Source organism: Oncorhynchus clarkii, chromosome 6 (assembly GCF_045791955.1).
Source record: "Oncorhynchus clarkii lewisi isolate Uvic-CL-2024 chromosome 6, UVic_Ocla_1.0, whole genome shotgun sequence".
NCBI lineage: Eukaryota > Metazoa > Chordata > Actinopteri > Salmoniformes > Salmonidae > Oncorhynchus > Oncorhynchus clarkii.
In genome coordinates, this window is record NC_092152.1 from 67,665,719 (window position 1) to 67,737,807 (window position 72,089).

The following is a 72,089-nucleotide window of genomic DNA, read 5'->3' on the forward strand; positions in this document are numbered from 1 at the left end:
AGAAGTCAGTGATTGCATCCATAGCAGTTTGTACGAATTTACATAAAATACATGTTAACAGAATGGAGAGGGAGAGAGACTGTTGCTGTACTCCCATATAAGGCCCTTGCTTCCAGTACCATTGAAGGCCACAATTTTCACAGTGATCTAGGATAACCTCCCACTTGTCAATGTAAACTTATCCTAAAATCAGTACTCTTTGTGAATATGGGCTCTGGCCTGTCAGCGATGTCACTTCGCCTGAAATGCAACAAAGAAGTCACCTTTTCCTAGAGAGATTTACACTGTTATCAAAACGTCACGCCAGGGTAAGCCTACACGAGCCACAGCCCTTATTTTTTGTGTTTCTAATATTCCCGATGGGGAAAATGTATGTAGGAAAACGATTGGAACAATTTCCCTGTTTGCCCGCTAGGTTTTATGGGTATTATGACTCATACTGTGATGGTGCATTCCCATGCATGTACATTTCATACTTATACATTTCATTGTGCTGTAGGTTGGTGTTATGTATGTGGCAGGTGTTCTACAGCATTTTCAGAAAGTATAATTTTGGATCATGAATGTCACTCGGGCAAGTGCTCTAGGCCAATCGCTGCTCAAGCTAATGTTGTGTTCCAATTTAGTCACCTGTTTACCGTAATTATTGTCCCCGTTAATCCACGCAGTTAATGAGCTGTTATGTTTTTGAACCGTGCTGTACACATAGACATTAAAACCAGGGCTGTACCAAGCCTTCCGTCCCGAAGAGGACGCAGTCACTAACCTCCCCAGTCAGTCCCGCTTTGATAGGACAGCGCTGGCTTCCTGCTTTTTATGTTTCTGATGCGAGTATGGTCGCCGTGCCAGACCAGCGATATCAATACTACCTCACTGTAACAGTTTCTGTTGGCACAATTAATGCCTCCTCGATAAGAATTGTCATAGCCTACATATTCTGTAAATACTTGAAACGTCGGAGTGAACTGCTTGCAATAACCTGAGGTGAGAATATTTTTTTGTCGACGTAAACTACACTACAGTATACTATTATTTAACTCCTAATGATAGCCGACATGGGCTATTGATAATGATACCATTTGTATCGGATTCAACAGCTAGCTAGCTACACATGCACATCTCCCTATGAAGTTAGAGAAAGGATTTTATGTGATCGAATTTCGATCAAGGTAAACTCAGCAGGGCGGGTTTACATGTTCAGTTGAAGGTTTCGTCAACACATTACTCATCCCTGCTTTATGTACACAGAACAAATATATAAATGCAACAATTTCAAAGATTTTACTGAGTTACAGTTTATATAAGGAAACCAGTCAAGTGAAATAAATAAATTAGGCACTAATCTATGGATTTCACATGACATGCATCTCTTGGTCACAGATACCTTAAAAAAAGGGGCGTGGATCAGAAAACCAGTCAGTATCTGGTATGACCATAATCTCATTCTCATAGAGTTGATCAGGCTGTTGATTGTGGCCTGTGGAATGTTGTCCCACTCCTCTTCAATGGCTGTTCGAAGTTGCTGGATATTGGGTGGAACTGGAACACGCTGTCATATACGTTGCTCCAGAGCATCCCAAACATGCTCATTTCGGTGACATGTCTGGTGAGTATGCAGGCCATGGAAGAACTGGGACATTTTCAGCTTCCAGTAATTGCGTACAGATCCTTGTGACATGGTGATGTACATTATCATGCTGAAACATGAGGTGATGGTAGGGGATGAATTCCATGACAATGGGCCTCAGGATCTCGTCACGGTACCTCTGTGCATTCAAATTTGCCATTGATAAAATGCATTTATGTTTGTTGTTCATAGCTTATGCCTGCCCATACCATAACCCCACCGCAACCATGGGGCACTCTGTAAACAACGTTGACATCAGCAAACTGCTCACCCACACGACGCCATACACGTGGTCTGCGGTTGTGAGGCCAGTCGGACTTACTTTCAAATTCTCTAAAATTAAGCTGGAAGCGGCTTATGGTAGATACATTAACATTCAGTTCTCTGGCTACAGCTCTGCTGGACATTCCTGCAGTCAGCATGCCAGTTGCATGCTCTCTCAATTTAAGAGATCTGTGGCATTGGGTTATGTGAGAAAACGGCACATTTAAGAGTGCCCTTTTTTGTCCCTGGCACAAAGTGCATGTGTGTAAACATCATGCGCTTTAATCAGCTTCCTTGATATGCCACACCTGTCAGGTGGATGGATCATCTTGGCAAAGGAGAGTGGTTATGGTTGATGCCAGAGTTCCACAGTAGGCTGCATTATATTAAGCCTCAAGTTCAACTTACTTTACCATTCTACTCTGTACTAGTATAATAACTCACTTAGTAAAATTATACTAAAACCAATAAACAGTTTAGAGTCGTGTCACCCTTCTGATCAGTTCTGTATTTCAAGAGGAAGTGCCTCCTAACTGTTTTCTCCCTTGAAAATAAGTCACCCAGAAGTGAAACCCTCCACATGCCACAACTTGTTTAAATAATCAGTTGTGTAGTCTTGGTATTATTTATATACCTTGCCTCGCAAGTTTAACTAATTCACCTGACTCTACAGTCCAGTAAAGAAAGTACACCCAAAGTTCAGAGTAGACTGAGGATAAATCCCATGCATTCTCATTCAGTTTTTATTTTAATCTTTCTGCACCTTATTAGCCAGGTCACATGTGTGTGGTTTATTCTCACATCCACTCCAGTGTTTACTGTCTACAGTTTGACTGGGTTCCCACTCCTCTGGGTGCAGATCTGATGGGGTTTGGGGAGGACCTGTGGTGTCCCCAGGCCCACGCGGCCCTGATGCGGCTGCAGGACTCGGAGCTGCGTCTGATGGAGGTGATGAAGAAGTGGATGAGCCAGCGGTCCAAGAGCGACCGGGAGTTCTCTGTTCAGCTGCACCAGATGGCTGCCATGGTTGAGAAACTGGAGGGGCCCCAGCCTGGGGGAGGACCGGACTACATCAGCCAGCTCAATCAGGTACTCTCTGGGTCTATTTGATTGACATTTTTTCTTGTTGACCGCACCTCTTTTGATTTGAATGAAACTTTCAATACATATTTGCCCGTCATAGAAGTGGTCAGAAAGTAACTTTTTGGACCTGAATGCCAAAACATTTAGAAGATAGAAGTGCTCAATGTTGAACCATTTTGCGTACCCCGCAATGAGACATCCATGTCTTCGTCACTGGAAAAGATAAACGGTTGGGTTTGATATAATTTAAAAGCTTACAAACAGGGTTGTCATTATTTTATTATTTATTGAAAAAAAATCTATAATAATAAAACCATTTTTTTAACCTTTAATATCAATTATTTAACACGTGAATTTATTTTACAATTTTCTCATATGTTGTAGCTTAGACCCTATTTTACATCATCTGATGTGTTTGTGTAGTGCCTGCCATCAGTTGATACACATCATGCTCTTGAGTACAGGGCGGGTGACAGTTGTTTGAAATTATACTGTCAATCTTCCATAGGAAACCTATTACATTTTTTATTATTCGAACCAGTGACTGCAGTGACGCCTCTAGCCATTCCTATTTAAGTTGACATTCGACGGTGGGTGGGTCAGTTGCCATTTTTGTGGTAGTAATTGGAAGTAAAAAAGTATATTACATTTCAATGATGTACCAGCTAAATTGCAGTGGTCTGGGATATGTCCATATGTTTTCATGACACCCACCCTCTTTTCAAAAGTATACTGCGTCTCAACCGATGGAGGGAACAATATAAACATCTCAGATTATGTAAAATAGGGTCTAAGCTACAACATAAGGCGAAACAAAAAAAACGTACTTTACTCATTTGTAGGTAATTGACGTTAAAGGATAAAAAATGACATTATTTTTTGTTTGACAACCCTGTTAAAGTTTTAAAATTATGTCAAACTCAACCATTTATCTTTTCCAATGATTAAGACATGTACAGTATGTCTCATGGTGGGGTAGGCGAAATGGGTCAACTTTGAGCACCTCTAACTCCTAAATGTCTTTGCATTCCGGTCCATTAAGTCCCTTTCTGACCACTTACTTCAACCATGGGCAAATATGAATGGGAAGTTTCATTCAAATCAAAAGGGGTGCGGTCAAAAAGTGATTGAAATAAAGTGGAATGACCCTTACACTATATCAGTGGGTTTTAGCAAGCTCACTGGTTTAGACATGAGACCACATCCACCCCCAGCTGCAATGTGGACTTGACCTTTCAAACATTATTGATGATTGAGCATTACGTTTGATCAGTAGATGGCGATATGCAGAGTATTCACTTTATTAATTCTGTCTCTCCCTGTCTCTTTTTCTCTCTCTGGCCTCCTTCCTCTTTCAGTCGTGGGGTGTGCTGGTGGCTCAGACGGAGAGTTTAAGTCGTGTGATGCGGCGGCAGTCTGAAGACCTGCAGGTTGGGCCTCTCAGCAAACTGACCCTGCTGATCAGAGACAAGCAGCAGCTCAGGAAAACCTACACAGAGCAGTGGAGCCAGCTCAGCCAGGAGCTCAGCAGGGTCAGACACACACACACACACACACGACTGCACGCACACACACAAACAGATGAACATATCACTGGAAGGATATTGACCTCATCCCGTCAGTAGAGGATGCCTGGTTACTCTTCAAAAGTGCTTTCCTCTCAATCTTAAATAAGCATGCCCCATTCAAAAAAAATTAGAAATAAGAACATTGGTTCACCCCAGACTTGACTGCCCTTGACCAGCACAAAAACATCCTGTGGCGTTCTGCATTAGCATTGAATAGCTCCCGCGAGATAAAAAACTTCAGGGAAGTCAGGAACCAATATACTCAGTCAGTTAGGAAAGCTAAGGCTAGCTTTTTCAAACAGAAATTTGCTTCCTGTAGCACAAATTCCAAAAAGTTTTGGGACACCGTAAAGTCTATGGAGAATAAGAGCACTTCCTCCGAGCTGCCCACTGCACTGAGGCTAGGAAATACTGTCACCTCCGATTAAATCTATGATAATCGAGAATTTCAAAAAGCATTTTTCTACGGCTGGCCATACTTTCCACCTGGCTACCCCGGCCAACAGCTCTGCACCCCCTGCAGCAACTTGCCCAACCCCCCCCCCGCTTCTCCTTCACTCAAATCCAGACAGCTGATGTTCTGAAAGAGTTGCAAAATCTGGATCTTTACCAATCAGCTGGCCTAGACAATCTGGTCCCTCTCTTTCTAAAATGATCAGCAACCCCTATCACTAACCTGTTCAACCTCTCTTTCGTATCGTCTGAGATCCCCAAAGATTGGAAAGCTGCCGTGGTCATCCCTCTCTTCAAAGGGGGAGACACTCTACACCCAAATTGTTCAGACCTATATCCATCCTGCCCTGCCTTTCTAAAATCTTCGAAAGCCAAGTTAACAAACAGATCACCGACCATTTTGAATCCCACTGTACCTTCTCCACTATGCAATCTGGTTTCTGAGCTGGTCATGGGTGCACCTCAGCCACGCTCCTAAAGATCCTAAACGATATCATAACCGCCATCGATAAAAGACAGTACTGTGCAGCCGTCTTCATCGACCTGGCCAAGGCTTTCGACTTTGTCAATCACTGCATTCTTATCGGCAGACTCAATAGCCTTGGTTTCTCAAATGACTACCTCGCCTGGTTCACCAACTACTTCTCAGATAGAGTTCAGTGTGTCAAATCGGAGGGCATGTTGTCCGGACCTATGGCAGTCTCTATGGGGGTGCCACAGGGTTCAATTCTCGGGCCAACTCGTTTCTCTTTATATATCAATGATGTCGCTCTTGCTGCTGGTGATTCTCTGATCCACCTCTACGCAGACGACACCATTCTGTATACTTCTGGCCCTTCTTTGGACACTGTGTTAACAAACCTCCAAATTAGCATCAATACCATACAACACTCCTTCCGTGGCCTCCAACTGCTTTTAAATGCTAGTAAAACTAAATGCATGCTCTTCAAACGATCGTTGCCCACACCCGCCCGCCCGACTAGCATCACTACTCTGGATGGTTCTGACTTAGAATATGTGGACAACTACAAATACCTAGGTGTCTGGTTAAGACTGTAAACTCTCCTTCCAGACTCACATTAAGCATCTCCAATCCAAAATGAAATCTAGAATCAGCTTTCTATTTTGCAACAAAGCCTCCTTAACTCATGCTGCCAAACATACCCTCGTAAAACTGACTATCCTACCCATCCTTGACTTCGGCGATGTCATTTACAAAATAGCCTCCAACGCTCTACTCAGCAAACTGGATGTAGTCTATCACAGTGCCATCCGTTTTGTATGCTCTCATTGTCTGGCCCGCACTACATATTCATCGCCAAACCCACCGGCTCCAGGTCATCTATAAGTCGTTGCTAGGTAAAGCCCCGTCTTATCTCAGCTCACTGGTCACCATAGCAACACCCACCCGTATCTCTGGCTCCAGCAGGTAAATTTCACTGGTCATCCCCAAATCCAACACCTCCTTTGGCCGCATTTCATTTCAGTTTTCTGCTGCCATTGACTAGAACGAATTGCAAAAATCACTGAAACTGAAGTCTAATATCTCCCTCTCTTTCTTTAAGCATCAGCTGTCAGAGCAGCTTACCGATCACTGTACCTGTACACAGCCAATCTGTAAATAGCACACCCAACAACCTCATCCTCCTATTGTTATTTATCCTCTTGCTCTTTTGCACCCCAGTATCTCTACTTGCACATCAGCATCTGCACATCTATCACTCCAGTGTTAATGCTAAATTGTAATTATTTCACCTCCATGGCCTATTTATTGCCTTACCTCCCTACTCTTCTACATTTGCACACACTGTACATATATTTTTCTATTGTGTTATTGACTGTACGTTTGTTTGTGTAACTCTGTGTTGTTTTTGTTGCACTGCTTTGCTTTATCTTGGCCAGGTCGCCGTTGTAAATGAGAACTTGTTCTCAACTGGTCTACCTGGTTAAACAAAGGTGAAATAAAAAAAGGAAATGTACAAATAATAATTATCAAAAATCCTGTTTCACAAAGGGCTATTACTGTAAGACTATTAATATTACTATTATTAAGGCGTATTGCGCCTACATACCTTTCATAGGAATACTGTTATCACCTGAAACAAACAGTCAAAACAGACGGTCCCCGTGTAGTAATATCTGTTTTATGATGTTCTTCATTTGAAGATCGTGGCGTAGGTTGCAAAGAAAGCTGTTTTAAACTTTGGGCTTGAAATAGTTAAAAGAACCACAAATGTGTGAATATAATACATTCCCTTTTCACCAGTGTGGATATGCAGCAGGCGCTCCTCATTGAGATGCAGAGCTGCACAGTTATTGCAACTTCATTAACAGACAGCACTCAGTTGAAATGAAAGCCAATGGGCTGTAACTGAGTTTGGCCATTGTTGTCTAATTGAGAACTGCTCTTGCATAGCAAATGCATTTTGATGAGCAAAAGCCATCGGGGACTTTAATGTGACAATAGTTTTTGCCCTTTCCATGGTTTCTATCATTACCCTATTACTGCGAGCAAATGATGTGTTAATCTTTAATGAATTGTTAGGTTTATGGGTTGCAGTTTGTACATTGCCTGGGTCAGGTTTTGCCTTAGTACCCCTGTATAGTACACTACAAACAAGTCACAGGCGTCATGCAGACATCCTCTGCACTTTCGTAGTGCAATGTATAATTAACCTTTTGTGAACTTTTGTGAAACACCACAGCACAGTTGAAAAATATATGGCAAATAGAAATCAAAACTGGATGGTGTTCAGAGATAGATGGGAGGGGTTGAGTGGTTGAAGGATGGGATTAAAAACAAACAAAAGATTACTATTGTAAAATATGCTGTGTCTGTAAATCAATCAATCAATCAAATGTATTTATAAAGCCCTTTTTACATCAGCCTATGTCACAAAGTGTTACACAGAAACCCAGCCTAAAATCCTAAATAGCAAGCAATGCAGATGTAGAAGCACGGTGGCTAGGAAAAACTCCCTAGAAAGTCAGGAATCTAGGAAGAAACTTAGAGAGGAACCAGGCTATGAGGGGTGGCCAGTCCTCTTCTGGTTGTGCCGGGTGGAGATTATAACAGTACGTGGCCAAGATGTTCAAACGTTCATAGATGACCAGCAGGGTCAAGTAATAATAATAATCACAGTGGGTGCAACAGGTCAACACCTCAGGAGTAAATGTCAGTTGGCTTTTCTAGTCTATCGTTCAGATTTAGACAGCAGGTGCGGGTGAGTGGGGGGGGGGGATACTTAAATTCACACAGGACACCGGATAAAACAGGAGAAATACTCCAGATATAACAGACTGACCCTAACCCCCGACACATAAACTATTGCAGCATAATTACTGGAGGCTGAGACAGGAGGGGTAGTATGTAGAAGCCTATTTTATTTGTATTTTATTTTTATTTCACCTTTATTTAACCAGGTAGGCTAGTTGAGAACAAGTTCTCATTTACAACTGCCATCTGGCCAAGATAAAGCATAGCAGTGTGAACAGACAACACAGAGTTACTTACACATGTAGTAAACAATTCAATAACACAGTAGAAAAAAAAGAGAGTCTATATACATTGTGTGCAAAAGGCATGAGGAGGTAGGCGAATAATTACAATTTTGCAGATTAACACTGGAGTGATAAATGATCAGATGGTCATGTACAGGTAGAGATATTGGTGTGCAAAAGAGCAGAAAAGTAAATAAATAAAAACAGTATGGGGATGAGGTAGGTAAAATTGGGTGGGCTATTTACCGATAGACTATGTACAGCTGCAGCGATCGGTTAGCTGCTCAGATAAGTGTTGTTAATTATTTTACTCCAATTAGGGGAGGGATGGTAGGGTTAGGGGAAATAATAAAGGAACATATATGGGGGGGGGGGATTTGTGTGTGTGTGTGTGTATATATTCAGTTGAAGTCTGAAGTTTACATACAGTGGGCAAAAAAGTATTTAGTCAGCCACCAGTTGTGCAAGTTCTCCCACTTAAAAAGATGAGAGAGGCCTGTAATTTTCATCATAGGTACACTTCAACTATGACAGACAAAATTAGGGAAAAAAATCCAGAAAATCACATTGTAGGATTTTTAATGAATTTACTTGCAAATTATGGTGGAAAATAAGTATTTGGCCACCTACAAACAAGCAAGATTTCTGGCTCTCACAGACCTGTAACTTCTTCTTTAAGAGGCTCCTCTGTCCTCCACTTGTTACCTGTATTAATGGCACCTGTTTGAACTTGTTATCAGTATAAAAGACACCTGTCCACAACCTCAAACAGTCACACTCCAAACTCCACTATGGCCAAGACCAAAGAGCTGTCAAAGGACACCAGAAACAAAATTGTAGACCTGCACCAGGCTGGAAAGACTGAATCTGCGATAGGTAAGCAGCTTGGTTTGAAGAAATCAACTGTGGGAGCAATTATTAGGAAATGGAAGACATACAAGACCACTGATAATCTCCCTCGATCTGGGGCTCCACGCAAGATCTCACCCCGTGGGGTCAAAATGATCACAAGAACGGTGAGCAAAAATCCCAGAACCATACGGGGGGACCTAGTGAATGACCTGCAGAGAGCTGGGACCAAAGTAACAAAGCCTACCATCAGTAACACACTACGCCGCCAGGGACTCAAATCCTGCAGTGCCAGACGTGTCCCCCTGCTTAAGCCAGTACATGTCCAGGCCCGTCTGAAGTTTGCTAGAGAGCATTTGGATGATCCAGAAGAAGATAGGGAGAATGTCATATGGTCAGATGAAACCAAAATATAACTTTTTGGTAAAAACTCAACTCGTCGTGTTTGGAGGACAAAGAATGCTGAGTTGCATCCAAAGAACACCATACCTACTGTGAAGCATGGGGGTGGAAACATCATGCTTTGGGGATGTTTTTCTGCAAAGGGACCAGGACGACTGATCCGTGTTAAGGAAAGAATGAATGAAAACCTCCTTCCATCAGCAAGGGCATTGAAGATGAAACGTGGCTGGGTCTTTCAGCATGACAATGATCCCAAACACACCGCCCGGGCAACGAAGGAGTGGCTTCTTAAGAAGCATTTCAAGGTCCTAGAGTGGCCTAGCCAGTCTCCAGATCTCAACCCCATAGAAAATCTTTGGAGGGAGTTGAAAGTCCGTGTTGCCCAGCAACAGCCCCAAAACATCACTGCTCTAGAGGAGATCTGCATGGCGGAATGGGCCAAAATACCAGCAACAGTGTGTGAAAACCAAAGACTTACAGAAAACGTTTGACCTCTGTCATTGCCAACAAAGGGTATATAACAAAGTATTGAGGAACTTTTGTTATTGACCAAACACTTATTTTCCACCTTAATTTGCTAATAAATTCAGTAAAATTCCTACAATGTCATTTTCTGGATTTTTTTGTTGGTTGGTGGCTGGTTGGTGGTTGGTGGCTTGTTGGTTGGTGGCTGGTTGGTGGCTGACTAAATACAGTTGGTGGCTGACTAAATACTTTTTTGCCCCACTGTACACCTTAGCCAAATACATTTAAACTCAGTTTTTCATCATTCCTGACATTTAATCCAGTAAAAATTCCCTGTTGTAGGTCAGTTAGGATCACCACTTTATTTTAAGAATGTGAAATGTCAGAATAATAGTAGAGAGAATGATTTATTTCAGTTTTAATTTTTTCATCACGTTCCCAGTGGGTCAGAAGTTTACATACACTCAATTAGTATTTGGTAGCATTGCCTTTAAATTGTTTAACTTGGATCAAATGTTTCAGGTAGCCTTCCACAAGCTTCCCACAATAAGTTGGGTGACTTTTGGCCCATTCCTCCTGACAGAGCTGGTGTAACTTTTAGGCCTCCTTGCTCGCACACACTTTTTCAGTTCTGCCCACAAATGTTCTATGTGATTGAGATCAGGGCTTTGTGATTGCCTCTCCAATACCTTGACTTTGTTGTCCTTAAGCCATTTTGACACAACTTTGGAAGTATGCTTGGAGTCATTGTCCATTTGGAAGACACATTAATTTCCTGACTGATGTCTTGAGATGTTGCTTCAATATATCAACATAATTTTCCTTCCTCATGATAACATCTATTTTGTGAAGTGCAACAGGCCCTCCTGCAGCAAAGCACCCCCACAACATGATGCTGCCTCCCCTGTGCTTCACGGTTGGGGGTGGTCTTCTTTGGCTTGCAAGCCTCCCCCTTTTTCCTCCGAACATATCGATGGTAATAATGGCCAAACAGTTCTATTTTTGTTTCATCAGACCAGAGGACATTCCTCCTATAAGTACGATCTTTGTCCCCATGTGCAGTTGCAAACCGTAGTCTGGCTTTTTAATGTCGGTTTTGGAGCAGTGGCTTCTTCCTTGCTGAGCGGCCTTTCAGGTTATGTCAATATAGGAACTGTTTTACTGTGGATATAGATTCTTGTGTACCTGTTTCCTCCAGCATCTTCACAGGGTCCTTTGCTGTTCTGGGATTGCATTGCACTTTTCGCACCAAAGTACGTTCAACTCTAGGAACCAGAAGGTGTCTCATTCCTGAGCAGTATGACAGCTGTGTGGTCCCATGGTGTTTATACTTGCGTACTATTGTTAGTACAGATGAACGTGGTACCTTCAGGCCTTTGGAAATTCTTCCCAAGGATGAACCAGACTTGTGGAGGTCTACAATTTATTTTCTGAGGTCTTGGCTGATTTCTTTTGATTTTACCATGATGTCAAGCAAAGGGGCACTGAGTTTGAAGGTAGGCCTTGAAATACATTCACAGGTACACCTCCAGTTGACTCAAATTATGTCAATTAGCCTATCAGAAGCTTCTAAAGCCATGATATTATTTTCTGGAATATTCCAAGCTGTTTTCAAGGCACAGTCAACTTAGTGTCTGTAAACTTCTGACCCACTGGAATTGTGGTACAGTGAAATAATCGGTCTGTAAACAATTGTTGGAAAAGTTACTTGTGTCATGCACAAGTAGATGTCCTAACCGACTTGCCAAAACTATAGTTTGTTAACAAGAAATTTGTGGAGTGGTTGAAAAACGAGTTTTAATAACTCCAACCTAACTGTATGTAAACTTCCGACTTCAACTGTGTATATATACAAATGGGGGATTGGAAATGATGCAGACAATTACATTGATGGAAGCCACAATCTATCTGCAGTAATAAATCTGATGTACCCCCTAAAAAATAGTTATTTTTAACCTTTAGATCAGTGGTCACCAACCAGTCAATTGCGGTCGACTGGTCAATCTCAAGGCATTCCTAGTCGATCACCAAACATTTCTGTAAATAAAACTACGATAAAGCCTTGTTCCTATTTTTTATTTTGTTTTGTTTTTTTGTTTCATGCTGTTGGCGGTAGGTGCACTTCATTCAGCAGCCCCAGTCCCGGGAAGGCAAAGTGTTCCCATTTTTAACCATTTCATGTGTCAGAAGGTAGAACTCCGCCTACCCGGCAAACCTAGAGAACAAATCAAGTGCACCGTCATTGTCATAGCAAAGTTGATACTGTGAAATGTTAAAACTAATACAGCAAAGAGCTACTGTTTTTATGAGTAATTTCATGTTTAAGTTGTTGTTCAACACTGTCAGCACCTTGTTCAACACTTTTATAAGCCATAAAATACACTTTCTCACTACTTCCACTCATGCTACAACCAGCACTGCAGCTGCAATGAATGATTGTATCAAATTTTTGATAAGCTTGCATTGTTGTTATTATTAGTGGCTTGTCTTTTTTAATATCGAGGAATATTTCTCTTTCTCTGATCATAGGAATAACAACATGAATTGGTACATAAGGCAGAAATAATGCAGTGTGACTTGAGTTTTGCCATCAGCTAGAAGACTGTTCTCTTTTCTCAGCGGAGGGACCGCTGCTCCCTGCCTCCCCTCAGACTGAACATCAGATGCAGGCCATCAGTCCAGTAAAATAATAATAATAATACTATGCTCACTCAGCTCTGCCTCACAAGTACTACAACAAATGATCTATTCCCAGTGTGATCATATACCTACATTTTTTAAATATAATTTCAAAATTGTCTGAGAAGAACATAATTGGCAGGGCAATTCAAGCATAGCCAATATACAGTGATAATGTATTTGGCCTATAGCCTACTGCACGAACATCATTGCTACAGAACTGTTTTTAATTGGTTAATGTTACATAGGCATTTTGACTCAGAAAGTGATCATGACTCAGAAAGTCACTCCCACTTTTAACAAACCACACCCGTATCACTTGTTTGTACAGTATCACCTCCACTCCTTTTTAAGTACATTTATGATCCCCTCCTTTCCCTCTGATGACAGTGCTGTGTGGTTAGATAGTAGACATGTATTTGAGGACTCTCATTGTTCTTAGAGAGTGGCTGAATAGCTCTCTACTCATCCCATTTGTTCTTCAATTTATGCACCTTGTTTGGATGAGGTAACACTAATATACCCTTTCCATTTGTCAGGTGACTCAGACAGAGCTGGAGAGGCTGAAGGCCAGCTATAGACAGCTGGTGAGGGATGCAGGGCAGGCAAAGAGGAAGTACCAGGAGGCCAGTAAAGGTGGGGAAGCTCACTCTTGCTCCATATCATTTCTCCAAACAACACAGACACACTCTCACTTTGACTGACTGAAAGGATTACATTCTGGACAACAGATGATCATTACCTCCTGATATTTCTGTTTAGACAACTGATGTCCTATTGATTCACCAAATTAACACAGTTGATCATATTAGTAGTGACTATTTGTCATGTGTATTGTTTTTCCACTTCTATGCTACATTTGTGTGTGTTCTACTGATATATATAATCTTGTGTTTGTTTAGATAAAGAACGTGAGCGTGCGAGGGAGCGCTATGTAAAGGCTACTCTGAGGCTCCATGAGCTTCATAATGAGTATGTTCTGTCAGTCAGAGCAGCCCAGGTGTACCATCAGCACCACTACAGCCAGGCCCAACCTGCCCTGCTCATGGCACTACAGAGCCTACAGCAGGAGATGGTACTCGTACTGTAAGTGTGTGTGGGTGAGTGAGGGGAAAGCACAACTCTGTCAGTGAATTCCCAGTCAGTGATGATCATATTGTGTGTGTACAGCGCGGTAGGGAAGTACTGTGACTCTATGGTCATCCCATTGTTACACTGCATGGTTTTGTATCTCACCTAATATCCTTCCCTTTTGATGGTAAGATTTCAAGTGCTCTCATGAGAAGTTTGACATAATAGTTTTGGGCTGTTGTCCAAACACACATAATGTAATCAATACTGGCCCTGGAGACCCACAGGGTGTGCAGGCTTTTGTTGCAGCTCTGTACTATACATACAGTGCCTTCGGAAAATATTCAGACCCCTTGACTTTTTAAACGTTTTGTTACGTTACAGCCTTATTCTAAAATTGTTGAAATAAAACAATTTCCTCAGCAATCTACATACAATACCCCATAATGACAAAGCGAAAACTGTTTTTTATACATTTTGCACATAAAAAACTGAAATACCTTATTTAGATAAATATTCAGACCCTTTGCTATGAGACTTGAAATTGAGCTCAGGTGCATCCTGTTTCCATTGATCATCCTTGAGATGTTTCTACAACTTGATTGGAATCCACCTGTGGTAAATTCAATTGATTGGACATGATGGTTTGTATTATTGACTGTATGTTTGTTTTACTCCATGTGTAACTCTGTGTCGTTGTATGTGTCGAACTGCTTTGCTTTATCTTGGCCAGGTCGCAATTGTAAATGAGAACTTGTTCTCAACTTGCCTACCTGGTTAAATAAAGGTGAAATAAAAAAAAAATGTTAAAAAAATTGGAAAGGCACACACCTGTCTATATAAGGTCCCACAGTTGACAGTGCATGTCAGAGCAAAAACCAAGCCATGAGGTTGAAAGAATTGTCTGTAGAGCTCTGAGACAGGATTGTGTCGAGGCACAGATCTGGGGAAGGGTACCAAAACATTTCTGCCGCATTGAAGGTTCCCAAGAACACAGTGGCCTCCATCATTCTTAAATGGAAGAAGTTCGGAACCGCCAAGAGCAATCGGGGGAGAAGAGCCTTGGTCAGGGAGTTGATCAAGAACCCGATGGTCACTCTGACAGAGCTCTAGAGTTCCTCTGTGGAAATTGGAGAACCTTCCAGAAGGACAACCATCTCTGCAGCACTCCGCCACTCAAGCCTTTATGGTAGAGTGGGCAGCCGGAGACCACTCTTCAGTAAAAGGCACATGACAACCCACTTGGAGTTTGCCAAAAGGCACCTGAAGACTCTCAGATCATGAGAAACAATATTCTCTGGTCTGATGAAACCAAGATTGAACTCTTTGGCCTGAATGCCAAGCGTCACGTCTGGAAGAAACCTGGCACCATCCCTACGGTGAAGCGTGGTGGCAGCATCATGCTGTGGGGATGTTTTTCAGTGGCAGGGAGACAAGTCAGGATCGAGGCAAAGATGAACGGAGCAAAGTACAGAGAGATCCTTGATGAAAAACCTGCTCTAGACCTCTCATGACCTCAGACTGGGGTGAAGGTTCACCATCCAACAGGACAACAACCCTAAGCACACAGCCAAGACAACACAGGAGTGGCTTCGTGACAAGTTTCTGAATTAAAATAATAATAATAATTTCAACTTTATTCAACCAGGTAGGCCAGTTGAGAACAAGATCTCATTTTCAACTTGTGACCTGGCCAAGATAAAGCAAAGCAGTGTGACCAAAAACAACAACACAGAGGATAAACAAAAGATACAGTCAATAACACAATAGAAAAGTCTATGTACAGTGTGTGCAAATGTAGTAAGATTAGGGAGGTAAGGCAATAAATAGGCAATGGTGGCGAAATAATGACAATTTAGCATGAACACTGGAGTGATAGATGTGCAGATGATGATGTGCAAGTCGAGATACTGGGGTGCAAAAGAGCAAAAAAATAAATAACAATATGGGGTGGGTGTGCTATCTACAGATTGGCTGTGTACAGGTAGAGTGGTTGGTAAGCTGCTCTGACTGCTGATGCTTAAAGTTAGTGAGGGAGATATGTCTCCAGCTTCAGTGATTTTTGCAATTCGTTCCAGTCATTGGCAGCAGAGAACTGGAAGGAAAGGCGGCCAAATGAGGTGTTGGCTTTGGGGATGACCAGTGAAATATACCTGTTGGAGCGCGTGTTGCTATGGTGACCAGTAAGCTGAGATAAGGCGGGGCTTTACGCAGCAAAGACTTATAATTGACCTGGAGCCAGTGGGTTTGGCGACGAATATGTAGCGAGGGCCAGCCAACAAGAGCATACAGGTCGCAGTGGTGGGTAGTATATGGGCTTTGGTGACAAAACGGATGGCACTGTGATAGACTACATCCAATTTGCTGAGTAGAGTGTTGGAGGCTATTTTGTAAATGACATCGCCGAAGTCAAGGATAGGTAGAATAGTCAGTTTTGCGAGGGTATGTTTTAGAGGTCGACCGACTGATTTTTCAACTCCGATACCGATTATTGGAGGACCAAAAAAAGCCGATACTGATTAGTCGGCCGATTTTTATTTGTTTATTCATTTTTAAATGTTTTTTTAAAAATTATGTTTTTTATATATATATATATATATATATATATATATTTGTAATAATGAGACAATTTCAACAATACTGAATGAACAATGAACACTTTTATTTTAACTTAATATAATACATCAATAAAATCAATTTAGTCTCAAATAAATTATGAAACATGTTCAATTTGGTTTAAATAATGCAAAAACAAAGTGTTGGAGAAAGTGCAATATGTGCCATGTAAAAAAGTTCATTGCTCAGAACATGAGAACATATGAAAGCTGGTGGTTCCTTTTAACATGAGTCTTCAATATTCCCAGGTAAGAAGTTTTAGGTTGTAGTAATTATAGGACTATTTCTCTCTCTACCATTTGTATTTCATATACCTTTGACTATTGTTCTAATAGGTACTTTAGTATTGCCAGCCTAATCTTGGGCTTGAAGTCATGAACAGTGCAATGCTTGAAGCATTGCTAAGAGGTGCTAGCAAATGCAGGAAAGTGCTGTTTGAATGAATGCTTATGAGCCTGCTGCTGCCTACCACTGCTCAGTCAGACTGCTCTATCAAATCATAGACTTAATTATAATATAATAACACGCAGAAATTACGAGCCTTAGGTCATTAATATGGTCAAATCCGTAAAACTATAATTTCGAAAACAAAACGTTTATTCTTTCAGTGAAATACGGAACCGTTCCGTATTTTATCTAACGGGTCGCATCCATAAGCCTACATTTTGCTGTTACAATTCACAACCTTCAATGTTATGTCATAATTATGTACAATTCTGGCAAATTAGTTCTCAATGAGCCAGGCGGCCCAAACTGTTGCATATACCCTGACTCTGCGTGCAATGAACGCAAGAGAAGTGACACAATGTCCCTAGATAATATTGCCTTCTAACATTTAATTTCTTTTAACTAAATATGCAGGTTTAAAAATATATATACTTGTGTATTGATTTTAAGAAAGGCATTGATGTTTATGGTTAGATACATTCGTGCAATGATTGTGCTTTTTTCGCAAATGCGCTTTTGTTAAATCATCCCCCGTTTGGCGTAGTTGGCTGTCTTTGTTAGGAAGAAAGTCTTCACACAGTTCGCAACGAACCAGACGGCCCAAACTGATGCATATACCCTAACTCTGTTGCACAGAACGCAAGAGAATTAACACAATTTCCCTAGTTAAAAGAAATTCATTTTAGCAGGCAATGTTTACTAAATATGCAGGTTTAAAAATATATACTTGTGTATTGATTTTAAGAAAGGCGTTGATTTTTATGGTTAGGTACACATTGGTGCAAAGACAATGCTTTTTTGCGTATGTGCTTGTTAAATCACCCGTTTGGTGAAGTAGGCCTTGATTCAATGATAAATTAACAGCCACCGCATCGATTATATACAACGGAGGACAAGCTAGATAAACTAGTAATATCATCAACCATGTGTAGTTAACTAGGGATTATGTTAGGATTGATTGTTTTTTTATAAGATAAGTTTAATGCTAGCTAGCACCTTACCGTGGCTCCGTGATGCACTCGCATAACAGAGACTGCCTCGTGGAGTGTAATATAATCGGTGTCCAAAAATGCAGATTACCGATTGTTATGAAAACTTGAAATCGGCCCTAATTAATCGGCCATTCCGATTAATCGGTCGACCTCCAGTATGTTTGGCAGCATGAGTGAAGGAGGCTTTGTTGCAAAATAGGAAGCCGATTCTAGATTTAATTTTGAATTGGAGATGCTTAATGTGAGTCTACAGTCTAACCAGACACCTAGGTATTTGTAGTTGTCCACATATTCTACGTCCGAACCTTCCAGAGTTAGTGATGCTAGTCGGGCGGGCGGGTGCGGGCAGCAATCGGTTGAAGAGCATGCATGTCCTTGAGTGGCTCAGCCAGAGCCCGGACTTGAACTCAATCAAACATCTCTGGAGAGACCTGAAAATAGCTGTGCAGCAACGCTCCCCATTCAGCCTGACAGAGCTTGAGAAGATCTGCTGAGAAGAATGGGAGAAACTACCCAAGTACAGGTGTGCCAAGCTTGTAGGATCATACTCAAGATGAATCGAGGCTGTAATCGCTGCCAACGGTGCTTCAACAAAGTAGTGAGTAAAGGGTCTGAATACTTATGTAAATGTCATAGTTCTGTTTATTTTGATTTTTTATGAATCAGCAAACATTTCTAAACAGTTTTTGCTTTGTCATTATGGGGTATTGTGTGTAGATTTAATTTTAGAATAAGGCTATAACCTAACAAATGTGGAAAAAGTTAAGGGGTCTGAATACTTTCCGAAGTCACAGTACCTATTTAATAACTGATCATCAAGCCTTTGATTAGATGGTGCATTAGTGCTGGGCTAGAAAAAAGCCTGCACACCCAGTGGGTCCCCAGACCAGGATGGAATAATACAGCCCTGACCTCTGACTTTTGCCCTGTAACCCAGGAAGGAGATCCTGCAGGAGTACTATGACATGTCCAGTATGCTCCAACATGAGGTCGTATCTGTCCACGAGGAGATGTCTGCTGCTTTGATGGCCATAGAGCCACACAGAGAGTACGAGAGCTTCATCCAACAGAACAGGTATTCAGCTGCAAGTCACTCTGGATAAGAGAATCTGCTAAATTACTCAAATGTAAATATTCAGATCTTAGTGCAGTCAAGAGGCTGAAAAGTTTCACCATGTGTGTTCAGGTCTGTAGGGGAGGTTCCGGTGTGTGTGGAGTTTGACTCTGGTCTTCTGGAGAACACAGATCGACTAAAGACTGGAGAGCTGGAACTAAATGAGCTTACAGTGGAGGGGATCCAGTACAGGTTAGTTTATACGCACACACAGACACAGCGCAATCAAAAAGTATTCAGACCCCTTGACTTTTCCCCCAAAAAGCCTCATTCTAAAATGTACAAACAAAAAAAATCCTCATCAATCTACATACAATACCACATAATGACACAGCGAAAACAGGTTTTTATAATTTTTTTCACATTTATAAAAACAAAAAACAGATACCTTATTTACTTAAGTATTCAGACCCTTTGCAATGAGACTTAAAATTGAAATCAGGTGCATCCTGTTTCCATTGATCATCCTTGAGATGTTTCTACAACTTGATTGGATTCCACCTGTGGTATATTCAATTGATTGGACATGATTTGGAAAGGCACACGTCTGTCTATACAGTAAGGTTCCCACAGTTGACAGTGCATCTCAGAGAAAAACCAAGTCATGAGGTCGAAGGATTTGTCCGTAGAGCTCTGAGACAGGATTGTGTCGAGGCACAGATCTGGGGAAGGGTACCAAAACATTTCTGCAGCATTGAAGGTCCCCAAAAACAGTTGCCTCCATCATTCTTAAATGGAAGAAGTTCGGAACCGCCAAGACAACCTAGAACTGGCCGCCCGGCCAAACTGAGCAATCGGGGGAGAAGAGCCTTGGTCAGGGAGTTGATCAAGAACCCGATGGTCACTCTGACAGAGCTCTAGAGTTCCTCTGTGGAGATTGAAGAAACTTTCAGAAGGACAACCATCTCTGCAGCACTCCGCCAATTAGGCCTTTATATTTGAGTGGCCAGCCGGAAGCCACTCTTCAGTAAAAGGCACATGACAGCCCGTTTGGAGTTTGCCAAAAGGCACCTAAAGACTCTCAGATCATGAGAAACAAGATTCTCTGGTCTGATGAAACCAAGATTGAACACTTTGGCCTGAATGCTAAGAGTCACGTCTGGACTAAATCTGGCACCATCCCTACGGTGAAGCGTGATGGCAGCATCAAGCTGTGGGGATGTTTTTCCGCGGCAGGGACTAGGAGACTAGTTAGGATTAGAGGTTGTCCGATTAATCGGCATTGCCGATTAATTAGGGCCGATTTCAGGTTTTCATAACAATCGGTAATTGCCATTTTTGGATGCCGATTATGGCCGATTACATTGCATTCCACAAGGTTACTGCGTGGCCACCTGTTACCTGAGTGCAGCGAGGAGCCAAGGTAAGTTGCAGGCTAGAATTAAACGTATCTTTTAAAAAACAATCAATCTAAACATAATCACTAGTTAACTACACATGGTTGATGATATTAGTAGGTTAACTAGCTGCATTGCATATAATCAATGCGGTGCCTGTTAATTTATTATTGAATTACAGACTACTTCGCCAAACGAGTGATTTAACAAAAGCACAATCGTTGCACGAATGTACCTAACCACAAACATCAATGCCTTTCTAAAAATCAATACACAGAAGTATATTTTCTTTAAACCTGTATATTTAGTTAAAATAAATTAATGTTAACTAGGAATATTGTGTCACTTCTCTTGCGTTCATTGCACACCGAGTCAGTGTATATGCAACAGTTTGGGCTGTCTGGCTCGTTGCGAACTAATTTGCCAGAATTTTACATAATTATGACATAACATTGAAGGTTGTGCAATGTAACAGCAATATTTAGACTTAGGGTTGCCACCCGTTCGATAAAATACGGAACGGTTCCGTATTTCACTGAAAGAATAAAAGTTTTGTTTTCGAAATTATATTTTACGGATTTGACCATATTAGTGACCGAAAGCTCGTATTTCTGCGTTTATTATATTATAATTAAGTCTATGATTTGATAGAGCAGTCTGACTGAGCAGTGGTAGGCAGCAGCAGGCTCGTAAGGACTCATTCAAACTTTACTCCGTTTGCCAGAGGCTCTAAGCAATGCTTGACCACAGAACTGTTTATGACTTCAAGCCTATCAACTCCTGAAATTAGGCTGGCAATACTAAAGTGCCTATTAGAACATCCAATAGTCAAAGGTATATGAAATACAAATGGTATAGAGATAAATAGTTGACGCGTCATAATTCCTATAACTACAACCTAAAACTTCTTAACAGGGAATATTGAAGAACTGGGAATATTGAACCACCAGCTTTCATATGTTCTGAGCAAGGAACTTAAACATTAGCTTTTTTTACATGGTACATATTGCAATTTTACTTTCTTCTCCAACACAATTTTTTTTCATTATTTAAACCAAATTGAGCATGTCTATTTATTTGAGACTAAATAGATTTTATTTATGTATTATGTTAAGTTAAAATAAGTGTTCATCCAGTATTGTTGTAATTGTGTGTGTGTGTATGTTTGTACACTGTGTGTGTATGTATGTATGTATATATCGGCCGATTTTAATCGGTATCGGCTTATTTGGTCCTCCAATAATCGGTATCGCTGTTAAAGAATCATAATCGATCGACCTCTAGTTAGGATGGAGGGAAAGATGAACGGAGCAAAGTACAGAGAGATCCTTGATGAAAACCTGCTCCAGAGTGCTCAGGACCTCTGACTGAGGCGAAGGTTCACCTTCCAACAGGACAACTACCCTAAGTACACAGCCAAGACAATGCAGCAGTGGCTTTGGGACCAGTCTCTCTGAATGTCCTTGAGTGGCCCAGCCAGAGCCCGGACTTGAACCTGATCGAACACCTGTGGAGAGACCTGAAAATAGCTGTGCAGCGACACTCCCCATCCAACCTGACAGAGCTTGAGAGGATCTGCAGAGAAGAATGGGAGAAACTCCCCAAATACAGGTGTGCCAAGCTTGTAGCGTCATACCCAAAAAGACTTGGCTGTCATTGCTGCCAAAGGTGCTTCAACAGAGTACTGATTAAGGGTCTGAATACTTAAGTAAATGTGATATTTCCGTTATTTAAAAAAATAAAAATGTATAAAAAACTGTTTTTGCTTTGTCATTATGGGGTAATTTGTGTAGATTGATGTGGATAATTATTTATTTTTTTAAAGTCTGTAACGTAACAATAAAAACAGGCCAAACAGTTCTATTTTTGTTTCATCATACCAGAGGACATTTCTCCAAAAAGTAAGATTTTTGTCTCCATGTGCAGTTGCAAACCGTAGTCTGGCTTTTTTATGGCGGTTTTGGAGCAGTGGCATCTTTCTTGCTGAGCGGCCTTTCAGGTTATGTCGATATAGGACTTGTTTTACTGTGGATATAGATACTTTTGTACTGGTTTCCTCCAGCATTTTCACAATGTCCTTTGCTGTTGTTCTGGAATTGATTTGCACTTTTCGCACCAAAGTATGTTCATCTCTAGGAGACAGAACGCGTCTCCTTCCTGAGCGGTATGACGGCTGCGTGGTCCCACTGTGTTTATACTTGCGTACTATTGTTTGTACAGATGAATGTGGTACCTTCAGGCGTTTGGAAATTGTTCCTAAGGATGTAGCAGACTTCTGGAGGTCTACAAAAAAAGTTTCTGAGGTCTTGGCTGATTTCTTTTGATTTTCCCATGATGTCAAGCAAAGAGGCACTGAGTTGGAAGATAGGCCTTGAAATACGTCCACAGGTACACCTCCAATTGATTCAAATGATGTCAATTAGCCTATCAGAAGCTTCTAAAGCCATGCCATCCTTTTCTGGAATTTTCCAAACTGTTTAAATGCACAGTCAACTTAGTGTATGCAAACTTCTGACCCACTGGAATTGTGATACAGTGAATTATAAGTGAAATAATCTGTCTGTAAACAATTGTTGGAAAAATGTCTTGTATCATCCACAAAGTAGATGTCCTAACCAACTTGCCAAAGCTATAGTTTGTTAACAAGAAATTTGTGGAGGGGTTGAAAACTAGTTTTAATGATTCCAAAGTGTATGTAAACTTCCGACTTCCACTGTGTGTGTGTATATACAGTGGGGAGAACAAGTATTTGATACACTGCCGATTTTGCAGGTTTTCCTACTTACAAAGCATGTAGAGGTCTGTCATTTTTATCATAGGTGCACTTCAACTGTGAGGGACGGAATCTAAAACAAAAATCCAGAAAATCACATTGTATGAGTATTTGATCACCTACCAACCAGTAAGAATTCTGGCTCTCACAGCCCTGTTATTTTTTCTTTAAGAAGCCCTCCTGTTCTCCACTCATTACCTGTATTAACTGCACCTGTTTGAACTCCTGTCCACACACTCAATCAAACAGACTCCAACTTCTCCACAATGGCCAAGACCAGAGAGCTGTGTAAGGACATCAGGGATACAATTGTAGACCTGCACAAGGCTGGGATGGGCTACAGGACAATAGGCAAGCAGCTTGGTGAGAAGGCAACAACCGTTGGCGCAATTATTAGAAAATGGAAGAAGTTCAAGATGACGGTCAATCGCCTTCTGTCTGGGGCTCCATGCAAGATCTCACCTCATGGGGCATCAATGACCATGAGGAAGGCGAGGGATCAGCCCAGAACTACACGGCAGGACCTGGTCAATGACCTGAAGAGGGCTGGGACCACAGTCTCAAAGAAAACCATTAGTAACACACTACGCCGTCATGGATTAAAATCCTGCAGAGCACGCAAGGTCCCCCTGCTCAAGCCAGCGCATGTCCAGGCCCGTCTGAAGTTTGCCAATGACCATCTGGATGATCCAGAGGAGGAATAGGAGAAGGTCATTTGGTTTGATGAGACAACAATATAGCTTTTTTGGTCTAAACTCCACTCGCCGTGTTTGGAGGAAGAAGAAGGATGAGTACAACCCCAAGAACACCATCCCAACCGTGAAGCATGGAGGTGGAAACATCATTCTTTGGGGATGCTTTTCTGCAAAGGGGACAGGACGACTGCACCGTATTGAGGGGAGGATGGATGGGGCCATGTATCGTGAAATCTTGGCCAACAACCTCCTTCCCTCAGTAAGAGCATTGAAGATGGGTCGTGGCTGGGTCTTCCAGCATGACAACGACCCGAAACACACAGCCAGGGCAACTAAGGAGTGGCTCCGTAAGAAGCATCTCAAGGTCCTGGAGTGGCCTTGCCAGTCTCCAGACCTGAACCCAATAGAAAATCTTTGGAGGGAGCTGAAAGTCCGTATTGCCTAGCGAAAGCCCTGAAACCTGAAGGATCTGGAGAAGGTCTGTATGGAGGAGTGGGCCAAAATCCCTGCTGCAGTGTGTGCAAACCTGGTCAAGAACTACAGGAAACGTATGATCCCTTTAATTGCAAACAAAGATTTCTGTGCCAGATATTCAGTTCTGCTTTTCTGATGTATCAAATACTTATGTCATGCAATAAAATGCAAATTAATTACTTAAAAATCATACAATGTGATTTTCTCTCACAGTTGAAGTGTACCTATGATAAAAACAATTACAGACCTCTACATGCTTTCTAAGTAGGAAAACCTGCAAATCGGCAGTGTATCAAATACCTGTTCTCCCCACTGTATATACACACACATTCTCATTCAAGTGTTTTTATTTATTTTTTACTATTTCTACATTTAAGAATGATAGTGAAACATCAAAACTATGAAATAACACATGAAATCATGTAGTGACCGTAAAAGTGTTAAACAAATCAAAATATATTTTGTATTTGAGATTCTTCAAATAATCACCTTAATGCCTTGATGACAGCTTTGTACACTCTTGACATTGTCTCAACCAGGTTCACCTGGAATGCTTTTCCAACAGTCTTGCCAACAGTCTTGAAGGAGTTCCCACATATGCTGAGCACTTGTTGTTTGCATTTCCTTCACTCTGCAGCCCAACTTATCCCAAACCATCTCATTTGGGTTGAAGTCGGGGGATTGTGGAGGCCAGGTCCTGATGCAGCACGCCATCACTCCTTCTTGGTCAAATAGCCCTTACACAACCTGGAGGTGTGTTGGGTCAATGTCCTGTTGAAAAACAAAGGATAGGCCCACTAAGCCTAAACCAGATGGAATGTCGTATCTCTGCAGAATGCTGTGGTAGTCATGCTGGTTAAGTGAGCCTTGAATTCTAAATAAATCACAGAGTGTGTCACCAGCAAAGCATCCCCACACCATAACACCTCCTCCTCCATGCTTCACTGTGGGAACCACACATGCGGAGATCATCCGTTCACCCACACGGTGGTTGGAACCAGAAATCTCCAAGAAATTATCTTCTTATTGGTGTTCTTTCGTAAATCAAATCAAATGTATTTATATAGCGCTTCGTACATCAGCTGATATCTCAAAGTGCTGTACAGAAACCCAGCCTAAAACCCCAAACAGCAAGCAATGCAGGTGTAGAAGCACGGTGGCTAGGAAAAACTCCCATGAAAGGCCAAAACCTAGGAAGAAACCTAGAGAGGAACCAGGCTATGTGGGGTGGCCAGTCCTCTTCTGGCTGTGCCGGGTGGAGATTATAACAGAACATGGCCACGATGTTCAAATGTTCATAAATGACCAGCATGGTCCAATAATAATAAGGCAGAACAGTTGAAACTGGAGCAGCAGCACGGCCAGGTGGACTGGGAACAGCAAGGAGTCATCATGTCAGGTAGTCCTGAGGCATGGTCCTAGGGCTCAGGTCCTCCGAGAGAGAGAAAGAAAGAGAATTAGAGAGGGCACACTTAAATTCGCACAGGACACCGAATAGGACAGGAGAAGTACTCCAGATATAACAAACTGACCCTAGCCCCCCGACACATAAACTACTGCAGCATAAATACTGGAGGCTGAGACAGGAGGGGTCAGGAGACACTGTGGCCCCATCCGAGGACACCCCCGGACAGGGCCAAACAGGAAGGATATAACCCCACCCACTTTGCCAAAGCACAGCCCCCACACCACTAGAGGGATATCTTCAACCACCAACTTACCATCCTGAGACAAGGCTGAGTATAGCCCACAAAGATCTCCGCCACGGCACAACCCAAGGGGGGGCGCCAACCCAGACAGGATGATCACATCAGTGACTCAACCCACTCAAGTGACACACCCCTCCTAGGGACATGAGAGAGCCCCAGTAAGCCAGTGCCCCTGTAATTGGGTTAGAGGCAGAGAATCCCAGTGGAAAGAGGGGAACCGGCCAGGCAGAGACAGCAAGGGTTGCTCCAGAGCCTTTCCGTTCACCTTCCCACTCCTGGGCCAGACTACACTCAATCATATGACCCACTGAAGAGATGAGTCTTCAGTAAAGACTTAAAGGTTGAGACCGAGTTTGCGTCTCTGACATGGGTAGGCAGACCTTTCCATAAAAATGGAGCTCTATAGGAGAAAGCCCTGCCTCCAGCTGTTTGCTTAGAAATTCTAGGGACAATTAGGAGACCTGCGTCTTGTGACCGTAGCGTACGTGTAGGTATGTACGGCAGGACCAAATCAGAGAGATGGGTAGGAGCAAGCCCATGTAATGCTTTGTAGGTTAGCAGTAAAACCTTGAAATCAGCCCTTGCTTTGACAGGAAGCCAGTGTAGGGAGGCTAGCACTGGAGTAATATGATCAAAAATGTTGGTTCTAGTCAGGATTCTAGCAGCCGTATTTAGCACTAACTGAAGTTTATTTAGTGCTTTATCCGGGTAGCCGGAAAGTAGAGCATTGCAGTAGTTTAACCTAGAAGTGACAAAAGCATGGATTAATTTTTCTGCATCATTTTTGGACAGAAAGTTTCAGATTTTTGCAATGTTACGTAGATGGAAAAAAGCTGTCCTTGAAATGGTCTTGATATGTTCTTCAAAAGAGAGATCAGGGTCCAGAGTAACGCCAAGGTCCTTCACAGTTTTTTTTATTTGAGACGACTGTACAACCATTAAAATTAATTGTCAGATTCAACAGAAGATCTCTTTGTTTTTTGGGACCTAGAACAAGCATCTCTGTTTTGTCCGAGTTTAAAAGTAGAAAGTTTGCAGCCATCCACTTCCTTATGTCTGAAACACATGCTTCTAGCGTGGGCAATTTTGGGGCTTCACCATGTTTAATTGAAATGTACAGCTGTGTGTCATCCGCATAGCAGTGAAAGTTAACATTATGTTTTCGAATGACATCCCCAAGAGGTAAAATATATAGTGAAAACAATAGTGGTCCTAAAACGGAACCTTGAGGAACACCGAAATTTACAGTTGATTTGTCAGAGGACAAACCATTCACAGAGACAAACTGATATCTTTCCGACAGATAAGATCTAAACCAGGCCAGAACTTGTCCGTGTAGACCAATTTGGGTTTCCAATCTCTCCAAAAGAATGTGGTGATCGATGGTATCAAAAGCAGCACTAAGGTCTAGGAGCACGAGGACAGATGCAGAGCCTCGGTCTGATGCCATTAAAAGGTCATTTACCACCTTCACAAGTGCAGTCTCAGTGCTATGATGGGGTTTAAAACCAGACTGAAGCATTCCGTATACATTGTTTGTCTTCAGGAAGGCAGTGAGTTGCTGCGCAACAGCCTTTTCTATACATTTTGAGAGGAATGGAAGATTCGATATAGGCCGATTAGTTTTTTATATTTTCTGGGTCAAGGTTTGGCTTTTTCAAGAGAGGCTTTATTACTGCCACTTTTAGTGAGTTTGGTACACATCCGGTGGATAGAGAGCCATTTATTATGTTCAACATAGGAGGGCCAAGCACAGGAAGCAGCTCTTTCAGTAGTTTAGTTGGAATAGGGTCCAGTATGCAGCTTGAAGGTTTAGAGGCCATGATTATTTTCATCATTGTGTCAAGAGATATAGTACTAAAACACTTGAGCGTTTCTCTTGATCCTAGGTCCTGGCAGAGTTGTGCAGACTCAGGACAACTGAGCTTTGAAGGAATACGCAGATTTAAACAGGAGTCCGTAATTTGCTTTCTAATAATCATGATATTTTCCTCAAAGAAGTTCATGAATTTATCACTGCTAAAGTGAAAGCCATCCTCTCTTGGGGAATGCTGCTTTTTATTTAGCTTTGCGACAGTATCAAAATGGAATTTCGGATTGTTCTTATTTTCCTCAATTAAGTTAGAAAAATAGGATGATCGAGCAGCAGTAAGGGCTCTTCGGTACTGTCTTTCCAAGCTAGTCGGAAGACTTCCAGTTTGGTGTGGCGCCATTTCCGTTCCAATTTTCTGGAAGCTTGCTTCAGAGCTCAGGTATTTTCTGTGTACCAGGGAGCTAGTTTCTTATGAGAAATGTTTTTCGTTTTTAGGGGTGCAACTGCATCTAGGGTATTGCGCAAGGTTAAATTGAGTTCCTCAGTTAGGTGGTTAACTGATTTTTGTCCTCTGGCGTCCTTGGGTAGACAGAGGGAATCTGGAAGGACGTCAAGGAATCTTTGTGTTGTCTGTGAATTTATTGCACGACTTTTGATGTTCCTTGGTTGGGGTCTGAGCAGATTATTTGTTGCAATTGCAAACGTAATAAAATGGTGGTCCGATAGTCCAGGATTATAAGGAAAAACATTAAGATCCACAATATTTATTCCATGGGACAAAACTAGGTCCAGAGTATGACTGTGACAGTGAGTGGGTCCTGACTAGAAGCTCAAAAGACGAAAACGTCTTTTTTTTTTTTGTCAATTGAAATTTGCTATCGTAAATGTTAGCAACACCTCCGCCTTTGCGGGATGCACGGGGGATATGGTCACTAGTGTAGCCAGGAGGTGAGGCCTCATTTAACACAGTAAATTCATCAGGCTTAAGCCATGTTTATATAGTGGTTTCTTTTCAGCAATTTGACCATGAAGGCCTTATACAGAATACCACATACCTTGTCATAACACAACTGGTTAGCTCAAATGCATTAAGAAGGAAATAAATTCGACACAAATTAACTTTTAAGAAGGAACACCTTCTTGGCTCAAATGCAATAAGGAAAGAAATTCCATAAATTAACTTTTAACAAGGGACAACTGTTAACTAAAATGCATTCCAGGTGATTACCTCATGAAGCTGGTTGAGATAATGGCAAGAGTGTGCAATGCTGTCATCAAGGAAATGGGTGGCTACTTTGAAGAATCTCAAATATAAAATATATTTTGATTTGTTTAACACTTTATTTTGGTTACTACATGATTCCATATGTGTTATTTCCTAGTTTTGATTTCTTCACTATTATTCTACAATGTAGATTTATTTTATTTTTTTAAAGACCTGTAATGAGTAGGTGTGTCAACTTTTGACGTGTACTATATATATATATATATATACTACTGTTCAAAAGTTTGGTGTCATTTAGAAATGCCCTTGTTTTGAAAGAAAAGCACATTTTTGTCCATTAAAATAGCATCAAATTGATCAGAAATACAGTGTAGACATTGTTAATGTTGTAAGTAACTATTGTAGCTGGAAACGGCAGATTTTTATGGAATATCTGTATAGGCATACAGAGACCACTCCTGTGTTCCAATGCCACGTTGTGTTAGCTAATCCAAGTTTATCATTTTAAAAGGCACGCACACACACAACCTCAACACCAACAACACATTTCACCCCTTCGTCCCCCTTCTCTCCCCATGTCTCTACCCCTCTACCAGGTTGACTGCAGTGGAAGAGGAACTGCTGTCTCTAGCTGGTAATGTGGTTTCCCAACAGGCCTCAGTCAACCAGCTGGAGTTGGAGCTAGAGGCAGAGGAAGAGTGCATCAAACGGGGTCAGAGGTGAGGCGATATCCACATGTACTGGAAGGTCCAACTTTACATGGGCAAGCATACTTTTGTCCTATATCTGCCTAATCACTTAGGCAGATATAGTGTCATTAGATAGTACTTACAGCTGTTATACCTGATAACATGGCCATTTATCCTGGGTAAACAGAATATAATTACATTTTTATGGTCTGAACCAGGATAAAGTTGGCTCTGGCAGTACCAAACCACCGTCTTCACCAACACTGACTGGGGAAAAAAAAGAGTAATGCATTTTGCCATTGATCTGCGTCATATTTTTGAGGTGTGTTGGTGTATCTCCTCTCAATGGTGGTGTTCCATCTGCAGGCAGTCTCCTATCAGAGTAGTTTAGGCTGCTCTCCTCTCTGCTAAGGCTGGCTAAGCTTGCTGCTCTCTGGGGGACAGACTCACTATGCCTTATGAATATAACATGGTGATATGAGGAGACTTTTCAAGCTTCTCTCATTTGTCTTGGTTTAGATGCCTGTCCGCTGTTATTAGACGTTACTAATAAGCTCTTAGTGCATAGATGGAGCAGCTGTGTTGACTGACACTAGCCTAATGTTCACTGGTGCCGAGGGAAACATGCCTCTCCTTAAGGAGTCATGGGTTTGATGAAACACTTTGGAAATCAACAGAGACAGACGGGAGCGACTGAATGCTTTCTTGATTAGTAAAGTACTCTTTTACCCAAGTGGTGATGTTAGTTAATGTAGCAGTGCAATATTTGAAAAGTAAGTAAGTAAGTAAGTATTTTGTCCACAAATATACCGACATTTCTATTATATGTAAAAAGATGATGATTAGTGAATGCCATAATGTAGTTATTTTGTTAGGTACTCCCTATTAGCTGAAATATATATTTTTATGAAGCCATTTTCGCTGTCGCGCTAGCTGTTCGGTTTGAACAGATTCACAATTCATGGGAATTTGTCACACTATGAAGACGTCTCCCTGTAAGGCACGTGTTGCATGGCAATCTCCCTGCACTTGCCTGGGCTGGTCTGTTCCCGCCATGGCTAAAGCCAGTGTGAGAAACGTGCTAACAAACATTTGTGCTATGAACTAAATAAATATGCACTCTGACCCAGAAAACCTCTTCACTAGATTCATGATAGTGTTGTTAGACAAAGCAAGGAAAGTGAGCTTCAAAACTTGATGTAGTTTTATTGGAATTTGCAGCTGTTGTTAAGTAATACATCTGCTACCTTCTGACATGACTTACTGCATTTTTAACCATACTTCTCCCGTATAGAATATCTCATTTCAACTATACTGTTGGTGAGTGCCCTGCGGAAGCAATATGGCTAAGGTGTAGGAGATGGGCCAGTTGACCAGTATTCTTGTGTAAAGCCATCGGGCATGTCAGTTATGCTTTAAATATATTGACCGTGAGGCAAAAGTCAATGGAATTGTTGCTATATGTTGAAATGGAAACACATGGTTCCACAGTATCATCACAATGATTTAATTGATGAGCTGACAGGCTGCTCCTCTCTCTGCAGGGTTTACCAGTTCAGTAAGAGGCATGCACTGGAGGAGAGCAGACAGCAGGTGATGCTGTCCCTGGGAGCTAGAACCAGGCTGGAGGCACAGAGGTTGCTGCTGAAGGGGAAGCTGGAATGGCTGGGATCCAGTGAACCCCCACCTGCCCTGGGGCTGGAAGAGGATCGTATCTCCCTCTCCTCTATCACCTCTAGTGTAGGTCTCCTCTCTCCCTCTCTCTCTCAAACACACACACACACATCCTCTGCATATCTGATCCCTGCCACTCATCTGAAAGAGATACCATGCTTCCTGTGGTTGAGATGATCTCTGTCCCTTGCGTCTGTTTCATTGTCTTGTCTCGTATGGGACCCTGACCTGTGATTGCACTCATTGTGTATGATGTTGTAAAACATGTTGTTATTGACTCTTGTTTGTTTCTAGTTCTCCATTGTGTGTTCTGAGTTCAGGTTCTTCTCATTCATTATCATATGTGATTGTTGTGTACTTTACTTTGTTAGCTTGGTAGTTTGCTGCTTTATAAGTTCTACAAATACATCATCACTAAAACACTAATGTACTGTGGGCTTGTGAAAATTACTGAGCTATATATAAAAGCTTTTGAAATACCATTGTTTTGAAAATGAAAGAAATTAAACAAAAGGTTAATTGGTTTTTTGTCCACTCTATACTCACACAGTAGTACCAGATGACTAAAGTGAATTGCATCAATGTTCCCACGCAGGTTGTGTTGAAACTCTGGTGTTATGGGCATTTGTAAAATGCCACCATGTAAAAAGTCACACGAGCACTAAAATGTGACTCATTGGAGCGCATCAAATTTGCTGTCAAATGAAAGCTGAGTCTATTTTTACAAAGGCATGTATAACGTGTTTAACCATTTTCCATCCTAAATATTAGGAATAAGCAAAGGCTGCTAAAGATGGCTAAATAGCCATAATACTGCTAAATGGTTACCTGGACTATCTACATTGGCCCTATCTTGCACTGAACTCTATGCACACTCACAACACTATATACAGTTGAAGTCGGAAGTTTACATACACTTAGGTTGGAGTCATTAAAACTCATTTTTCAATCACTCCACAAATTTCTTGTTAACAAACTATAGTTTTGGCAAGTCGTTTAGGACATCTACTTTGTGCATGACACAAGTAATTTTTCCAACAATTGTTTACAGACAGATTATTTCACTTATAATTCACTGTATCACAATTCCAGTGGGTCACAAGTTCACATATACTAAGTTGACTGTGCATTTAAACAATTTGGAAAATTCCAGAAAATGATGTCATGGCTTTAGAAGCTTCTGATAGGCTAATTGACATACTTTGAATCAATTGGAGGTGTACCTGTGGATATATTTCAAGGCCTACCTTCCAACTCAGTGCCTCTTTGCTTGACATCATGTGAAAATCAAAAGAAATCAGCCAAGACCTCAGAAGAAAAATGGTGGACCTCCACAAGTCTGGTTCATCCTTGGGAGCAATTTCCAAAGGCCTGAAAGTACCACGTTCATCTGTACAAACAATAGTACGCAAGTATAAACACCATGGGACCACGCAGCTGTCATACCGCTCAGGAAGGAGACGCAAACGTACTTTGGTGCAAATAGTGCATATCAATCTCAGAACAACAGCAAATGACCTTGTGAAGATCCTGGAGGAAACAGGCACAAAAGTATCTATATCCACAGTAAAACGAGTCCTATATCGACATATCCTGAAAGGCCGCTCGGCAAGGAAAAAAACACTGCTCCAAAACTGCCATTAAAAAGCCAGACTGCACATGGGGACAAAGATTGTACTTTTTGTAGAAATGTCCTCTGATCTGATGAAACAAAAATAGAACTGTTTGGCCATAATGACCATCATTATGTTTGGAGGAAAAAGGGGGAGGCTTGCAAGCCAAAGAACACCATCCCAACTATGAAGCACAGAGGTGGCAGCATCATGTTGTGGGGGTGCTTTGCTGCAAGAGGGACTGGTGCACTTCACAAAATAGATGGCATCATGAGGAAAGAAAATGATGTGGATATATTGAAGCAACATCTCAAGACATCAGTCAGGAAGTAAAGCTTGGTCGCAAATGTGTCTTCTAAATGGACAATGACCCCAAGCATACTTCCAAAGTTGTGTCAAAATGGCTTAAGGACAACAAAGTCAAGGTACTGGTGTGACCATAACAAAGCCCTGACCTCAATCCTATAGAAAATGTGTGGGCAGAACTGAAAAAGCGTGTGCAAGCAAGGAGGCCTACAAACCTGACTCAATTACACCAGCTCTGTCATTACGAATGGGCCAAAATCCACCCAACTTATTGTGGGAAGCTTGTGGAAGGCTACCCGAAACGTTTGACCCAAGTTAAACCATTTAAAGGCAATGCTACCAAATACTAATTGAGTGTATGTAAACTTCTGACCCACTGGGAATGTGTTGAAAGAAATAAAAGCTGAAATAAATAATTCTCTCTACTATTATTCTGACATTTCACATTCTTAAAATAAAGTGCTGATCTTATTAACTGACCTAAGACAGTGAATTTTTACTAGGATTAAATGTCAGGAATTGTGAAAAACTGAGTTGAAATATATTTGGCTAAACTGTATGTAAACTTCCGACTTCAACTGTATACACACTATGTATAGACTCACCCACAAACATTACACTGACAGTCTCACTCAAACCTGACACACATTCACATACACTACATACATACGCGCACACACACACACCGACGGCATACACACATCATTTCACAATCATCATATGCTGCTACTGTTTTTAATTTTACTGTTATTATTATCTATTCTGATGCCTATTCACTTTACCCTGCCTTCATGTACACATCTACCTCAAATACCTTGTACCCCTGCTCAGTGACATGGTAGTGGTACTCCTTTTTATACAGCTTCATTCTTGTGTTACTATTTGTATGTTTTCTTATTTTCTTATTTTTAACTGTGCATTGTTGGGAAGAGCTCCTGAGATAGTTTCACGGTAAAGTCTACACGTGACAAATACAAGTTGGTTTGATTGAGTACAGTAAAGCAAAGTAGAGTATAGGTCAGTACGGTACTGTACAGTAGAGTTTAGTACAGTACAGTAGAGCACAGTATAATTTACTGTATAGTACTATACTGCACTGTACTGAACTATACTCTGCTGTACTGTACTGTACTCTGTGCTAAACTGTGATGTACAAGCTTGTGAAACATAGACCTCTATGATTGGTACAGATTTGGTGCGGTCCGGACCAACCAAATTCCATCTTGTTTTGCGGCGGCGCTCATTAGAACAGCCAGTATGTAGAATATAACCCAAACATGCAAAGGAGGATATAAAATCATCTGAACTACAGACGGACTCAACCAGTCTGTTCTGTACTGAGGACAACCTATACTCGTGTCTTGTTCAGACACAACCATCTTTATTGAAACAGAGGCATGATTGAGGATCTTGGTGCTTTGCATACGTTGCTGTCTGTCATGGTGTTGACACCCATTTTCATAGCGCTGTTTTATCCAGATCCACCCTAAAGCAAACAAGTATTTTCTTTGACATTCTCTACTCATCATGTTTGTACTTTTTTGTGACATTCTCTCATCTGTGGATTATGTTGTGTTTCTGAGTGCTGTTACATGTTGTTATTATAAACACAGGTACTGGTGGTGATGAGCATTCCTAAAAGAGAGGTTGATGATGGTTGTGCTCTGTGTTGTTTCAGGAGAGGGACGGCCTCAGAAACCTCAGTGTGGACGGCATCATTAGCCACCTTAGTGGCCTGTTCAAACCCAAATACACGGTCAGTGATGTAACATACACAGTCAGTGTTCAGAAATAGTCAGCTATGGTCATACATAGTACACAGTTATGGTCATACCAGTGATGCAGCATAGTGTCGTGGTAATTTCCTGTATTACTAAGTGAAAGGAGAGTTTACAAACCACACACAAGTCAGTTATATTTTAAACTTCATCTTTTAATAATATATGAGTTTCACCATAGCCCTGTGACTCTCAGATCAATTCAGTGTCTATAAATGAATTCTCTGAGAGTGTCAACATAATGGCAACTGAGATATTTTATAGAAAGATTCACCCCCTAGTCGACATGACAAACCACAGATCTTAGGAACGGTTCACAAAGAAAGACTTTTACTTGAGAGAAGAGTATCCCATAGCCAGACAGTATTAGCTATAAATTATTGTTCAATTTGCTCTCTAAGACAAGGTTCTACTTCTCATTCTTGGTACTTCCTATTACCAAAACATTACCTCATCCAATGGCATATATCAATTGTCCATTCTAGATACTGGACAAGCTCCCTGAGAGGAGTGAGCCTCTAGGTCATATACTATGAAAGATAAGTTTAAACATCAGAGGGGACATACAATGGTTCCAGACACTGCCATACTCCTCCCCCCAATGGGGAAAGGAGGGAGTGACTGGAGTACAGACATAGTGGAGCCCTTCACATGGTTTTACAGATATATTCATTATGAAGACAATGTTCAAACCTGACTTCTCCCTTTCTGATATTCTGCCTATTACCAGACATGTAAAAGACAAGCCTGACCTCTGCCCTCTCTGGGCCCCAAGTGACTTTTCCCTAGAGAAGAGAGAGGAAAATGCAACTGCCAACAGTATAGTCCAAAAGAAGACATTCTAATGACAAGTATAAAATAAATAAAACATCTTATTTATCTATGTTACCTAACTAATTCTGATTCAGCTACAACAATAGACAATCTGTTATTTTCATACATGGTCAACTATTCATTGTCTGTGAGGCATCATTGTGATCACCCCTGTCACAGGTGGACCTGTTCTGTTTTCACCCACCTGCTGCCTTTGATTTATCTGTCTCTGTCTATTCAAACAACTCAAGTCAGACAGTCAAACAGTTCCCTTGTCAAACAGCAAATGGCTGTGTTTTCTCTGTAAGCCTAACTGTTCAGAGTAGGACTCCAGTTGTGAAACGCCTTGTTTCTCATCTGGCTTTCCTCTTTTTTTATCTATCTTCTCTCTAGAGATGTTTGTTTACAATGTTGTAGTATGCCTTATCTTGTCATCTGAACAGTAGGGTCTTTTTGAATTGGCGCCATGTTGTCTGTAGTAAAAAAAAAAGACTAGGTATCCATTAGTGGTGCAACGGATCACAAAACTCATGGTTCGGTCCGGATCACGGTTTTGAGTCACGGATCTGATCATTTTCCAGATCAGCAAAAAAAAAGGCGGGGACAAATATAACTTTGCTTTCCATTTATTACTTAAAGAACACTTAAAGCAAATAACTTTTCAGTGTTTAAATAAAATATTAAAATAAAATATTGCACAAAAAGTGCAATATGAGGCATGATACTGTCTTCCTTTGAACAATAGTGAATGAAAAACTAGCCTGTGTCCACATCATCAAAAAAAAAGAAAAGAAAAGAAAGCAAAGCAGACCTGAGCTTATAACTTCAAATTATTTTTCAAAAAGATGAGGTTGTCTACATTGTCTGGGGAGAGGATAGACCTTTGCAGTCAATATGTCCCCTGCTGTGGAGAACACCCTCTCGCTAGGAACTGAAGTGCCAGGCACAGCCAGGTAGCATCTTGCCGTCATGACAATGTGAGGGTATTTACACTCACTGATTTTCCACCATGTTAGTGGATCACCATCCACTGGAATGACACTTGCTGCCTTGTAGGATGCCACCTCCTGTTGATGGTGTTGTCAAACGTCTTGCCTGTGTCCTTGCTCGCAAAGGTCTCCCCGAAAAGCTCCTTCATGGCCAAATTATTTTGTGGAGGAGATGCCTCGGAGTCTGCTCCTGTCAGCTCTAGAACTATAATTGTGGCAATAACATTTAATAAAAGTCATTATTATTCCAAATAAAAACTGGATGATTCCAATTCCAAATCTTTGATTTGACTGCAGTATATTTATTATTGAAGTAATTCACTCTTCTTCTTTTTTGTTACCTCTTCAGTGGCCACAATCTCAGTGGTGAGATCACTGTATGTCCTCCGGTGTAGGGCAGGGTCTAGGTGAGACAGGGACTTGAACCTTGGATCCAGTGCAGTAGATCTATGAATGTAGTCCTGTACATTAGGGGGGTATCTGGGGTTCAGGTCCTCTCTAATGGCAGCCTTGACATCTCTAGTGATGGTGCTGTCTTCCTCACTTGGGGCCATGGATTGTAGAATCCTTGTTTTCAGAGGTAGGATCATGGACACAGACGGCCACTTTCAGGTCATCAGATAAGGTGACGATGTCTTTATTTTTTTTCAGGGTCTTGTCCGTCAGTGCAGACTATACAGCTGCCTGCTGCTCAAGATAACGCTCCAACATGTCATAAGTGGAATTCCATCTTGTTGTGACATCGTGTATGAGCTTGTGGGTCGGTAGCTGTAGCATTTGTTGCTTGGTCTTAAGCACATGAGCGGCTGGAAAAAAGAAACCACCTTCCTGATCCTCCCAAGGAGGCGGTCCATCTGGTTCACTGAGATGCTAAATTGATCACATGTGCAAAGCAAGCTATCTGTGGCCCCAGTCCAGCTTCTATCACTGCATTTACTTGGTTTTTGGCATTATCTGTGGTGGTTGGGATATTGCTATTGGGCCTCTCTAGCTTCCACTCTGCTACTGCTCCTAGCAGTACCTGCGCCAGATTTGTGCCTGTGTGACTCTCGCAGAGGGGGCGTGTCTGTAGCACCAGACTTTGCGGCTTCCACCCGCCTGCGGTGTAGTGAGCAGTCAGTCACGTAGCTTTCCGTTGCCCAGGAGGTCCACCCGTCTGTGGTGAAGGCAACAGGGGATGCCTTGGATAATTCATCGACAATTTTGTCATTTTCCTGTTCATAAAGATCTGGCACGATCTTCATACTGAAGTAGGTGCGCGAGGGGATTTCGTAGCTTGGCTCAAGCACTTTCACCATATTGTAACGACCCTGGATTTATAAGCGCGGATATCGACTCTGCGGCTCGAGCATGCTTTTGGGGCACAGTCGATAGAGCGCTGGACTTCGGGCTAGAAGGTCGAGGGTTAGCGACCTGCTCCATTACAATATTTTGAAACCCTTTGTTGTCCACAACTGAGTATGGCCTCAAGTCTAAAGCGATAAACACCCCAATAGATTTGGTGATGGCTTTAGCCCGGTCTGATTCTGCAGTAAAGGGCTGTTTAAATGTTGGCTCCCGTCACTGACACACCAGGGTGATGACGCTTTAAATGTGTGGCCATGCCCGATGTATTTCCATGATCATACGGCTTTCTTGTGGCACAATGCCTACACACCGTAATGGTGTTGTCCACCACCCTTCACAGGGAAACTCCCATACATGAGACGTAAATGAAGCGGGAGGCTTGTCCAGTTCTTCAGCTCTTCCGCTAGCCATGGCTGTCAATCCAAGATTGATTCGTTGGGATTCAACATTTCACGTGAACAGTACACACAACTGCTTTAAAAAAAAATCTGCCTTCAGGCTTTAGAGTAAAATACATATATCTGTCTTGTCTTTATCTTTTCACTGCAACTCTGCATCGATATTTAGGGAATTATTACTTTAAAAAGTAACGGCGGCAGTAAAATTGTATTTCACATTATGATGGTTAAACGTTGCAATTATTCTGCGGTTCACATGCGTGCCGAACCGTGGGGGTGATCCGGATCACGGATCAACTACGGTCCGTTACATCACTAGTATCCATGTGTGTGGTCTGTAGAGATATATTGTATTGTTTTTGAGCAGTGTATTTTGTATCTCCTGATCAATGTAGTTTGTAGCTGTATCTTCCATGTATCTAGTCTCCTTAACAGTGTATTGTAAACCTGTCTATGTATTCTTCTGTGATGTAGTGGTAACAAAGTTGGTGGGTAAACTCTGATCGCGTTTGTGGTGAAAAAAGTAACCCCTCCAATTCTTTCATTTCTGCATTTTTCTGCAAAAGGTGTGTAAACTGTTGGGCAAAAAAAATATGTAAACTGTGTTGACTTGTTTACCCTCCACTACACCACTGAATGTATGTGTGTGTTCCCCTGTGCTGAATCTCATCTAGAGATACAAGTGTGAGACTCATGCATCTCAAACCGCACTAATCTCCCATTGAAATCAATTTATGGCTTATGAATGAGTCTCACAGTGGGCGCTCCATGCCCAGGTCCCTCCTTACCTGGCCCCTCATTGACCTTGCTGTGTGAACCCCCTCCAGGTGCCTCCTGCCCTGTCCCCAGTCCCAGAGGTAGAGCGCCCCCTGGAGCAGCAGAACTGGTACCACGGAGTCATCCCCAGGCTGGAAGTCCAGGAGCTGCTGAGGTGTGATGGAGACTTCCTGGTCAGACAGAGTCAGGGCAAACAGGAGTATGTCCTCTCTGTCCACTGGGCTGGCTCTTGCAGGCACTTCCTTATCCAGAGCACAGACGTGAGTGAGTGTGTATTTACAATATGATCATGTCTGTACAGTTTGTATGGTTATAAAGTGTGTGTGTTTAGAATATGTACCGCCTGGATGGAGAGGGATTCCACACCGTTCCCATGCTGATGAACCACCTGGTCTCGTCACACCAACACGTCACCAAGAGATCTGACATTGTCCTGAAGAGACCTGTCCTAAAGGTAAAGCTCTCTCTCTCTCTCTCTCTCTCTCACTCACTCACTCACTCACTCACTCACTCACTCACTGGTCAACTGTAATATATTGTAGATCCTGTTTTACCTTTGTTGAAAAGTCCCTTGTTTTGTTTTATCGTGTTTAATTCAAGGTTCCTCAATGCTTTATTTGTCTAAGTATTTCTTAAATATTAATGTTATTAGTTTAACTTACCTAAATAAGGATTAAATTACATTCCCACATGTTTAGTTATCTTTCTCCAGTAGTTCTGTAATGACAATTTTACCTTTAATTTATCTGGGACTTATACTGAGACCATGTCTCTTTTACAGATGAATTACATTAAAAAAAATTAAAATCTCAGATGGTGTTCTAAATCTGTCCTTGGCAGGATTACAGTAAAACCCCTCAGCTGCCTTTCTCATTCTGTGCTGTGGGACAAGTGGCTGTTGGTTAATGCTTCTAACAGGTTAAGAATAATGAGGCGGCCATCAATTAAGTCTGGGGCCTAGCAAAGTGTAGTTAATGGGCCCCGTGTCCCTGGTCCTGTGCTGGTGTTGGGTGGACCTGTGGGTTTAACTCTGTATGTGGGAGGAGGGAGATGTGTGAGTCAGGGGGTGCACTTGTATATATGTAGGTCTATGTTTTGTGTGTGTGTGGAATAGCGACCTTGTAGTGTGTGCAAAACACTGTGTGTGTGCCTGCATGCGCGCACGCTTCTATTACACCTCTCCTGAGCATGTTGGGAGTGAATGGGCTTGGAACACACCAGCTCTGCGTAGCAGCTGTCTCAGCGTTAGGATCCATCAGATTTTAATGAGCTCCCAAGATCCACATACTCATACTTGCTCTCCACCCTCCTGCAGAGTGCTATACATAACACACTCACATGTTCTCTAGAGCTGCATGCATACTGTACTACCACTATGCTGCCCATCAAATGGGCTCCAGTGTTTGGCACACACTACAATGTCTCCATTCTACACACACACACACACACATACTGTACACAAACACAATTCGTACAACGCAGTTTTAGAAGTTGGTCCGAAATGCTTCTACCAGGCTGCAAAGTCAGTCTACCCATTCAGAAGGAACAGCAGCACTGGTATCTCTGATTGGTTCCTCTCTCTCTCCCTCCAGGACAAGTGGGTTCTGGAACACGATGATGTCATCCTGGGGCAGAGCATTGGCCAGGTGAGCTCACCACCTGTGGAATGTCTGTTTGGAGTTATGAGAAGCTCTGATTGTCAGGTTGGCCTTCTGTTTTTGTTTCAGCCAATATCCAGAATTAAGCTTGATGTGTGTCTGTTGTCCAGGGTAACTTTGGGGAGGTGTACAGTGGTCGTCTGCTTTCTGATAACACCCCTGTAGCTGTGAAAGCCTGCAGAGAGAACCTGGCCCCAGAACACAAGAACAGGTTCCTTATGGAGGCCAGGTCAGTCTTTCTTTCTCTCTCGTTCTCTTTCTCAGTCTCTCTCGTTCACATTGACCTTGCTGTCTCTCTCTCTGCTGTGCAGGATCCTAAAGCAGTATGACCATCCTAACATAGTGAAGCTGATTGGTGTCTGCACACAGAAACAACCCATCTATATCATTATGGAGCTGGTACAAGGTGAGCCAATCTGTCGTGGGCCTTTACACTAACCACAGCTACAGTACATTCTATCATTACAATGGACTAATAAATTGTGTGTGTGACTGTGTGTGTTCTGCCAGGGGGAGACTTCCTGTCCTTCCTGCGCTGTGAAGGTCACAACCTGAAGTCAAATATGCTGGTGAAAATGGCAGAGAATGTGGCATCTGGCATGGAGTATTTGGAGAGCAAGAAATGCATCCACCGGTGAGAGGCTAGGGAAATAGATCTAGTCTTCTCAGACATTGAGCTGAATGAAGGCTGCCATACAATGTGACAAGATTACATTGCCTTTGATTGCACAATTTTTTCTAGAGGATGAAACAGATGGAGGTTTTTGGGACAATGAAGTTAACCCAGTGTGTAGGGGTTACTGGAGCCTGTAGCGTAGGAATGACCCTAGGACTGTTAAGTTACCGTGTCTCTGAGGAGGTTGCAGAGGACAGAGGGCTCAGAGCCCTGGCTCCTGGCTCATCAGAGGAGTGCTGGATAATTAACCAAGCAGGAACACATCCAGGCTGGATGCTCCAGCTTCCGTTACCCTCTATCACTCCTCCTAACTGCATGTCAAACTGCCTCTGCTCACTACTACACCCTGCATCAGGGAGCCCACAGATGAGAAGAGGGGCTGATTTTCTCTCACTTATTTATCGGCTGTCATTTGCTTCCTTCTCTCGCTCTCTGGTTCTCTCTCTGGTGCTCTTTCTCACTGTCTCGTTCTCACTCACTTTCTCTCTCTTTCTCGCTCGCTTGCTCTCTCTCTTTCTCACTCTCCCTCTTTCTCGCTCTCCCACTCTGGCTCATCTTCTACCTGTTTTTTCGACTTTGATTATATTGCCTTCTAATTTTTTCCCTCAACCCCTCTGTCTTGCGCCTCCTTTCCTTATCCCCCCCCTCTCTCTCTCTCTCTCTCTGTGTCTGTCTCTGTCTCTCTCTGTCTCTGTGTGTGCAGGGACCTGGCAGCCCGTAACTGTCTGGTGGGAGAACAGAGCAGGGTGAAGATCAGTGACTTTGGGATGTCTCGCGAGCAGCAGGACGGGGTCTACTCTGCCGCGGGGGGCCTCAAACAGATCCCTGTCAAATGGACGGCCCCCGAAGCCCTCAACTATGGTACGTCCCATCTGGCTCTGCCCCGCGGCCACAACACTCACAACCGTCCCTCTCCCCCTCCTCTCTTTATTCATCAATCTCTGCATATCCCAAGGCTAGAGAGAACCCACTAAACATGGCAACAACCTGTCAACCCAGCCATCATTCCTCACCCTGTGATTAGTGTACTGCTTTTGTATTTCTCTGAAATGTCATCTAACAGACACACGCTGAACTGTGCTCTCTGGGGTTGGAGTGCTGGTGAAACATAGAAGAGTTCTGTCAGAATAAAAGTCAGAACATACCTTTTGGGGCTTAGAGGAAGCTTAATTTCAAAACTCTATCACTACTTTTCTCACGCTGTGATTGTGGAATAGTGTACAGTTGAATGGGTATGGCATCTCTACAGGATCACTGTCAAATGTAATAGCTGTCTCAATACTGCCCCCTGCCTGTGTTTCAGGGAGGTACACCACGGAGAGTGACGTGTGGAGTTTTGGAGTTCTCCTATGGGAGATATTCTCCAGGGGAGTCACCCCCTACACCAGCATGTCCAACCAGCAGACACGGGACGAGGTGGAGAAAGGTACAGCGAGTCAATGAGATTTCTAACACATTAGTCAGAATTTGGAGTTGACTGTAGTTCATGCTCTGTAGGAGTGTCAAGTTTTAATGTCACATGCACAAGTGCAGTGAAATGCCTTTCTTGCAAACTCAAAACCCGACAATGCAATAATCAATAACAATGTATTACTAGAAAGAGAAAAAAACAGGAGAAAAAAAAGAAATATGAAGAACACAATAAGTAAGTAAGCATATTATATACAGGGTCAGTTCCAGTACCATATTTACAATGTGCAGGGCTGCTGGAGTGATAGAGGTAAGGTGACAAGGCATCAGGATATATGATAAACAGAGTAGCAGCAGCTTGTATGTGAATGGGTGTACGTGTGTGTAGAGTCAGTATAAATGTATGTGCATATTATGTGTGAGTGAGCAGTGAGTGTGTAGGACTCTGTGAGTGTGCATAGACAGTGCAAAAATACAAGTCAATAAGGATACAAGGTTAACTCAGACAGTCCGTGTAACTAGTTTAGGAGTGGAGATGCAACATTATGGAAGTGTATAGAACAGACATGACTCTGGGTAGAATATGGAGTTAGGTCAGCTCTATACAGGAGTCCAAAACATTACACCCCTCTAGATTAACCCCAGGTGAAGCCAACCTGATGTCCAATCATGCTCTCCTGTCCCGTCTCCTAGGATACCGGATGCTAGCCCCAAACTCCTGTCCTCCAGATGTGTATGCCATTATGTGTCGCTGCTGGCAGTACGACACCAGAAACCGGCCGTCCTTCAGCAAACTCAGGACCGAACTCAGTGCTTTATACCACAAAGTGTCCTTACTCAAGTGACTTGTTTGATTCTGTTTTACCTTTTTATATGGAGCAGATGTTGCCTTTATTTAATATACATTGCCTGTAGGGAACCAGTTGCTATGTGATCTTGATTTTACCATATTTAAGTAGTGATAATGTGTCAGGCTGTGAGACCACAGGTAATGTAAGTACACATGACGTGTGTATTGAAAACATTGGTACCATATTCTACAAAGTAGAATATTCTATATCTGTTGAATGTTGCTATTGTTTACTGTATTACGTTACTGTAAATGTACAAATTGAATGTTCCTATTATATCAGCTTTAAAGAGTTGATGGGATCTTTTTCTTTCTTGTCTTTTTTAATATACACTGAACAAAAATTTGAACACTATGTAAAGTGTTGGTCCCATTTTTCATGAGCTGAAATAAAAGATCCCAGAATTTGTCCATATGCAAAAAAAGCTTATTTCTCTCAAATGTTCTCCATTTGCACACATTAGTTTACATCCCTGTTAGTGAGCCTTTCTCCTTTGCCAAGATAATCCTTCCACCTGACAGGTGTGGCATATCATGAAGCTGGGAACAATAAAAGGCCACTAAAATGTGCAGTTTTGTTCACACAACACAAAGCCACAGATGTCTCAAGTTTTGAGGGAGTGTGCAATTGGCATGCTGACTGCATTAATGGACCAGAGCTGTTGCCATTTCTCTACAATAAGCTGTCTCCAATGTCGTTTGAGAGAATTTGGCAGTATGTCCAACCGGCCTCACAACTGCAGACCGTGTAACAGCGCCAGCCCAGGACCTCCAAGTCTGTCTTCTTTACTCGCAGGATCGTATGAGACCAGCCACCCAGACAGCTGATGAAACTGGGTTTGCACTGAAGAATTGCTGCGCAAACTGCCAGAAACTATCACAGGGAAGCTCATCTGCATGCTTGTCATCCTCACCAGTGTATTGACCTACTGCAGTTTGATGTTGTAACTCACTTCAGTGGGCAAATGCTCACCTTCGATAGCCACTGACACCCTGGAGAAGTGTGCTCTTCACAGATGAATCCCGGTTTCAACTGTACTGGGCAGATGGAAGACAAGGCGATTTTCTGATGTCAGTGTTCTGAATGGTCCCTATGGTGGTGGTGGGTTTATGGTATGGGCAGGCATAAGCTATGGACAACGAACACAATTGCATTTTATCGATGGAAACAGACCCTGAGGCCCTCATGTTTCAGCATGATAATGCAAGGATCTGTACACAATTCCTGGAAGCTGAAAAATGTCCCAGTTCTTCCCTGGCCTGCATACTTACCAGACATGTCACCCATTGATCATGTTTGGGATGCTCTGGAGCAAAGTGTACAACAGCGTGTTCCAGTTCCAGCCAATATCCAGCAACTTCTGACAGCCATTGAAGAGGAGTGGGACAACATTCCACAGGCAACAATCGACAGCCTGACCAACTCAATACGAAGGAGTTGTGTCGCGCTGTATGAGGCAAATAATGTTCACACCAGATGCTGACTGGTTTTCTGATCCACGACCCCTACCTTTTTTTAAGGTATCCATGACCAACAGATGGTTCTGTATTCACAGTCATGTTAAATCCATAGATTAGGGCTTAATTAATTTAAATTGACTGATTTCCTTATATGAACTGTAACTCTTTGAATATGTTGCTTTTAAATTTTTGTTCAGTGTATATAAATTAATTCAAATCCTCTTATCATGCCTGTGTTTTCTACTACGTTTTAAAATGTAGCCACGAGAGAGCAGCGCTGTGTGTGTGAAAGGGTGATTCACTTAGTGAGGCTAGTGATGAGACTGCTCACATGTAGATAACTACTGTACAGTATGGTATGTGACACACCCTCTGCACGTGACCTAAACATTACTGACACTCTCATATTCTGGAACTTTATTTCTAGTTCATTGTGCCGCTCATTTAAATCCAGATTCTTAGACTGGCCTTTATCTTTAAATATGTATTTAACCTTAACTGACTTGCCTAGTTAAATAAAGAACAAATTCTTATTTCCAATGACGGCCTACCCCAGCCAAACCTGGACGATGCTGGGCCAATTGTGCACACCCTGATGGGACTCCCAATCATGGCCAGATGTGATACAGCCTGTATTCGAACCAGGGACTGTAGTGACGTCTACGGGCAGCAATATGTTTTTATTCAGATCTTTCATGTCAAAACCTTTCACAACAATACTAAATGACAAAGAGGTGAAACAGGAGCTTGTTCCTAGATCTGTTTGTACATTAGCCAACTGACATAGAAGGGTTGGCTAAAGAACATATAGATCTGAGACCAGCCTAGCAAAACAGAGGTCTAAAAAGGAGCTAAAAGACAACAGTGACTCATCACTAAAGCTCTTGATTGCGAAAGGTCAGCAAATAGCATGACAATCAAGTTAAGTGACTTGTGAGCAACTTTCTCAGGATCAACCACTTATTATACAGGAGTGACACCAGAGAAACTTTGAGGACACGCTAACTCCTGTGGAATCACACAAGCACTGCTACTATGCATTACTTAGAATGAGACCAATTATTGTGGAATGTCACTGTTAGCCAAATATGTCACATTATTCTACCTGTAAGCATGAGTTAGAATGTACTACATCAGTAACCAAATCTGTGGAAATGGGCAATTTGTATTGTGTTTTTGACATGTGTGTATAAGATCAAAAGCATGAAGATAACACAAAAACAAAGGTTTTTAATCTTGGTAAGCAGTGGTTAGCCCATCCACCAACCGATCCAGGGAAAATACAGATGAACCTACAGGAGAGAAGCCCAAGTGATTTGGATCCTGTCTGTTGTAGAAGAATGCAGATGTGTAATATGGCTAACAGGAGCAATACATACACAGTCCTGGAGTGGCAGCAATTCACTCATCCCCCCATCTTCAGCAAATGGCATGACAGGCAGACAGCCAGGTGATAAAGATGTCACATTCTCTGCGATTGTGCAACAAGCCTGATGTGAAAAGCACCTCGCAAGTTAAGCATGTTCGGTCACTTTCTGCATCACCTGATTGTTTCATGATTTTTATTTAACCAGGTAGGCTAGTTGAGAACAAGTTCTCATTTGCAACTGCGACCTGGCCAAGATAAAGCAAAGCAGTTCGACACATAGAGTTACACATGGAATAAATAAAACAGTATAAAATCTATATACAGCATGTGCAAATGAGGTAGGATAAGAGAGGTAAGGCAATAAATAGGCCATGGTGGCAAAGTAATTACAATATAGCAATTCAATACTGGAATGGTAGGGTGTACAGAAGATGAATGTGCAACATTGTAATGTTTGATACTGGGGTGCAAAGGAGTAAGATAAATAAATACAGTATGGGGATGAGGTAGATTGGATGGGCTATTTACAGATTAGCTATGTACAAGTGCAGTGATCTGTGAGCTGCTCTGACAGGTGGTGCTTAAAGCTAGTGAGGGAGGTAAGAGTCTCCAGCTTCAGAGATTTTTGCAGTTTGTTCCAGTCATTGACAGCAGAGAACTGGAAGGAGAGGCAGACAAAGGAAGAATTGGCATTGGGGGTGACCAATGAGATATACCTACTGGAGCGTGTGCTACGGCTGGGTGCGGCTATGGTGACCAGTGAGCTGAGGTAAGGCGGGGCTTTACCTAGCAGAGACTTGTAGATGACCTGGAGCCAGTGGGTTTGGCGACGAGTATGAAGCCAGCCAACGAGAGCATACAGGTCGCAGTGGTGGGTAGCATATGGGGCTTTGGTGACAAAACGGATGGCATGGTGATAGACTGCATCCAATTTGTTGAGTAGAGTGCTGGAAGCTATTTTGTAAATGACGTCGCTGAAGTCGAGGATCGGTAGGATGGTCAGTTTTACGAGGGTATGTTTGGCAGCATGAGTGAAGGATGCTTTTTTTCAAAGTAGGAAGCTGATTCTAGATTTAATTTTGGATTGGAGATGTTTAGTTTGAGTCAGATGTTGCAACTACCCATTTAACGTGTACAAAAGTAGGGCAGAATTCACTCTTTGTTCTAAGTGAGATGTAAGAAATGGGCTGGTTTGAAAAGTAGGACCAAATTCACTCTGTTCCAGGAGTTTGCCTCGATTCCTGTAACAGTGAATTTGGAACATTGCCTTTAAAAGCCGCAATGCCTATAACTCGTGATGGGATTGAATACCTATCTTAATTTGGCCCTAATTTTGTAGACATGAAATGGATTGCTGCAGTTGCAACATATGGCTCAGTGTTTATGCATGTTCATTTACGAGACCCGTAACATAACTCATGCAAATTATAATAGTGACAAAGTAAAAGTGCGAACGAAAAACCACTTAATTACCGTCAAACACTCAGGGTTTATTTGAAAACACACGGTAAAGAGGGGGAGGGGGGGGGGGGGGGGGGGGGGGGGGGGGGGGGCTGAGCTGGACCCAAGGAAAGAAACAAATATCCAAAACACCCCTAAGTTAGACCAGCCTACTACTATACAGCTAACTAACTAACCAAAAATACAGTGGGTGGTCCGCCCAGTTCTACCTAGTGTTCTTAGACAAAGTAGTCCTACGGGTAGTGTATTCCCATGGGCAACTTGTCTTGGTTCCCCCTTTTCCCACCATCAAAGATCATAACACAAACAATACTCACAGGTGGGGACAAAGTGATCTGGAGGTGCTAAAACAAACAAGAGGACTACCAAGAGATTGAGCTCTGGAAAAAACAACTGATTGGGTTTTTAAACCAAGGGAAAGGAAATGTGAAAGGGTAAGGGAAAAGGAGGTGTGTCTTCTGATTGATGACTGCATGTTGACTGATTGGGGAATGATGATTGCCACCTGTGAGGAGGGGAGAAGGAGAGAAAAGAAATACACACACACAGGATACGCACACAGAATACCTGTATCCGTAACACCATGCCTGCAGCTGTTTCCCCCACTCAATCACAACAAACAAACCGCCTGCAGGTTGAGTTCAATAACTACAGGCAGATAGATGTATGGTGAGATGCCGGATGAAGCGTTGAATAGGTCAGTAGCCTACAGTGTAATATGAGACGAATGCAATTGCTGAATTTACGTAGATATTTGAAACTAAGTGTTTTGATAACTTTCAAATGTAACAATGTACAATAAACAACCGTTTACATAATACCATAGAAGCAGTGTTCTGCTAATATAACAATGTGCACCTTTCATTGTCTTTCTCAGGGATTAAGTCTGGTGGTAATGGGGCTACCTTGGTAAACATGTCAGAGCGGTCATAACTTCCTGTGTTGTGTCCCGTACACAACAGGAATTTCCTGATCCTGGTGTCGAATACACACAAGTTCTCCCTCGCCATAATGACTCCTACCATTCAATTAAATTATTTAAAAAAAGACAATACAAGTAAAAGTTGTCTAGAAAAATGTTAATGCTGAGTGCCAGGTCTTCATCCATTCAACGACGTCAGTATCAAGTCTGTGTTGGTCAGGACTCTATCACATCATCTTGCAAGTCTCCAAGTGCTGGGTCCATAGATCCTCTTGATATCTCACAATTTATTAGGTTCACCCATCTATGTAGTACCGGGTCGGACCCCTTTTTGACTCCAGAACGGCCTGAATTCTTCGGGAAATTCTACAAGGTGTCGGAAATATTCCAAAGGGATGTTGGTCCATACTAACGCGATGGCATCACACAGTTTCTGCAGATTGGACGGGGGTACGTTCATACTGCGAACAGCCCGTTCCATCTCATCCCAAAGATGCTCTATTGGATTAAGGTCTGGGGACTGCGCAGGACACTCAAGTAAACTGAACACACTGTCATGTTCCAGGCAATGTGTTCCCACTCCTCAATTGTCCAGTGTTGGTGATTGCGTGCCCACCGTAGTCGCTTCTTCTTATTTTTAGAAGATAGGAGTGGAACCCTGTGTGGTCCTCTGCTGCAATAGCCCATCTGTAACAAGGATTGACGAGTTGTGTGTTCCAAGATGCCATTCTGCACACCACTGTTGTACTACGCCGTTATTTGTCTGTTTGTGGCCCGCCGGTTAGATTGCAAGATTCTTTTAGAAGATTGCAAGCCATTCTCCTTTGACCTCTCTTGCCAATCACCTTCGACCACCCACAGGACTGCCGTTGACTGGATGTTTGTTGTTTGTCACAACATTCTCAGTAAACCCTAGACACTGTTGTGTGTGAAAGCCCAGGAGGGAGGCCGTTTCTGAGATACTGGATCTGGCACTTCTGGAACTAACTATCATACCATGCTTGAAGTTGCTTAGGCCACTCGTTTTGCCCATTCTAACATTCAATCGAACAGTAACTGATTGTCTCGATGCCAGTCGGCCTGCTTTATATAGCAAGCCACTGCCCAGTGACTCACTGTCTGTAGGAGCAATCCATTTTTGTGAACAAGGTAAACTGGCCACTGAGTGTACAGTATACTATGTTAAAGTTTGAACAGGTCAGACTAAACCTACCAATTATCGTCTCCCCAACGACAACCATTGGTGAGAGGGCAAGAGGTGAGGCTGGAGGTAAGGTTTTTGTCAGCGCCCCATTGACGGGCATGGCAGCGTAGATCAGCTCCTGGCCCCTCATCAAAGATACTGGTGGGCTATACACAAACACACACACAAAGCACTGATTACATTATCAATGGTGGTTAAGATTAGCATGGTGGAACCAACCTGACTGCTGTATTCACCTTTCTATTTCACTTCAGATATAATGATATGTGAAGTGTAATACAATGGTAAACACAGTGATCAGGCTGGTTACACCAGGCTAAGTTATGAAGGGGAATTGGGAAAAACTCTAAACTGTTTTGACCTTTGACTATAAATGTTCCATTTATAAGAATGCTCACAGCAAGGGCATGTCTGCATGATGCTGAGGGTCCCCTTGCTAGTCTTCTCTATGTTGCATGTTCGGCTTCAAACTTGACATCTCTGCAGCAGGCAATCCTCATAAACAATGTACTTCCTCATCTTATGAGGTGGTGTTGACTGGGAGAGCCTGTGACTTTGTTATTCCATAGATACCCAAGTGGTAAATTGCATTTTGTTATAAAGGACAAAGCTTTTTGATAAAGCACTTCACAACCAAAATAACTACTCCTTGTATCTGCTTGGCTGAGTAATTAACCTACTAATTTACCGTTTTATTTAAATACACATTTTCATATAGCACACATTACCGTTGTTGATGAAGCCGTCTATGTCACCAAGGCAGTAACTCGGGTCAAATTCATTCTAGGTCGTCACAAGTTACCACAGGCGCAGTTATAAAGACTGCCTATTTCTACAATTACACTTATTAGAATGTGATTTTAAACCTAGCCATACTGCTAACCTCATGCATAACCCTAACCTTAATTTATTTAAGACCATAAGGCAAACTTTTCGATTAAAAGTTTTTCGATAGAGACAATTTTAACTTTGTGGCTGTAGTAACTTGTGGAAATCCTAATTATATGCTTTACAGATGTATAATGGCCGTAGCTCCAGATTGGACTATATTCAGGCCGGTAACGCCGTTACGGTTTGTTGCTCCAGTCCTAGTTCACTGTATTAGTCAGACATTTGTTAGCTACCACCATAGCTGCATCCATTATTTCGTTTTGCCCTAGACAATACAGAATACACCTGTAAGAGCTATGAACTAACTTTCAAACCCGAATTGTAGGCCAACGTTAGCTAGCTAGATAACGAGCTAACATTAACTAGCCTATAGCTAGCTAACCTGACTCGCTAGCATTATCAAATGATAACTTTACATGACCAGCCGTATTCTAGACAATAAACAAACTTGCATGAGCTACGAACTAACTAGGTTTTATTATTAAAAAAAACAACTAAACAAAAGTCAATGTTCTCCTTCACTTCACAAAAGTACTCAGATCCCTACAGGCTCTGGGGGCCTGAGAGGTGCTGTCACGCTCGTCTGATGAAGAAGGAGTGGACCAAAGCGCAGAACGTGTTCATGATATTTATTAAAATCTGAACACTAGAACAAACATAACAAAGCGAGAAACGCCCAGTTCTGTAAGGTAACTAAAACTATACAGAAAACAACTACCCACAAACCCAGGTGGGGAAAAAAGGCTACTTAAGTATGATTCTCAATCAGAGACAACGATAGACAACTGCCTCTGATTGAGAACCACACCCGGCCAAACACAAAGAAATAGAAAACATAGCAATAAAGAAACTAGAATGCCCAGCCTAGTCACACCCTGGCCTAACCAAAATAGAGAATAAAAGCCTCTCTATGGCCAGGGCGTGACATGTGGAAGCATCTTCAAACAGTATTCCCTGCAATGTTTTCAGCCTTGAAATAGTGGAAATCCAAATATATTTTAGCCTAAGGTAATCAGATTTCTGAAACGAAAACCGGGGACATTTCCAGTTCGGTGGTCAATATATAATTAAAATATCCAATGTTATTATCTATGAAATAAAAATGGGGGACAATTCCAGTTTCATGTATTTAGGCACACTGTGATAGACAGAGAAAACAACTGCTACAGAAACACTACAGACAAGACAGAACTGTCAGATCTGAACAGCCATTCAGTGGTCCTGTAGTCTGGGTAGAATAAGAGCAGAAGAGAACATGAGAAAAATTGAAGAAAAAAAACAGACAATAGTATATGTGAAATACTTAACAACTTAATAAAGAAATAATATGATGATGAGATTGGTAACTACATAATATACTTATTCCAACCTAATCTGTATATTTCTCAGAAGAATGTATCTTCTTCAGGATTGCTCTGTCATTGGCCAGCTTCTCCATGAACTCCTGGCAGAGGAGGTTGAAGTTTGTCTTCACAATAAGCATGGCCTTGATGGTAGGAACAGTGAACCTATTTCTTGCTGCTGTCCATAGATCATTCATTTGGGAGAACACTCTCTTGACTGGTGCATTACTTCCAGGTAAGCACATGACAACAGACGCTAATCTAGCCAGGTTAGTGTGGGATGTCGTTCTCTTTGAAGTGGGTAACCACCGTGCTCCATCTCTGACTAAGCGGTGTCTCCACCGTGCTCCATCTCTGACTAAGCGGTGTCTCCACCGTGCTCCATCTCTGACTAAGCGGTGTCTCCACCGTGCTCCATCTCTGACTAAGCGGTGTCTCCACCGTGCTCCATCTCTGACTAAGCAGTGTCTCCACCGTGCTCCATCTCTGACTAAGCGGTGTCTCAGATGTTTTCCATTCTTCAAGCGATCCCCCCTTTAGGAACTCTTGCAGGCCAGTAACCTCGTCAAACAATGCATCCTCATTGATGGTCACATTGGGGCATTTTTCCTGCAGTGTGCCTGCTGCCTTCTGGATCTCTTCACGCTGAGGTTGCCTTTTTAAAAGGAGACCATGTAAATATTTTAGATTATCTGTGTGCTTTCCCCATGCTTGCAAGTAGTTCACAGCCGTAGTGAAGAATGATTGGGATGTTTTGAGAAAGCTCTCTATAGACATTGCTCCATTTCCCTCTAGCTCTCTCAGAAGTCCTCTGACTAAAACTGGAATGAAGTTGTCATCATGTCTTGCAGTCGTCATCACGTCTTGCAGTCAATTTTGCCTCAATGCTTGCTTGATCATGTCACTGAATATGGTCAAGTTTCCATGGACAAAGGCCAGCCAAAGTTCAGTCAGTGGATCTTCGAACATTGCTCGCAGGACAACAGGGCATTTGTCTTCAGAAAGAAAAAAGGATTTCAATGGCACATACCTTTTCAGCACTCTTTCTAGATCAGGGAGCATGGACAGCCAGCGAACATTGCTGTGTCCTAAAATGTTATGGTACTCCTGGCAAACAAACTCACAAAAGCTCTTCAGTCTTCTATTCTGACGGTGAAAATATGAAAATATCCAAATATCTTTGTGAGCAGGTACTCAACATCAAGGGGAATCATATCCAAAGCTGTTCTGGCCGTGTTATGAATGATGTGGGCAGGACAACCTAAGCCAATCACCTCCCGCTGCTGAGTATTTTTAACTTTGGTATGGACATTGACCCTCCCCAGCCTATTCAGTCCTCCAAAGTTGGTATTTGTGTTGTCGGCAGAGAATGCCACGACTTTGTTTTCCAGGTTACATTTTTGGATGATCACCAGAACCTCAGCTGCCTACTCCTCTGCTGTTTCTCCTTTCAAGTCAACAAAATCATGCAGTTTTGTTTCCACAGATGTGTTGCCACCATATATCTTACAATATCTGACTACTACTGGCAGCAGCTTTACATGTCCATGATTGGACGCATCAATGGACAGGGACACAAATTCAACCTGGGCTAGGTCCTGTTTTACCAAAGTAGTTGCCCATGGTGCTAACACGTTACTCACTATGGCTTCACATTTTGTCCTAGCACATGGTGCTAACACGTTACTCACTATGGCTTCACATTTTGTCCTAGCACATGTAAACTTCGGCTCATAAAGCTTTCGTGTCAGTTGTGCTGTGCAGTCCATAGATCTGTAACTATGATTGTGTCGCATAGTGTGGTATGCAAAGACACCCTCCTGCACACCCAAATCATATTCTTCTTGGGAAGGCTCTACCTTCTTGAAGAATGTGGTGACAGAGGGCATACCAACACGGGCAATCAGAGAGGCTTTATGCTTTTTGGTCTGTTGATGTTCTACCACTGCCGTTCTTCCCCCGCTGCCAATTGAAAAAGAGGAATTATAAAGGGTGCAGTTAACCAATCTATCGTCTTGACCTGAGTGTATAAACTGAAATTCTCTCATCATGTTGTCATTAAAATGGCACTTCCGTTTCTTGGAAAGAGCCATTGTACCTCCTCTGTCTGCTCTTCTTCACTCTCGTTGTGTCACTCTTCTTACTCTCTTTTTCTTCTCCTCCTCTTTTCTCCACTCGTCTTCCTGCTCTTTCTTCTTTTCCTTCTCTTTACCTTTCCACCTCACTCTTCCACACTCCTCGCTTCACACTTTTTACTCCCTTCATTTTTCCTTCTCCAAGCTTTAATAATAAATAGTACACTATTAGATAAAATACTTTGGTTAACAGATTTCCATTGCTTGCCTCATTTTTGTATTTTATCTCAAAAACATTGTTTGGAATAATAAATTGGCAGGCTCTGTAATCATATCTTTACCTTTCCTCCTCCCTCTTTCACTCTTCTTCCTATCCAGTCTTCCTCCTCTCCACTCTAACAGAAAACATTATGCTAATGTTATCCATGAAAATGTCAAAATATATTAAAATTGTAATCTACAAATAAATATTCTCAGAATTATGCATTCATTTAATATAATCACATTTTCAAAATAGCCGTCCACTGCATGTTTACATGTGAACGATTTTTAACCTAGCTACCATGACAGTAGCTGGCTAACCTAGCTAGATAACTTAGTCGACATAGCTAATGTTAGATAGCATAACATATTTAAAACCTTATAAAGCAGAGCATCTATTTATATATCAAATCAAATCAAATCAAATCAAATTTTATTTGTCACATACACATGGTTAGCAGATGTTAATGCGAGTGTAGCGAAATGCTTGTGCTTCTAGTTCCGACAATGCAGTAATAACAAGTAATCTAACTAACAATTCCAAAACTACTGTCTTGTACACAGTGTAAGGGGATAAAGAATATGTACATAAGGATATATGAATGAGTGATGGTACAGAGCAGCATAGGCAAGATACAGTAGATGGTATCGGGTACAGTATGTACAAATGAGATGAGTATGTAAACAAAGTGGCATAGTATAGTATAAAGTGGCTAGTGATACATGTATTACATAAGGATACCGTCGATGATATAGAGTACAGTATATACGTATGCATATGAGATGAATAATGTAGGGTAAGTAACATTTATATAAGGTAGCATTGTTTAAAGTGGCTAGTGATATATTTACATCATTTCCCATCAATTCCCATTATTAAAGTGGCTGGAGTTGAGTCAGTGTCAGTGTGTTGGCAGCAGCCACTCAGTGTTAGTGGTGGCTGTTTAACAGTCTGATGGCCTTGAGATAGAAGCTGTTTTTCAGTCTCTCGGTCCCAGCTTTGATGCACCTGTACTGACCTCGCCTTCTGGATGATAGCGGGGTGAACAGGCAGTGGCTCGGGTGGTTGATGTCCTTGATGATCTTTATGGCCTTCCTGTGACATCGGGTGGTGTAGGTGTCCTGGAGGGCAGGTAGTTTGCCCCCGGTGATGCGTTGTGCAGACCTCACTACCCTCTGGAGAGCCTTACGGTTGAGGGCGGTGCAGTTGCCATACCAGGCGGTGATACAGCCCGCCAGGATGCTCTCGATTGTGCATCTGTAGAAGTTTGTGAGTGCTTTTGGTGACAAGCCAAATTTCTTCAGCCTCCTGAGGTTGAAGAGGCGCTGCTGCGCCTTCTTCACGATGCTGTCTGTGTGAGTGGACCAATTCAGTTTGTCTGTGATGTGTATGCCGAGGAACTTAAAACTTGCTACCCTCTCCACTACTGTTCCATCGATGTGGATAGGGGGGTGTTCCCTCTGCTGTTTCCTGAAGTCCACAATCATCTCCTTAGTTTTGTTGACGTTGAGTGTGAGGTTGTTTTCCTGACACCACACTCCGAGGGCCCTCACCTCCTCCCTGTAGGCCGTCTCATCGTTGTTGGTAATCAAGCCTACCACTGTTGTGTCGTCCGCAAACTTGATGATTGAGTTGGAGGCGTGCGTGGCCACGCAGTCGTGGGTGAACAGGGAGTACAGGAGAGGGCTCAGAACGCAACCTTGTGGGGCCCCAGTGTTGAGGATCAGCGGGGAGGAGATGTTGTTGCCTACCCTCACCACCTGGGGGCGGCCCGTCAGGAAGTCCAGTACCCAGTTGCACAGGGCGGGGTCGAGACCCAGGGTCTCGAGCTTGATGACGAGCTTGGAGGGTACTATGGTGTTGAATGCCGAGCTGTAGTCGATGAACAGCATTCTCACATAGGTATTCCTCTTGTCCAGATGGGTTAGGGCAGTGTGCAGTGTGGTTGAGATTGCATCGTCTGTGGACCTATTTGGGCGGTAAGCAAATTGGAGTGGGTCTAGGGTGTCAGGTAGGGTGGAGGTGATATGGTCCTTGACTAGTCTCTCAAAGCACTTCATGATGACGGATGTGAGTGCTACGGGGCGGTAGTCATTTAGCTCAGTTACCTTAGCTTTCTTGGGAACAGGAACAATGGTGGCCCTCTTGAAGCATGTGGGAACAGCAGACTGGTATAGGGATTGATTGAATATGTCCGTAAACACACCGGCCAGCTGGTCTGCGCATGCTCTGAGGGCGCGGCTGGGGATGCCATCTGGGCCTGCAGCCTTGCGAGGGTTAACACGTTTAAATGTCTTACTCACCTCGGCTGCAGTGAAGGAGAGACCGCATGTTTTCGTTGCAGGCCGTGTCAGTGGCACTGTATTGTCCTCAAAGCGGGCAAAAAAGTTATTTAGTCTGCCTGGGAGCAAGACATCCTGGTCCGTGACTGGGCTGGGTTTCTTCCTGTAGTCCGTGATTGACTGTAGACCCTGCCACATGCCTCTTGTGTCTGAGCCGTTGAATTGAGATTCTACTTTGTCTCTGTACTGGCGCTTAGCTTGTTTGATAGCCTTGCGGAGGGAATAGCTGCACTGTTTGTATTCGGTCATGTTACCAGACACCTTGCCCTGATTAAAAGCAGTGGTTCGCGCTTTCAGTTTCACACGAATGCTGCCATCAATCCACGGTTTCTGGTTAGGGAATGTTTTAATCGTTGCTATGGGAACGACATCTTCAACGCACGTTCTAATGAACTCGCACACCGAATCAGCGTATTCGTCAATGTTGTTATCTGACGCAATACGAAACATCTCCCAGTCCACGTGATGGAAGCAGTCTTGGAGTGTGGAGTCAGCTTGGTCGGACCAGCGTTGGACAGACCTCAGCGTGGGAGCCTCTTGTTTTAGTTTCTGTCTGTAGGCAGGGATCAACAAAATGGAGTCGTGGTCAGCTTTTCCGAAAGGGGGGCGGGGCAGGGCCTTATATGCGTCGCGGAAGTTAGAGTAACAATGGTCCAAGGTCTTTCCTCCCCTGGTTGCGCAGTCGATATGCTGATAAAATTTGGGGAGTCTTGTTTTCAGATTAGCCTTGTTAAAATCCCCAGCTACAATGAATGCAGCCTCCGGATAAATTGTTTCCAGTTTGCAGAGAGTTAAATAAAGTTCGTTCAGAGCCATCGATGTGTCTGCTTGGGGGGGGATATATACGGCTGTGATTATAATCGAAGAGAATTCTCTTGGTAGATAATGCGGTCTACATTTGATTGTGAGGAATTCTAAATCAGGTGAACAGAAGGATTTGAGTTCCTGTATGTTTCTTTCATCGCACCATGTCACGTTAGTCATAAGGCATACGCCCCCGCCCCTCTTTTTACCAGAAAGATGTTTTTTCCTGTCTGCGCGATGCGTGGAGAAACCTGTTGGCTGCACCGCTTCGGATAGCGTCTCTCCAGTAAGCCACGTTTCCGTGAAGCAAAGAACGTTACAGTCTCTGATGTCCCTCTGGAATGCTACCCTTGCTCGGATTTCATCAACCTTGTTGTCAAGAGACTGGACATTGGCAAGAAGAATGCTAGGGAGTGGTGCGCGCTGTGCCCGTCTCCGGAGTCTGACCAGAAGACCGCCTCGTTTCCCTCTCTTTCGGAGTCGTTTTTTTGGGTCGCTGCATAGGATCCACTCCGTTGTCCTGTTTGTAAGGCAGAACACAGGATCCGCGTCGCGAAAAACATATTCTTGGTCGTACTGATGGTGAGTTGATGCTGATCTTATATTCAGTAGTTCTTCTCGACTGTATGTAATGAAACCTAAGATGACCTGGGGTACTAATGTAAGAAATAACACGTAAAAAAACAAAAAACTGCATAGTTTCCTAGGAACGCGAAGCGAGGCGGCCATCTCTGTCGGCGCCGGAAGTAGTATAATAAATTGTGACATTATAACATCATAACATTATAACATCATTAGCTAGTATCTCAAACAAGTGTAACTTTGTTTGTTTGTGGTGATGTTGTAGATTCATTTGACACTTGCTAGCTTCTGGCCGAGTTTTCCACAACAGTTTTTTTTTTCTCTAAAACTAGCGCGAGCAAGTAGTTAGTAGAAGAAGAGTGAATGAAGCGGATATAGCGAGCAGCCCCCTCTGCTGGACTAAACAAGCACAACACGATTGAGACGTCTACCGGTAGGCTCTGCTGCCCGGTTTTTCTTGCCACGTATAATATTATTTCACTTTGCAGTCTGTTTTTAACGCACAGTTAAAAACGGGGACATTTCCGGGGACAGCTCCAGCCGGGGACAGGACACCAAAAACGGGGAACTGCGCAATAAACAAAATCAGCATTCTTCACGGTTCATGTTTCAGGATCTCTCAACTGACTGACTGTTGGGTGTCCACTGTCATAGCTTCATCATTTCAACTCGCTGCTTTGACCAGTTTCACTGCATCTGCATAGGAGACCTTCTCGACAGCCCTGATCCTTCCTACTTTGACCTCCTTAATCCTAAAAGGGCACTCAGGGAACTCTGGAATGTGATTCCCATCACAATTGGAACACCTTGCACCCTCAGACTCTTCAACAATGATATTCGTTTGCAAACACTTGACACGTAGCCCAACTTTTTAACATTTATGACATTGAAGCTTTTGTACATAAGCTCGCACCGCATATCTCATATATCCCAACTTTACATGGGTCAGGAGAAATTCTTAATTTTACATCAATAATACAGAAACGCCTTCCTCCCTCTTTCCATTCACAGTGTGGGTTAAGCAACGTGAATCAACTACCAGTAAAATACTACTTGAGTAAAAGTCTAAAGGTATTTGGTTTTAAATATACTTAAATATCAAAAGTAAATATACTTGCTGAAATATACTTAAGTATCAAAGTAAAAGTATAGATCATTTAAAATTCCTTATATTAAGCAAACCAGACGGCACCATTTTCTTTTCTTTTTTTCTTCTTTACGGATAGCCAGGGACATGCTCCAACACCAGACATCATTTACAAACAAAGCATTTGTGTTTAGTGAGTCCGCCAGATCAGAGGCAGTAGGGATGACCAGAAATGTTGTCTTGATAAGTGTGTGAATTGGACATTTTCCTGTTCAAAATGTAATGAGTACTTTTGGGTGTCAGGGAAAATACATGCAGTAAAAAGTACATTGTTCTCTTTAGGAATGTAGTGAAGTAAAAGTAAAAGTTGTCAAAAATATAAATATTAAAGTTAAGTGCCCCCCCCCCCCCCCCCCCCCCAATTGAAAAAGATTTGGGAAACCCTGGTGTAAAGCACTTAGGTAAAAATATGTTCAATTACTATTTAAGTAGTTTTTTGGGGTATCTGCACTTAACTTTACATCACTGCATGTTCTTTGAACAGATACAATTTCAAAGCTAGTGTAGTTTGTACAGTTGCAGTTACAGAGCTAGTACATCTAGTACAGATGACATTTCATTGCTAATAAAGATTTTCAAAGCTAGTACAGCAATTTCAAAAGCAGCTAGTACAGCAAAGTGTTGGGAATAGTCCATTTTTAAACATTAGCTGTATTGGTACTTTAACATTTAATTGAGCCAGGGCCTGATTTATAGCTACAATGACTTCAGGGCCTGAATGTCACAGGATGACCAGGGTAGGGGTCAAAATAACACAAAATACTGCTGCATAAACATTCCAATTCATAAAACCGTGCTTCTTCTATGTGCAAAAACGCCAATAATCTCCAAACTTCTCAGAAGCCTATCTCCCCATCCCTCAGCGTTACCTGGGTTTTTTTTGTCCACACATCACGATGCAGGAAACCTTATGACACGACACTGGCAGGCGTTTTGCATCAGTCTGTGACATCTTAAAAGTGAGTTATCACATGATTAGCCATTGTGAAGGGTTTCACGTCAGTGAGGTATGATGAAGTGTATCTCTGTTGTAGATCAGTGATCTCTGCTCTCTACTATGAGTGAGCGTGGGTCGGTGTCACCCAGAGAGAGTTGTCTGTCTCTCATTCCTCTACGCTATCACCTATCTCATGAATGCATACTGTATGTCTCTGTAACAGTCTGAGGAAAAACATTTACAGTTGCTAACTCCATAAGCATCAACCAAGGTACACAAACAAAGGAGCAAAGTGGAAATGTATCACATAAATCACATTTGATTCGTTTTCACAGTAGAGATCGTACAAGGAGCGTTCTGAGACAAAGGTAAACAATCACTGGGCTTGGGCCTTAATGGAACTTTTACTGTTGTTCCTGTTTTCTTTGGCTTGGTTTCTATTACTGTGGTATAGCAATGCTATTATGCAGAATGGGTGGATTATAAATCTTCTTGAGTTGTAAATCCCTGACTTAAAGGAAAAACCCACTCCAAAACTGTTCATTAGTCTACTGTTGATACAATCCCCAAATGTTTTGCATATTAGCATTCAAGTTTTCAAGATATTCGACAAAGTGTCATTTGCCACATCATCATGATGCAAAACGCATAGTTTATTTTTCTTTAAGCCTGCAAGGTGGAAAAATCTGCCGTTCTACCCTTGAGCAAGGTAGTTAACCTCCAACAACATCTGCTTCCCGGATGCCGATGATGTCGATGTCAATTAAGGCAGCCCCCCGCACCTCTCTGATTCAGAGGGGTTGGGTTAAATGCGGAAGATACATTTCGGTTGAATGCATTCAGTTGTACAACTGACTAGGTATCCCCTTTCCCTTCCCATCTTCGATGTTGTGTCATTCATATTCACTGTCTCTCTCCTTCACAGCCATATCCTGGTCCCAGATTGGTGCTATCATTCCAACTCCTTGTCAAAGACATGATAATTCAATAAGTAGTTGGCAAGAGAGAAAAAAACAGACTGGCACCAAGGCAATCACAGCTAAGTTTAAGGAGAGAGGGCCCTGTTGCTTTACATTGTACATCTTCTCTTATCCTCAAAGCTCAAGTGGTTTTACAACCCTCAGTGGTGTCAGAGATGGTTAATAGTGTTATTGTATTGCAGCACTGGCAGGCAAACCACATTCACTGTTTTAGGCAGAGAGGGGTAAGAAAGCAAAACTCAGAAATTGCCTGAAGTATCTGTGGTAAGCTGTTCTGTGACTCACCTGCCAATTGATTGGCAGCTCTCCATGATATCTTATGCTACATCACTAGTGGAATGTATCAGCGCTGCGACAATGACAGTTGAGGACACCACACCATGTGATAGAGAGCGTTGTAGGAATGTAGCTTTGAAGATAACGATCTGAGTGCCTCCATATCCCTCGGTCACATTCTTTCACTGATTAGTTTTGTCCCTAATGGTTAGTTATTCGAAGGTTGTTCAGGCTCATAACAATGAGGAGGTGAGACCCAGTCATACATGACTTTTTGAATAAGGTTGTTGTATTATTCCGAACCATCAGAGAACTCTTTATTAGACAACCTATTAGATATGCAAGGCACTTTTGTCCTCATTCAATTTCTTATTTTTTTACAGACAAGTTAGGCCTACTCATACAACATATTTTGTTGAAGTTTTATCCCGTAGTTGAAGCCTCAATGCCAGTTGAGTTACACTATCACTTATTGTCATGCCAATGTCATGGTTGGCTTGACAATGACAGCAATTAAGGGGCGGCAGGTAGCCTAGTGGTTGCGTAGGTAATTCAAAGGTTGCTGGGTCGAATCCCTGAACTGATAAGGTAAAAATCTGTTGTTCTGTCCCTGAACAAGGCAGTTAACTCACTGTTCTCTGGTAGGCTATCATTGTAAATAATAATTTGTCCTTAACTGACTTGCCTAGTTAAATATAGGTTACATTTATTTATTTTTTTGTTGGCAAGAGCACGAACAGAGATGGAACCAGGCTACCATAGTTGAACACTGGAGATAACATTGTAAAGAGACACCTAATCTAAAATGCAAAATAGCTATTACAGCACAAATTACAATCATTACAGCATTCTTATCATTGTATTTCATGTTGATTACATACAGTACAACATCAATTTAGGTTTTACCTAACAGTTTTTTTATGCTTATGTCACTAAGATCTTGTACAGTACCAATACCACGAGTTTGTCCATAAATTCCCTCTGATTATCAACTCTCAAAAACTACAGTAGATGTTAGAATAGCAAAAGAAACTCTCCAGGGCCTTCATCATAGTTAAGATAAGAGTCGTCAGCAAGACACCAACTAAGACAGCAACCGACATCATGCTGTGTTTGCGTCTGTCACGTGTGTTCTCATCAGGCCCCATGTGCACGTGTCGCCTTCATACCTAGAAAACACATGCATTTAGGAGGATGTTCTCTTCTAGTACAGGTGCTCAGGCCCTTATTGATACAGCATACTGAGTTCACTAAGGGTTGTTTCAGAAGAGGAATAGTCAATAATACTGTATTTCATCATATATATAGTAGTTGGCCTATGTGGTTAGCAACCGGTACCTTTAGAAGATGTTGAAATTCATTTTGTATGTCTTTTCAATGACTGATCAATGAAAGTAGAGTTTGGTAGGGGCTCAGTCAAGGCAAATTATAACTCAAAATCACAGCTAAAGTTGGGGCTCTACTGAAAACCACAACAGGGAGTCTCCAATGTAAACAAATCAACATTGATCCATATCAAGGTCCAGGTGAGAGTCATTTTCTTTACTGAACATTTGTTTCAGGATTAGATTACTTGAATTTCTAATTCTCACACTCCTCTATTCTCTCCCTATCCTGAACAAAACGTTAAGATTCCAGATTCCATTTAATTGAAAAGCCATTTCATTCAATATGCTTTGTTCAGAATACATATTTAGTAGTAAGCTTATGTTATCCCACATTATACATACCTCTTAGTGCTCTGGCTATGAACATATAACCCTGTCTGATACAGGCCTGCTGTTCAGTGAAGGGAGCGTGGCACATGGAGTTACCGGATGCCCTTATAGCCTCAGATACACCTCATTACCACTTTGGGCAGATGACTGGACAGATATGGCTCTATGTGTGTCTATTTAAATTGATATAGACATAAACAAAACATTTGGTATGTTATCCTGCAGGCCTGTGTTGTCTGCCAGAAATCCCCCTGTTGCCTGCAGTGTTCATTTAAGATCAATCCACACATCAGCATCAACAGAAGTCAGGGCACCAAGTAGTACACTATCAACCCAAACATCACCATCAACAGAAGTCAGGGCACCAAGTAGTACACTATCAACTCAAACTTATTTATAGTTTTACTTTGCACATTCTTCCACTGCAAATCTACCATTCCAGTGTTTTACTTGCTATATTGTATTTACTTTGCCACAATGGCCTTTTTTTGCCTTTACCTCCCTTATTTCACCTCATTTGCTCACATCGTATATAGACTTGTTTATACTGTATTATTGACTGTATGTTTGTTTTACTCTATGTGTAACTCTGTGTCGTTGTATGTGTCGAACTGCTTTGCTTTATCTTGGCCAGGTCGCAATTGTAAATGAGAACTTGTTCTCAACTTGCCTACCTGGTTAAATAAAGGTGAAATAAAATACATTTAAAAAACATCACCATCAACAGAAGTCAGGGCACCAAGTAGTACACTATCAACTCAAACATCACTATCAACAGAAGTCAGGGCACCAAGTAGTACACTATCAACTCAAACATCACTATCAACAGAAGTCAGGGCACCAAGTAGTAAGTACACTATCAACTCAAACATCAGCATCAACAGAAGTCAGGGCACCAAGTAGTACACTATCAACTCAAACATCACTATCAACAGAAGTCAGGGCACCAAGTAGTAAGTACACTATCAACTCAAGCATCAACAGAAGTCAGGGCACCAAGTAGTACACTATCAACTCAAACATCACCATCAACAGAAGTCAGGGCACCAAGTAGTACACTATCAACTCAAACATCAGCATCAACAGAAGTCAGGGCACCAAGTAGTACACTATCAACTCAAACATCACTATCAACAGAAGTCAGGGCACCAAGTAGTAAGTACACTATCAACTCAAACATCAGCATCAACAGAAGTCAGGGCACCAAGTAGTACACTATCAACTCAAACATCACCATCAACAGAAGTCAGGGCACCAAGTAGTACACTATCAACCCAAACATCACCATCAACAGAAGTCAGGGCACCAAGTAGTACACTATCAACTCAAACATCAGCATCAACAGAAGTCAGGGCACCAAGTAGTACACTATCAACCCAAACATCACCATCAACAGAAGTCAGGGCACCAAGTAGTACACTATCAACTCAAACATCAGCATCAACAGAAGTCAGGGCACCAAGTAGTACACTATCAACTCAAACATCAGTATCAACAGAAGTCAGGGCACCAAGTAGTACACTATCAACCCAAACATCACCATCAACAGAAGTCAGGGCACCAAGTAGTACACTATCAACCCAAACATCACCATCAACAGGACAACCAAGCCGCTATGTAGGCTGTAAATTAGTATATTTTATATTGCACTGACCTTAAATTATACCAATAATGCACCAACTAAACAGCAAGTTATGCGTAGAAGATGTGGTACTGTAATTTGCATAGCCTTGGTACTCATCTCAATATTATTAGGCTACATGAATTATGTCTGCTCAAATGGATTAAGGAAGACAGACATTGTCAAATAGGTCCTCACATGTTAAACAAAAATGATAATTTGTTTGTCCAAACATAAATATTTAAATACATGTTAATTCATACATAACAGACAGCGGATAGGGCAATATCCCCCCCAAGATGCAAATACAGTTCATGTTAACTCAAAGCAGCCAAGCACTCCGTTGAGCCACCCCTGGTCTCTTAGCCCACCACTAAGGGAGGGCTGCTCCCGCACAGCCTAGTCAAAGCTCTTCTCTGTCCTGGCACCCCAATTGTGGAACAAGCTTCCCCCTACTGTCAGGACAGGGTTCCTTGCCCCTCTTCCAAAAACCTCTGAAACCCTACCTCTTTGAAGAATATCTTAAATGAGTCTCACGTACCATCTAAACTCCTGTAAAGTCTATTTTTCATAAACAACATTTATTGTGGTTTCAACAGGCTTTTCCGTTGCGATGTCACGGAAGACCCATCTGCTAGCCATTTATTTCACTGTAGCCCCTAGCTCAACGTGCCTTAAATAGCTCTTTTGTCACACACCCCACACATGGGGAGACCTCACCTGGCTTAGCTGGTGTCTCCAGAGATGCAAGCCCTCTCATTGTCACCCAATGCCTAGGTTTCCCCCACTGTACTCACATCCTACCATACCCTTGTCTGTACATTAAGCCCTGAATCTATTCTACCACGCCCAGAAATCTGCCCCTTTTATTCTCTGTTCCCAACACACTAGACGGCCAGTTCTTATAGCCTTTAGCAGTACCCTTATCCTACTCCTCTTCTGTTCCTCTGGTGATGTAGAGGTTAACCCAGGCCCTGTGGCCCCCAGCATCACACCTATTCCCCAGGCTTAGATTTAGTTGACTTCTGTAACAGTAAAAGCCTTGGTTTCATGCATGTTAACATCAGAAGCCTCCTCCCTAAGTTTGTTTTACTCACTGCTTTAGTACACTCCGCCAACCCTGATGTCCTAGCCGTGTCTGAATCCTGGCTTAGGAAGGCCACCAAAAATTCTGAAATTTCCTTCCCCAACTACAGCGTTTTCCATCAAGCTAGAACCGCCAAAGGGGGTGGAGTTGCAATCTACTGCAGAGATAGCCTGCAGAGTTCTGTCATACTATTCAGGTCTGTGCCCAAACAGTTCGAGCTTCTACTTTTAAAAATCCACCTTTCCAGAAATAAGTCTCTCACTGTTGCCGTTTGTTATAGACCCCGGACACTATATGTGAATTGATTGCCCCCCATCTATCTTCAGAGTTTGTACTGTTACGTGACCTAAACTGGGATATGTTTAGCACCCCGGCCATCCTACAATCTAAGCTAGATGCCCTCAATCTCACACAAATTATCAAGGAACATACCAGGTACAACCCTAAATCCGTAAACATGGGGACCCTCATAGATATCATCCTGACCAACCTGCCCTCTAAATACACCTCTGCTGTCTTCAACCAGGATCTCAGCGATCACTGCCTCATTGCCTATGTCCGTAATGGGCCCGCAGTCAAACGACCACCCCTCATCACTGTCAAATGTTCCCTAAAACACTTCAGCGAACAGGACTTTCTAACCGACCTGTCCCGGGTATCCTGGAAGGATATTAACCTCATCCCGTCAGTCGAGGATGCCTGGTTGTTCTTTAAAAGTGCTTTCCTCAAGCATGCCCCATTCAAAAATGTAAAACTAAGAACAGATATAAACCTTGGTTCACTCCAGACTTGACTGCCCTTGACCAGCACAAAAACATCCTGTGGCGTACTGCATTAGCATTGAATAGCCCCTGCGATATGCAACTTTTCAGGGAAGTCAGGAACCAATATACACAGTCAGTTAGGAAAGCTAAAGCTAGCTTTTTCAAACAGAAATTTGCATCCTGTGGCACTAATTCCAAAAAGTTTTGGGACAGCAGGTATATTTCACTGGTCATCCCCAAAGCCAACACCCCCTTTGGCCGCCTTTCCTTCCAGTTCTCTGCTGCCAATGACTGGAACGAATTGCAAAAATTACTGAAGCTGGAGACATGTCTCCCTCACTAACTTTAAGCATCAGCAGTCAGAGCAGCTTACCGATCACCGTACCTGTACACACCCGACCCAACTACCTCATCCCCATATTGTTTTAGTTTTTTTTGCTCTTTTGCACCCCATTATGTCTACTTGCACATCATCATCTGCACGTCTATCACTCCAGTGTTAATGCTAAATTGTCATTATTTTGCCACTATGGCCAATTTATTGCCACACCTCCCTAACCTTACTACATTTGCACAAACTGTACATAGATTTTTCTATTGTGTTTTTGACTGTACGTTTGTTTATCCCATGTGTAACTAACTATGTGTTGATGTTTTTGTCGCACTGCTTTGCTTTATCTTGGCCAGGTCGCAGTTGTAAATGAGAACTTGTTCTCAACTGGCCTACCTAGTTAATAAAGGTGAAATAAAAATTATAGGAAGTACTGTACTAGTCAAACGTTTTGCACACATCTACTCATTTCAGGGGTTTTCTTTAGTTTGACTATTTTCTACTATTTAGAGGGAAGGAAGAGACTCCTCCCAAATTGGGGTATATATACTACCACTGGTGGACATATGTTTTTGTCTTATGCAGCTGTATGACCCAATGTGTGAATAAACTTGGTTTAAGCTTTACTAGTCGTCCGTGTGTTTTACTCGGTTCTTTGAGAACCTAACACCATAATATAGACTTGGTCTTCTACCACCCCTACCTTGTCACAACACAACTGATTTGTTCGAAAACGAAAAACTCCACAAATTACATTTTAACAAAGCAGTTGAGTATGCAAGCTGTCATCAAGGCAAATGGTGGCTACTTTGAAGAATCTCAAATATAAAATATATTTGGATTTGTTTAACACTTTTTTGGTTACTAGACCATATGTGTTATTTCATAGTTTTGATGTCTTCACTATTATACTACAATGCAGAAAATAGTAAAAATAAAGAAAAACCCTGGAATGAGTAGGTGTGTCCAAACTTTTGACTGGTACCTTGTACAATCATATGTCTTACCCGGTTGTACAGTACAATAGCATACAAATTGGATGACTTAACTTATCATACATCTTGGAGGATGTATAGTATTATACTTCTTTCTCTGAGACCAGGTTGCTTGTTGCCCAGTAACAACAAAGGAGATCTCCTCTAACAACAAAAAATGGCAACCAAATTAATTTTTTTCAGGTTTTCCGCTAACCCCTCTTATGCAACATGTTGTTTGGGACAAACAATCAAATGCACGGGACTCTCTGCCGCCTCGTGCCAGATGTCATCTATCAAGGTGCCAGAGGGCAGGAAGAGGGAGGGAGGGTTTGGCGCTGGGTAGGGCAACAGCTGGCTCACACTGAGGACACACCTCTCTTTGGTCCATATATACCTGTGCTGATACAGCCTGTAGTTTCAGGGTCACAGCCACACTCAGGGCAGGTCAAAGAGCATCACTGTCTCAGTACTTACTCAGCCTCCACCATGGGGAATTGCATCCAGGGATGCAAAGACTACTTCTCTCGGCAAAAGAACACCAACATCCGTCTTACACTGCCGGTAGTCTGCTTCGTCTGGCAGATTGCCATGATTATCCTCTTCGGAGTCTTCATCCGCTACGACGAGGAGTCGGACACACACTGGGTAGAGACCAAGGCCCATGACAACATCACCAGCGACATAGAGAATGACTTCTACTTCAGATACCCCAGTAAGTACATTCATAATCACTGGACTGCCTGGTGCATCGTTTAGGTTGACAATATACAGTAAATGTATGATTCATGGTTTCATCTTCATTGAAATGATAAAGAATCAGGTTATTAATAAGAAGCATGCTTGCTGTTTGATCAGATGACAACCTTTGATCTCTAGGATGTTTGACAATTTCCCCTGTGAAATCCCCTGGACAACGATCTCAGTCTGAGTTATTTTGAAAGCATCTATTCATTAGTGGACAAATGCAGTGGCAGTCCAAATTTGCCTCTCTAACGTGGGTTAAAACTACCTACCCTCTTTACCAAATGTAGGTCAGTGGTTATTTCCAATTTGTCTGATTCAAGCTTGGTTTATGACAGCTTCTGATGGTGCATCTTTGCTGATAGCCAGGCTGAATTAGTGACAAGTTAAGTTTACTTGTGATGTTTCCTCTTGTAATAAGATGTGTTTTGATTTGTCAGGGATTATATCCTACCTGTAGCTCTGGCGTGTAAACTGATGGGGTGTGTATCATAAACGTGCTAATCTGATGATGACATATCCAGTTGAACATGTCGAGTTAACAGCTATAAAACTTTGACCAAATGGTACATCAGGACTGATTTTTTATAAAAAACTATGCAACTACTAAGAGCCCCTTGCATTGGATGCAATAACATGTTGCATTAACTATTAGGATTTATTTCACACTTTGAATAATTCTCTCTCTCATTCTCCTTCTAACCCTCCTCTTTCCAGGCTTCCAGGATGTCCATGTGATGATCTTTGTGGGTTTCGGGTTCCTCATGACTTTCTTGAAGAGGTACAGCTTCGGCGCAGTCGGCTTCAACTTCCTCATTGCCTCCTTCGGCCTGCAGTGGGCTCTGCTCATGCAAGGCTGGTTCCACTCTCTCGATCCCCAGACAGGAAAGATCTTCATCGGTGTTGAAAGGTATGCACTGATGAGGTGTGCACACCTCATCAGAGGGGAGGCTTAATCAGTGACTTGCTACTCATACTGAAACAATGGCAGAATGGTTATTTTTTATTTTACCTTTATTTAACTAGGCAAGTCAGTATTATTAATGACGGCCTTGTTCAGGAGCAGAATGACAGATTTGTACCTTGTCAGCTCGGGGATTTGATCTTGCAACGTTTTGGTTACTAGTCCAACGCTCTAACCACTAGGCTACCCTGCCTCCCCTACCCTGCCCCTCCTACCCTGCCCCTATTGGAGCAATAGACTGTACCATAGACTCTCTTAGGGTTAAGCAAGCTGTCACCATGGGTTAAGTGGTGATGGGTTAAAACAGGTACGGGAAACTGGCGGTCCACGGGCATCATATTATTATTATTATTTCAACTGGGGGGGGACTCAGTCGGGATCTCAACTTACTATTGAGAGTTAGAATAATAGAATAAACTAAGTGCAATTTCAAAATGTGGTTGTGCATCAGAAGTCACTCAATTAGCCCATGTCAGCTACATTTGTTATTAGATTGGCGTGTTAGTCTAGTGGCCAGCTATCTAAGCATGATCGTATTATCGACCAGTGTGGGGCCCATTGATGCAAATATTTGCCTCCACCCCATGGCAAATTGTGTAGAATTGCAGCAAACTTGCTTTAGAACAGCAACATTTTCTTTATGTCCCATGCCAAAATGTGCTGTATTGCAGGAAATGAACTTTGAAATGTAAATGTTTTCTCTTCACTGTCACGAGGGGGGTCACCCCCATCAAATTGCCTATCCCTGGGTTCATCTGATGGATGGGTTCTTGTTCTGACAATCTCAATAACAAGAGGCGGGGAGGTTGTAACCATTTAGGTTGACTTCATCACAAATATCATTATCCTTGAGACTTATCTCCCGTGGTATTCATCTTGAAGGGCAGACTAACATTCCTCTCATAGCTGAGAGAAAGACCTGAAGGAGGATTACATGAAGGAGGATTACTTACTGATCTAGTCATTCAGGTTTTACAACTGTATACATGACTGACTCTCTCACATGACTCTCCAGTAATAATCTGTCTCCACCCCACCCACCTGTGTCTTCTATCTGCAGTCTGATCAATGCTGACTTCTGTGTGGCGGGCTGTCTCATAGCCTACGGGGCAGTGCTGGGCAAAGTCAGCCCGGTCCAGCTGTTGGTTATGACCCTGTTTGGTGTCACTCTGTTCGCTGTGGAAGAGTACATCATTCTGAACTTACTTCATGTGAGTCCCATCAAGCACTCTCTGGGCGTACAACTATTAAATTAAACACACTGTATTAGCCATGGTTGGATTCATTTAATTCACCCTGTAACCCTGATATAGTAACTTATTTATCTAACCTCAATGGCCTGCAGCCACGTAATCACATGGTTTGGTACACCTGGTAACAAATGACTGTTTCTGTCCCCACAGGCTAGGGATGCCGGTGGCTCCATGGTTATTCACACCTTTGGAGGTTATTATGGTCTGACCATCTCCTGGGTCCTTTACCGACCTAATTTACACCAGAGCAAGCGTATGCAGGGCTCTGTGTACCACTCCGATATCTTCGCCATGATCGGTGAGTTAGTTGTCCATTGCATAAACATATGAATGGTTCTGATTTGCTCTGTGTGGGTTTCACTCCCTCTGGTGATGGTGACCTATCTTTAGTTTGTAGAAGTGTTCTGCCATGGCACTGTTCCTGTTCTGAAGTGTGTGTGAT

The 72,089-nt window shown here is 42.3% G+C and overlaps 2 protein-coding genes across 4 annotated transcripts in view; both read left to right on the forward strand.

Moving 5' to 3' along the window:
• Positions 1-801: 801 nt before the first annotated feature.
• On the forward strand, positions 802-44,437 carry LOC139411510 (tyrosine-protein kinase Fes/Fps-like). Of its 3 annotated transcripts, none has more exons than XM_071157972.1 (19): positions 802-984; positions 2,751-2,980; positions 4,333-4,506; positions 13,431-13,527; positions 13,794-13,977; positions 18,955-19,092; positions 19,204-19,323; positions 29,754-29,876; positions 31,391-31,586; positions 35,118-35,195; positions 39,592-39,801; positions 39,873-39,995; positions 41,134-41,187; positions 41,310-41,428; positions 41,511-41,605; positions 41,710-41,833; positions 42,579-42,736; positions 43,179-43,301; positions 43,979-44,437. In XM_071157972.1, the coding sequence occupies exons 2-19, from the start codon at positions 2,756-2,758 to the stop codon at positions 44,128-44,130; spliced, it is 2,493 nt and encodes an 830-aa protein (XP_071014073.1). In that variant the 5' UTR covers positions 802-984; positions 2,751-2,755; the 3' UTR covers positions 44,131-44,437. The 3 variants fall into 3 exon arrangements, with proteins under 3 accessions (XP_071014073.1, XP_071014074.1, XP_071014071.1); XM_071157973.1 differs by having other exon boundaries at positions 817-984; positions 2,720-2,980; XM_071157970.1 differs by lacking the exon at positions 802-984 and having other exon boundaries at positions 2,669-2,980.
• A 24,677-nt stretch (positions 44,438-69,114) lies between these two features.
• The window catches only part of LOC139411512 (ammonium transporter Rh type C), a 6,261-nt gene continuing 3,286 nt past the window's right edge, over positions 69,115-72,089 (forward strand). The window contains exons 1-4 of the mRNA XM_071157977.1: positions 69,115-69,401; positions 70,148-70,340; positions 71,455-71,605; positions 71,798-71,945. Coding sequence (XP_071014078.1) covers positions 69,176-69,401; positions 70,148-70,340; positions 71,455-71,605; positions 71,798-71,945 — 718 coding nt within the window. The 5' untranslated portion in view covers positions 69,115-69,175. The remainder of the gene's footprint in view (positions 69,402-70,147; positions 70,341-71,454; positions 71,606-71,797; positions 71,946-72,089) is intronic.

Excerpts from the sequence above, each read along its gene's own strand:
- LOC139411510 (XM_071157970.1), top strand. The coding sequence starts at position 2,672 with ATGTGTGTGGTTTATTCTCACATCCACTCCAGTGTTTACTGTCTACAG. Across the intron at positions 19,324-29,753 it reads GTGGAGGGGATCCAGTACAG|GTTGACTGCAGTGGAAGAGG; the intron begins GTTAGTTTATAC and ends CCCCTCTACCAG. Across the intron at positions 39,996-41,133 it reads TGAAGAGACCTGTCCTAAAG|GACAAGTGGGTTCTGGAACA; the intron begins GTAAAGCTCTCT and ends CTCTCCCTCCAG.